Raw genomic sequence first — 54,520 nt, 5'->3', positions numbered from 1 at the left:
TTAGTCGCACGTGGTTTTTTGTAGTTTTTTGTGTTGTTACTATTGTATTTAATTTTAAATGTGTGCGTATTCGCTGTTCCGGCCCGTCGGTCACCGACATGTGCAGGAATTGTCGGGAGGGTGGGACGGCCGACGCGCACGGCTCGGCGGGGGTGGGGAAGGACGCGCTCGGGCGCCCGTAAAAGGCGGGTTGGTTCTCGATCGCGCTCTCTTACGCATACGCCACCGACGAAGAACCACCGCCGGCGCAACGACCAAGAAAACCCCACTCCGGCCGGCCGACCCATAGAATAAGAAACAAATTGAAATACAGTCCACATATTTAGAAAATCGAAGACCTTTTAATTGTGTACCCCACAATTTTGTGGTCCATCGCAGCCGCATATCAAGACCGAAGATCACCCAACGGTGCGACGAATCGCCGTGGAAGATCACCCAACGGTGCGACGAATCGCCGCGGAAGATCACCCAACGGTGCGACGTACCTCGCCGAGGAAGATCACCCAACGGTGCGACGCTAGCAGCTTACCGAATTTAGCTGCCGTCGTAAGGTGAAAACTTGAGGGTGCAGCGAGGATAGGATAAATAACGTCTACGCCATATAGGATAGATAACGTCTAAGCGGTGTGTCCGCGGCTCACATCTCTTACCACCTAACGGTGTCAAACGGTCGGAGTGTGGGTTAACGCCATTGAGCGGTGCAGTGGGTGGTGTGTCACTGCCGGTTGTTGCTTGTTACCGTGGCGCAACCGAATAGCACTATTACGCCTGTACGTGTGTATCGTATAGCGGGGGCCGGACTGTAGGCACTGCCAAAGGGGTCGGAAAGTCCGAACCGGCCCTGAGCGCCCCGTCTGTACATACGCACCACTGCGGGGTAATTCCTACCCTCCTATCCCCATAGTCCATCCCCTCGGGTGTTATCCTGAGGGATTGTTAGGGACGGTTAGGTAGGTAGGGACCGGTAGGTTAGGGGCTTGCAAGTGCCAGAACACGATGCCGACTACGAGAAGCCAAGCCCCGGGAGCAGAGAAAAAGACCACGCGGGAAAATGAACAGACAGAAGCGTCCCCTTCAGAAACCACGCAGATGTCCGCGTCCGCCGCGCCGTCGAGCGCGCCACAGGCACAAGCCGCCCGCGCCGCGTTTACCTCGGACTCCGCACCGGCGCCACCGTCGCAGCCGCCGACGACAGATGTACGTCCGGCCCGGGCCGCGTCGGTGCGATCGCGCCGCTCTACCGCTAGCGGTATAGCTAAATTAAAGAGGCTGGAGTACGAGGCAGCGCTACAGATGGCGAAATTACAGGCTGATTTAATTAGAAAGAAGTTGGCAGCCGATGTCGCCGCGGTACATGAAGAGACTGATAGAGATAGCGTGTGCTCCGAGGAAGGTGCCGGCCTGCAACGTATAACGGATTGGTTTCAACGTACCGAAGTACGGGGGGAGCAGAGAATTAATTCCCCACCGCCTACGCAGAAAGAGCCAACAGAAAGGCAAGCTTCACCGCCGAGGACGCCGAAGCAAAGACGGAGGTCCCCCGCTCCTGAAGCCGGGATGCAAGAAGGATTCACCCGGTTGGCCAAAGCTATTGAACGAGCTGTGGACGAACGAGCGGATAGGGTAGCGCCGAGGCAAGCCCAAGATCTCCCGATCTTCAGCGGCGAAGCAAGTGAATGGCTAGCGTTTAAGGCGGCCGTAGACCAGTCTACAAAGACGTACAGGATCACACCAGCGGAGAACCTGGCCAGGCTGAGGGCCTGCTTACGTGGAAAAGCGAGAGAGACAGTCGCAGCGTTACTCGTATCCGCTACAGAACCGTCGCAGATCATGAGGACGTTGGAGCAGCGGTACGGCCGGACAGAGGCCATCATCGACCGCGCCCTCAAAGATCTGAGAAGGATGCCGGTAATAGGAACATCGACAACAGAGGTGATTGACTTCGCCATTAAACTACAGAACATCACCACCATCGTCGCGGATATCGACAGGGGGGCGAGATTTCTACATAATCCCGCGCTTGAGAGTGAAGTGTCAGAGAAGCTGACCCCTCACTTACAGGTCCACTGGTGTCACTACGCTGAAAAAAACAAGGAGGACACTAGACCTACGATCATCAAGATGGCAGAGTTTTTAATGAGCGAAGCCGATCTCATGACCCGACATCTGCGAATAGCATCACCAACGAGACGAACGAGCGCGCTACCCACGAAGCAGCCCCCGAAGCAACCCACTAGGCAACCCATACCGAAAGCAACGATGTCGGCACCTCGGCGACAGATGACGGATCGTGGCGCGGCCGTATACGCCGCCGTAGAAAAGAGCGAACAGAGTACCGAATGTCTCTGTTGCGGCGCCGCACACGTAACGCCGAAGTGTAAGAAGCTGAACGACATGTCGTTATCGGACAGATGGGAGTGGGCGAAAACAAATAAGATGTGCTTCCAATGCATGAACAGCACGCACAGAAGGTTCAAGTGTAAGGCACGCAAATGTGGTGTGAGAGAGTGTCGTAAGCCACACCACGCCCTGCTGCACCCCCAGAAGAACCGCCGAAGCGGCAAGAGGACACCGCGATTACAGCCGCAGCACGCTTGCCAGAGAACAGCCAAGTGTTGTTAAAGGTGTGTCCCATCATCGTGAAAGGCAAGACGGGACGCGAAGTAGAGACGTACGCGATGCTAGATGAAGGCTCGACGGTTACACTCATCGATGCGGAGATCGCAGAACAGATCGGAGCCGAAGGTCCGACGCGATCTCTGAGAATTCAGGGAGCGGCCTCGAGCTGGCACGAAGCCTCAAGCCGAGTGGCTGATGTCATCATCAGAGGGCGACACCATACGGACGAAGAACACTCGGTGAGGGCGCGTACGATCCGGGATCTCACCCTAGGAACGCAGCGAGTGAACCCGGAAATACTCGCGTACGGACACCTGCGACAACTCACTTGCGAGCAAGTGTGCTACGAAGATGCCAGACCCAAGGTCTTGATCGGGTCAGACAACTGGCATCTGATTGTTACGCGGAAGCTGCTCACAGGAAGGCACAATCAACCCGCAGCGTCGCTGACACGACTGGGATGGGTCATCCACGGAACGGTACCCAGAAGTGTCGTGGAAGACGAGGAACATGTCCTCCACGTGCGGTTGACACAGCGCAACGCCGAGCCAGACATGCGGCATATAGAGGGCATAATAAAAGCGCATTACGACATCGACGCGTTGGGTATATCGTCGAAGAGATTACCCATTGCCAAGGAGGAGCGCGCCGTCGCCACATTCAACCGCACAGCGACGAGAGTGGATGGGCGATACGTCGTAGGATTGCCGTGGGAGAGAGATAACGTCGCTCTACCTCCCAGCTACGACATGGCAGCGAGCCGACTGAGGGGAATAGAGCGGCGGATGGATCGCTCTACGGAATTCCGGCTGGCGTATACCGCGGAGATAAACAAGTTGTTGGACAAGGGTTACGCCGAGAAAGTAACCGACGACCGGTTCAACAACGACCGCGCGTGGTACCTTCCCCATTTCGGAGTGACGAATCCGAATAAACCCGGAAAGCTGCGACTCGTATTCGACGCCGCGGCCCGTTCGAAGGGAATGTGCTTGAACGACGTACTGCTGGATGGGCCAGATATGCTACGGTCGCTTAACGGTGTGTTATACCGTTTCCGCGAGAAGCCCGTAGCTATCACGGCGGACATACGAGAGATGTTCCTGCAGATTAAGATACGGGAAGAAGATAGAGCAGCACAACAGTTTCTGTGGCGAGGAGATGACAGGATTAACCCGCCGCAGAAATACGTAATGACCTCAATGATTTTCGGGGCGAGGAGCTCACCGTTCATCGCACACAGCGTTCGAGACAGGAACGCGGCAGAGCACCGAGAGTCGCACCCGTCAGCGTACACCGCCATAACAAGGAACCACTACATGGACGACTGGGTCGATAGCTTTGACTCCGAAGAGGAAGCAGCCCGCGCCATACGAGAGGTAGTAGAGGTTCATGGCGGGATAGGATTCACGCTGGCGGGTTGGAATACAAACCGACCGAGCCTGCTAGAGAATGTGAGTGAGGACCAGCGAGCGAGGACGCCGAAGGAACTGGGAGCCAACGCACATCCATACGGAAAGACATTGGGGTTATTGTGGATGTCAGCCGAAGACCAGCTGGCGTTCAACACCGGCATGCCACGCGTCCCACGAGAAGTGAAGCACGGCACGCGGATACCGACGAAAAGGGAAGCCTTAGGAGCGGTGATGTCATTGTTCGACCCGCTCGGGCTGCTGAGCCCTTACACCATCACAGCAAAAATCATCTTGCAGGCGCTGTGGGTGCAGAAGGTCGAATGGGATGACTCTCTGCCCGCCGAGGAAGCGCGGATGTTCCAGGAATGGAGAGATGACTTAGCCTATATAGAGGAACTGAGATTGCCGCGATGGTATGGCACGAACGACAGCCAACGGTCGCAACTGCACGTATTCACGGACGCAAGCGAACAGGCATATGCCACAGCCGCGTATTGGAGGACGGAACGCGAGGATCGTAGCGTTAACGTCGTCCTGGTAGCAGCCAAAGCGAGGGTAGCGCCCATGAAAGCGCAGAGTATACCCCGGATGGAGCTTCAGGCGAGCCTGATAGGAGCCCGACTGGCCGCTGACATATTGAAAGAACATAGTCGCGAGGCCGAAGTCTTCCTATGGACGGACTCGAAAACGGTGCTACACTGGATAAGGAACGACACCGTCAGATATACTCCATACGTGGCTCATCGTTTGGCAGAAATCGCCGAACTGACGAAACCGACACAGTGGCGCTGGGTACCGACTGCCCACAACGTAGCCGACGACGCGACCCGCGCGGGATACACACAAATGACCGCTGCCGACAGATGGTTTGTCGGGCCGGCATTTCTGTACGCTCCGGAGCAAGAATGGCCTCATGAGAGCGAGCCCGTCCCAGCAGAGATGGTAGCACACGTCCGGGAGGAGACAGAACCCGTGATCGACATTGCACGGTTCTCTTCATATGACCGAGTGAGGAGGACCATGGCGCAAGTGCTACTGTTCGCAGATAAATGCAGGCGACGGGCACAGAAGCTAGGCACAGAGCATTTCGCCAAAGCGGAGCAACTAATAATACGGCAGGCGCAACAGGACAGTTTCCCGAAGGAAACGCGGTGTCTACGCGAAGGAAAGACCGTAGACAGGACAAGTCGTCTGTTCCGCCTGGATCCCGTTTACAAGGATGGCATAATACGCTTGAACGGACGTATAAACGCAGCACAGGTGCCGCTAGAAATGAAGAATCCACCCATACTGGACGGAGCGCACCCGTTGGCGCAGATGATGATTAAGAGAGAACACGAGCTACATCATCATGCCGGCAGAGAACAGACGGTGAACACCCTGCGCCAATACGTGTGGATGCTGCGTTTAAGGCCGACCGTCAAGACCGTATTACGCAAATGCACAACATGCGCCGTACGCCGGAGGAACCCCGACGTCCCAGTGAAAGGGAACTTGCCAAAGGAGCGACTCGACGCATACGCCCGGCCGTTTACAAGATGCGGTATGGATTGTTTCGGGCCTATGTGGGTGACGATAGGTCGCAGGCGAGAGAAGCGATGGGGGCTCCTATTCACGTGTATGGTCACCCGGGCCGTGCATATAGAACTCATAGCGGGGTTATCGACCGACTCTGCTATAATGGCGATACGACGCATGGCAGCGCGTCGCGGCTGGCCACGAACCTTTATGTCGGACAACGGAACGAACTTTCGCGGAGCCGACGTGGAGCTTACGACTGCGTTTAAGGAATGGCTCCCTGAACTGGAAAAGTACGTCAGCAACAAGAGGATAAACTGGCGGTACAGCGACCCGGGCGCACCGAACCAAGGAGGAGCGTGGGAGCGACTGATAAGGAGCGTGAAGAGAGCGCTAGCAGTGGTACTGCACGAGCGGGCGCCGAGAGAAGAGGTGCTCGCAACGCTAATGACGGAAGCAGAACACACCGTCAATTCACGCCCCTTAACCCACGTCTCAGTGCGACCCGAGGACGAAGAGGCGCTGACCCCAACCATTTTCTGATGGGCTCAGCCGTCGGCCTACCGTACGTAGGTACCACCGACGTTGCCGACCGCAGAACGTGGCGCGCAGCACAGGCGCTCGCGGATAGATTCTGGCAGCGGTGGTTACGAGAATACCTACGGACGCTGACGCCCAGAGACGACGTACGACGGAGCACGGCAAACATCAAGCCGGGCGACATGGTTTTAATAGTGGACGGCCTGCTACCTCGCAATCTGTGGCCGCGCGGGCAAGTGGAGCGCACCTATGAGGGGCCCGACGGCGTGGTGCGAAGTGCGGACGTGAGGACGCGAGGGGGAATTTTTCGAAGGCCGACCCGAAGGCTAGTGGTCCTCCCTAGGGATAAGGGCTGCGAAGATCTGCGCCGGGGGAGGCTGTTGCGGACCACGAGTCGGCATCGAAAATATGTAAATAAATTTGTGTATAAATTTGTATTTTTCCAGTGTTTTGACTATTGTTTAGGTTAGACTATTGTTTGTACCATATACCCTTTGTAGCGGCATAGATACTGTGAATTCTATGTCCGCCCATTGTGTAAATTCTTAGGGATCACAGCTTTAGTGTAGCCTGAACATGTGGCATTTAGTCGCACGTGGTTTTTTGTGGTTTTTTGTGTTGTTACTATTGTATTTAATTTTAAATGTGTGCGTATTCGCTGTTCCGGCCCGTCGGTCACCGACATGTGCAGGAATTGTCGGGAGGGTGGGACGGCCGACGCGCACGGCTCGGCGGGGGTGGGGAAGGACGCGCTCGGGCGCCCGTAAAGGCGGGTTGGTTCTCGATCGCGCTCTCTTACGCATACGCCACCGACGAAGAACCACCGCCGGCGCAACGACCAAGAAAACCCCACTCCGGCCGGCCGACCCATAGAATAAGAAACAAATTGAAATACAGTCCACATATTTTGAAAATCGAAGATCTTTTAATTGTGTACCCCACAGAAGTAAAGCGGTGGGCTAAACCGCTAGACCACCGCCGTCAGTTAACTATATAAATAATGTTTATTTATCAGGAAAATAAAAAAAAATGTTACTCATGACTAAAAGCCCGAACTTTAATTAATAATTTAACGTGAAGTTAATTCGTATCGGGAGGACGGATCAAATAATAATCTAGGATGAAATAGAAGATGCAAATATGCCGACAAAGTCACAAGTAACAGCTAGTCGTATAGTTTATGCTAGTCACAATAAATTGATCACATTGTTGTTGCTGTTTGCCAACATCGTAGTATTTTTTTATATCCAAAATAGCTACTCGCCCCGGCTTGCGTAGTTTTAAAGATTTAAGCATGCATAGGGACGGCCAGACAGCGACAGCGACTTTTATACTATGTAGTGATTTGACTGCGTTTGACCGCAATATCACCTGATGTATATCACACTAGATACACGTACCATTGCCGTCGTAGTATAAAACAATAGATCACGTGACCTTTTGCATGGAAATCAAAAAAAAATGTTTCGCATTTTTCAATTAGAATTTTTGGAACAATTATTCCGTATCATAAGTCTCTTTCGGATTGGTTCAATCAATGATACACATGACATCGATTTAAGTAATAATGAATAGCAGTCTTTAATTAGAAGGAGCAAAGGTTTAAATTTAAATGAAGTGTTTTTATTACGTGTCATGAGTGTCTTTCAGTATAATCTATGTTACGGGTGACAATGATTTCAGTGACAGTTCAATGAAAACAAGTCTTTATTTAGTAGGTGCAAAGTTAAAATTTCATTTAACAGTATTATTATAGAGACATACTTACACGTGTACGAATATAAGCCATTGGGGTTACAGCTGGGGGCTTCCACTCCACCAGGACACCTGCACATGTTCGGTCCTATACAGGCGCCGGGCGAGCCACCAGGCGAGCCGCAGTCGGGACGACATAATGCTGGATAAAACAGAAAAGAAGTTAAAATAGAATAGAATAAAACAGAATGGAAAACAAATATGTTTCATGAACACTTGAACAGGTTAAAAGAAAATATATCACTATACAACTACTGTTAAGGTTTAAATAGATTGTAATCAGTGAAACAATAGTGTTTGCATTCAACGCCAATAGATGGCGCTGTAACAAAATTGAAACGCGCTAATTTTTCGTTTTATTGATTTCTCATATGTTATTTGTAATATTTTTGTACCACCCCTCCGATCGATCTCCCGTCCAATTCAAACGGCGATGGATGTTATGACGGCCTGAGCCGAGGTTACTGTACCAATAGGGGTTCGCCCTAGTGGTGCCCTCAGACTGAAGTCGTATCCGTCAGGCAGGAGTTGGCCTTTAGCCGCTCCATAAGTCCTTCCGCGGGTTTGGAGTGCCATCTGCACTCACCCCCTAACGTCCGGTGAAGCTGTAATGGCCAGCTGCGGCCAACAGCATTAGAGTAGCCCGAAAAAAAAATTGTACCTGTATAATTATTCATGGCAAAAATGTAAACGATGTACCTAAAAATTTGTTTCTTAACCTTATAGAAATTACACTCGTACAACGCCGAGACGAGATACAAAAAAAATACTCACGAACTACGCATAGTAGCGAGTTGGGTCTGGAGGTCCACCCAGGACAGCAATGCGTGCCGTTTCGGGTTCGACAAACGTTTGGCCTGTAACAAATATTACAAACACCTTATTAATATTTTATTTAATATTATAAAATTTGAAGTATGGATGTTTGTTACTCTTTCAGGCAAAAACTACTGAAGGGATTCTGATGAAACTTTACAATAATATAGCTTATGCATCAAAATAACATATAGGCTATAAATTTCATGTGGATGAAACCGCGGGTACAACTAGATATATATATTAAAACGTGAAGCGAAAAAAGCGAAAACTTTGTACCCGGTTTTAATAAACTCAGCAGGCGAACCGAAAATTGAGCAAGCGGAGGAAATTTAACATGAAATTTAACACACGAATAGTGTATATAGAGAAGCGCAGGATACTAATTTTTTTTTTAATTATGCGCTAAAATACATTAAATCAATACAACAATCATTACGCTCACGACCATGTTTTTAACACACACACGCGTATATAGATACTCTTTTGTCTATTCTTAAAATATGTAGTCGAATTAAAAATAGATATTCATAATACTTTATTTATTTTACGTGTGTATTTTAGTTCATAATTTAAAAAAAAAATGAGCATTCTGCACCTCTTTTCTATATAAACTATTAAATTTAACACATTAGTTAAATTTACTCCTCCGCCTGCTCAATTTTCGGTTCGCCTGCTCAGTTTATTAAAACAGGGTACAAAGTTTTCGCTTCACGTTTTAATATATAGAAATCTAGTTGTACCAGCGGTTTAACCCACATCATGTGGGTTTCATCTATAGTCTTATTGAATGTTAATTTAATTATGATCGAATTTCGATCACTGGGCTACTAGTCTTATATATAAAATTCTCGTGTCACAGTTTTCGTTCCCATACTCCTCCGAAACGGCTTGACCGATTCTCATGAAATTTTGTGAGCGTATTGAGTAGGTCTGAGAATCGGCCAACATCTATTTTTCATCCCCCTAAATGTTAGAGGTAGTCCACCCCTAAATTTTTTTTTATTTTATGGCAAAACAATGTTTGCCGGGACAGCTAGTATAATTATAAAATAATGTATACAGCTACAATTTTTGCGTCTCTCTTATTCAGGAACATATAATATATAGCTACAATTGTAGCTAAGAACAATTTCTAACGTCTTTCAAACAAAAATAAAGCAAATTGATTTTTTCGTTTAGGATATGTAGTAATCTCGAGGTTTCTAATGAACGGAATCTATCCAACGAGGGCTTAAACCGAAATTCTCAGAACTCAGTTTTTTTTTATCGTGTGAAAAATCATTGAAAAACCATCCCCGTGTCAGAGGGATGAGTGGGATTAACCACAGAAAACTACACGTCGTACCTACGCACGCAATTGACGAAGTCGCAAGGTCACGTTAGCATTCGACCGCGACTCCAGTGACGGGATTAGGGGTTCTAATCCCAGTAGTGCACTCTGTCTTAAGTCTCTCAGTTAGAGGAATCAGTTTGTATTCAACCACTCCGTAAGTGCTTCCGCGGATGGTGAATGTTAACCATTTATTTAAATAAGAATATATGTCATATGCCTAGGAAATGTAGAAATATATTAATAGATTTACTGACTTTTAGAATTAATTCTGTTTGTTAGCAAAAATATAATAATTACAATTTATTGAAATTGATAGTTATAAATGACTTGTAAATATTAATTATCTGTTTATTTAATTATAATCATGGGGTAAAAAGATTAAAAAGCTTATTTTATTATGTTTATTACTATTTATTATTATATTGGATTCTAATGTCTAACAGGATGCAATGAAGCACAGCCTGCCATTGCATCCTGTTAGACATTAGAATCCAATTGCATGCATTTAATTTATTGTTTATTTTATTTGTTTTGTTTATTGTCTTTGTGATGTAAGACTAGGCTAAGATTTGTTCCTGGATCTATAAGTTATTATATTAATATGTTCTCTAAGTAGTAGTGTTATTGTTACACTATCTCGTATATACAATATATATTGATTATAATTAGACTTGTCATAAGTGTCTGTTACGGACCTACATGAATAAATATTTTTTTTTTTATTTGAATTTGAATCGCTGATATACATGTACAGCGTCATGGACATCATATCCTCTCCGATCAATCCCCCGTCCAATTCAAACGAGGATCGAATTTACGACGGATTGTGCCGAGGTTCGAATCCCTAGCAATGCCCTCAGACTAAAGTCGTATCCGTCAGGCAGCAGTTGGTATTTAGCGTCATAAGTCTTTCCGGGGGCTTAGAGTAGCGTCTGCTCTCGCACTTTTTCGTCCTACGAAGTTGTAAAGGCAAGTTACGACAAGTTCCCGAATATAACCAAAAATTGTAGTTGATAATCAAATCCAATTTTACATTGAACATTTACACTTCAATTTAAATCAACATGTAAGATATTATAAAGAAGATTTATGACATGCTCAGTGCATACAAATCTAGTACAAGGTCTGCAACTGTTAGTTTTAAGCTTAAGGACGCAGTGATACAAGATGAACTCTGACCTGATGCATAGTTTACTCTACACAAATGACATTACACTGTTAATTAAATCCTCTGAATAGAATAGAAATAATCTTTATTCAAATAAACTCATTACAAGCACTTTTGAATAGTCATATTTTGATTCTACCACTCATTCGGAATGCAGATTGAGATTCATCACAAGAAGAATGAGCAAGAAACTTGTGTGTTGCTCTTTTTAATATATGTTTTTTTATATAAATAATTACAGTATAACAAGTAAGAGGCATGCGATAATCAACATAGAAATCGCTACGCACTCATTAGTGTAATCAGATAATATTGTCAGTGCTATGAATTTAAAGTTTTTCTATAAAAACATTATTATCGTTAACGAATTCTTCAATTTTATAGTAAGCTTTTTTGTAAAGGAACTGTTTTATTTGACATTCAAAATTTTTTTCTGGCAGATTTACAACAGACTGGTATTTTATTGTAAAACCTTACGCAATTGCCATAAAACGAATTACTAACTTTAGCCAAACGACATTTAGGTAAAATTTGAATCTGAGATATGAAGTAGAAATACTTTATTCAAATAAACTCAGTACAAGCACTTTTGAATAGTTATATTTTTTTATTCTACCACTCCCTCCGATGCAGACTCAGAACAAGGAGAATAAGCAAGAAACTTATGGCAGAATAAGAATTTCTCGTAGAAATATTAAACATATTTAGCGGCTATGTTGAGGCCGCTAGTATTTGTGTTTGTAATGTGTTCCATGTATTGTAGCAGCAGCAGGAAAGTAGGAGGTGAAGTGATGAGTCCAGATAGTAGCTATATACATATTTATAATATAGAAGTATTTACAATCCAAATATATATAACTCAAAGGTGACTGACATAGTGATCTATCAACGCACAGCCCAAACCACTGGATGGATCGGGCTGAAATTTGGCATGCAGGTAGATGTTATGACGTAGGCATCCGCTAAGAAAGGATTTTGATTCATTCTACCCCCAAGGGGATAAAATAGGGGATGAAAGTTTGTATGAAACTTTGTCAATTTTAAACCGATCGGGCTGAGACTTTGCATGCATAAAGATACTATGACGTAGACATCCCCTAAGAAAGGATTTTTATTAATTCTAACCCCAATGGGATAAATTAACCCGAACGAAGCCGCGGGCAAAAGTTAGTGGATATATATGTGTGTACAAGAAAGTGATTTGATCTCGAAAGATAGGCCTGTTATTTTAGTATTCTGTTGTAACTAGGGATCAGTGTTGCCGGTTGATAATAGTTAATTCGCCACACATAAATAAAAACCTAGACCAATACAATACAATAACAGACACAAATACAAATGTTTGTATTTTGTGAAATTCGAAGTCACGACCATCAGAACCTAAGATATTATTCTCAAACCGTGGACAGCGTAGGTCGTCATATCGCATTAGTATAAGTGGCATGCAAATGATTTCCTTGCATCCATGCAGTGGCCTTGTCCAGCGTTTGGCCTATTGAACCCGCGACCCCCCTGGTCCGCATGCCTATCTACTGTCCGCAGCCGAAATTATAAGCGTGAAATTAACCGAGTAGTGTTCGCCCACATAGATTTCAAAACTCGTATTATTATAAGATTACAATAGATAGATATCTGTATCGTATTATTGTAACATATAAATCAATTGAAGTGTTTGTTTGTTGTGAGTAATATCAAATTAACAGCTTTTCACTGTTCAAAATCGCTATTAAAAAATAGAGGTTGGTGGTAAAAGGGTGAAAATTTAGGGTTGTATGTATTTCTTATAAAAAAACTAGATTTTTTTTATTCCTACATTATTCCACTTAAGAATATGAAAAATAGTTAGTAGCCGATTCTCAGACCTACTGAATATGCATATACAATTTTATAAAAATCGGTCAAGCCATTCCGGAAGAGTATGGTAATTGACATTGCAATTTTATGTTTTTAATGTCTATTTGAAATAGAACAGTGTTATATTGTTATCTCTTCTGTTATCTGCTTTATTTTTGACATATAGTTTTGTCATGCTAATACTGCATACAGCCATGTTGCGCACGTCATCCTACTGCGTCTGTGCGCCTTGCAATATTGTGCATCTGTGGTGCATTACGTTTGCGCGGGATAAATGTGTATAACATTGTGTTGATCAATTTTTACATTTATTCTATTTGTATCAATTTTATTCTAGTTAGATAATAAATAAAACAATTAATTTTAAATATTGTTTGTTCCTCATAATCTCTGAAACAGTTCGACCGATTTTGACGGAACTTTCACTCGCAGATAGCTAATGTTATAAGTAATGACATAATCTACTTTTATGTATTTTATGAAATAGGATTAAGATTTAAATATTCTTTGAATATAAACCCCAATATTTAGAATAGAATAGAATAATTATTATTACATCATATAAATAGAAATATCACAATGCATGAGTGGTAACTTCATTCTCCCAAATTTTAATTTAAATGAATCTGTATTATTGTAAACTAGTACAACATTTATTTGAAAATAATACGAGCTTAGTTTCTTGTTCATTCTTCTTATCTCGAAATGACGGTAGATTTGACATATCATAAGAGTCTGTAATAGACCTACATGAATAAAGATATTTTGAATTTAAATTTGAATTGGAATTAAAATATAAAAAAGAACAAGAAAATCAAACAAAAAGAAATACATATAACAAAATTTCATTACTACAAATTCATTAGAAAAAATAAAAAAACCAATGAAGATTATCCTCAATGCTCTGAATACACTAAATGCATTGTAATAAAATGAATCATAAGAAAGTGTATTATGTGTACAACCCAATTGTGTATTATATTTAGTATAATAACGACAATTTCAGCAAACACGCCTACAAGTCAATGTACGATACAGAATTGTAACGTGACGTCACAGCGTATGCTCTAAACGATACATATCCGAAGTACTCTAAACTGTAAACTATACATAATAATAATAATAAAAATGAAACAAAAAAATTAACCATAGACAATTAACACAGCGCCACCTAGTGTCACGATAAGCAGAGCGACTAAACAATTGATATAAATACTTTTTTGGATATACATAGAAAACACTTAGTCCGATACATATAATCATACTCATGAATACAAATGTTTGCACCGTGCAAGGAATCGAACCCGCGACCATCGGAAGTAAAGCAGTATACTAAACCGCTAGACTACCGAGGCCATAAAATAAAAAAACCATCAAAGTGGCTGTCGAAGAACTAAAGCAGCCCAAAGAATAATCCGAGTTAGAAAGGAACCATTTTCTTGTATAAGGTGAGGTTTCTGTATACAATATTATCTTATATGTGACATAAATTTAAGTTTATTTGAATAAATAATATTTTCTATTCTATTCAAACCGAGCGTGTCAATAGTTTCAGCTGTGGGAAGGGGATGGTTAGTAATGGGGGCTAATAAACCCCATTGCTAGCAATGTAATGTGGAAATCATCGTCATAAATTCCTGGTGGATTTGTCATAACCTGACCTCATATTCATCTTATCATCCTGCACTGGTGCCCCGTCAGCGTAAACCGTTAACGAAGCCGGGTGCGCCATTCCATTATCATCAATTAAAAAAACGTAGTTTCAGCAAAATATCTTTGGGACGGAAAAAGTAGATCATTTTAATTCGGAACACTACAAATCACTTCCGATAAGACGGTCGCTGAACTTCAGTTTAGCGACGACTAAATATAATTACATCAGGTGTTGTACTTAGATAAACTTCGACCCCGTCAGTTTAGATAACAAATTGTATCTGTTATAAGATAAATTTGGGGGAACGTAGCTGTAGAGTATGACGTAAAATGTATAGAACACACTATGGTAAATTAAGTTTAATTATATGTACATTTTATTTGCTCTTTTTTTTCCGTTTGTTGTTTATATTGTATTTTTTACATTGCACTGAATAAAATATTTTTCTTTCTTTCTTTCTACCAAGCCAAAAGTACCTATTTGGATAGAAAGATCTATCCAAATAGGTACTTAGGCTTGGTACATGTGCGTTTATATACATATAAAGAAATTTATTGTAATTAGCTTACGTAGACGTATAAGCTATGTTACTGTAAAGTTTCATCAAAATCCGTTCAGTAGTGTTTGCGTGAAAGAGTAACAAACATCCATCCATACTCACAAACTTTCGCATTTATATATTAGTATAAAGAAATGGGGACGGGATCCGAGACCCAGATATCAGTATTAATGATATACCCTGTTAGGACTACATTCATGCGTCTCAAGAAACCATCGTGATTACCTAATGAGATGGAAACAACCAGACATCTAAGATTGAAACGAACCAATTCATTGTAATCCAAGATCTAAATTATTCAAGCATTTACTTGGTAACTTTGTCGATCCCAAATATGGGCATCCCAATGCTGTAGTAGAGATTATAAAAGACTGTGCTATAGGGTTATAACACCTAGACCAAACTCATAAAAAAAAATATTATATAAAAATATATCCCAAACTCCAAACATATGCATGATCGCTAGCCCGGAACAAGGGCCAAATTTCAAGTACCAAGTGGAAATTGTACCCACAATTCATGCGAATATTACCGCGGAATAACAGTTAATTTGGGACAATGATAGACGAATAGCATTATGGGTAAATCCAATGGATTCATAAAATAAGACGCTGGTGCAGTTCATATACAAACGCGGCATGCATCAAAGAAAGAGCACATACTACAAACATCCGCTTGTAACTTTACTAATGGGCTAACAGACCTTTGTTTCTTCCATTAGTGAGAAATGTAGAATAGCAAATATAGTGCCAAATCATTTAAATTTACAGTCCATCCAAAGCCGCAAATCCTCTAAGTAAATGCAGTTAAGAAAAGACAATTATTTGTTGGTCGTACACTACAAATTTTGTAGCTGTGACGTGGTCGAGTGGAATGAGTAGTCATGCTCACTAAAATGTTCAGACATGTGGCGGCGTAGTGGGCCGGGTTATTGGGCTCCCTAAAATATGATCGAGCGCAGTGATGGCTGGCTCATCCGTCATGCTCGTGAACGAGTGCTGCTTGTAGGGACTGGTCCGCTCTTATCACTACGACTGATTTAATCTTATTGTGTTTTTATATTTGAGCCTAAATAAATTAGTGCTGGTTGTATTCACACGTTTCGACTTGTAAAATGTGAACTTACAAGGATTATTTAAAAGAGCAACACACAAGTTTCTTGCTTATTCTTCTTATGATGAGACAACTTTGCGAATAAGCGGTAGATTTAAAAAAATGTTGACTATTCAAAAGTGCTTAAATTAAGTTTATTTGAATTTGTTTTTCTATCCTATTCTAATAATTCGACAATTCTAGTAAAACTAAAAGTCGTTAAATTTAATCCAGAACCATAACCACCACGCGATTTTCCCTGGAAACCATCATGATAAATTACTGGTGATTTGTCATGGGCTAACTGACCTGACTTATGCTCATTTTATCATCCTCCAATGTTGCCCCGCCAGCGTAAACCGTTAGCGCAGGCAGGTGACCCATTATCATCCTTTTAAAAAAACCTAAAACCATAGTTTGGAACCAGAAGTTATCAACTTACAAAGGGACAAAATACGCGAGGAAAGTACGCCTTATATGTCAACAAGTTAATGGAAGAATGCGAGCAATGTTGGTCAGTTTAGTAGCCGGCGCATTGTTACGGACGTGTGATGAATTCGTTGTGATGTTGATACAGATGATGCGCGCGCGCAGGACACTCACGTGCGCGCATCCTGCACTGTGCGAGATTCGAACCTAGTACTAGCTGAATACGTAATTATTCTGTACATACGTTCTTTCTATATTACTAACTGACCCGCGTAACATCGTCTGCGCCTCATTTTTGTCGTTTTTGTTATTTGTTAATAGCGATTTTAATTTATATGGCACAAAAACTTTTGCGGGGTTAGCTAGTATATATATATAAAATCACGTGTCACGTTGTTTGTCCCCGAAGGACTCCTAAACTATTGAACCGATTGCAAATTTGATTTGGACATTGTGTGCAATTTAATTCAACTTGAAAAATAGGAGAATAGGAGGTTACATCTCAATTCATAGTCGCAATATTATTTTATTCAAGAACTTTAGCCACAGCAGTGCGTGGCTGGGGCCGCTAGTAAAATATACAGGATGTTTGGAAGATGGGTGCAAAGCTTTAACGCCTTGTTATGTACATCAAGTCTTATTTGGTTGTTTACACATTACTTAATTCAAATAAAATAAAAAATAACCCACTAATCTTCGAGATTGACCACTATTTGCAATTAATTACAAAAAAAATTGTGTTTTTGCAACAAAAATTGTAAAAATTCGGTAATAAATTAAATCGTACGTCACGAAGGCTAAGCATGGTCAAATACGGTTCTAAGTGGTCTATACTAACAAGCCTTATCATCTTCCAAACATCCTGTATATAGATGTGTAGATGTAAGGTAAGGCAATCCTGATGTAAGGCAATCCTTACCCGACGAACTGTGAGGGGGTCGGGTAGTCGCGGCTGCGGTGTCCGCGGTTGAAGTGCCTGGTGCGCGGCGGCCTCGAGCTAGACTGGTAGGGCTCCGCGCACACGCTCACCACCACTGCCGCCAACAACCACAGCCATGTCATCTTGGCACCATCACCCTGCAACCATATCATACACATATACACTTTGTACAAAATTTGGTCTCCTCCGATAGATCCGTCATACTCGTGATCGGGGGCTGCTTCATACACGTATACATTTTGTACAAAGTTTGATCCTCATATACTCTACTCGTGAACGGGTGCTGCTTGTGGGGTCTACGGTCTACTGGTCTGTTCTGGTTACGAACACTGACTAGATTTTGTTTTGTGCAATAGCATATGCTGGTGGTAACTCTATTTTCCCAAATTTTAAAGACTGTATTATTGTAAACATGTACAATATTCATTTGAAAAGAATACGAGCTGAGTTTTTTGTGAGTGGTTCTCATCTGGAAATCATTCCGACCTGATGGGAGAATTGACATATCATAAGAGTCTGTAATAGACCTACATTCATAAAGATATTTTGAATTTGAATTCAAACGGGAATCGAAATTACTAAAGCCTGAGCCGAGGTTTACCCCTAGCAGTATTCTCAGACTAAAGTCGTATCCGTCAGGCGGGAGTTGGCCTTCAGCCGCTCCATAAGTCCTTTCGCAGGTTTGGAGTGCCATCTGCACTAGCCACCTATCGTCCGGTGAAGCTGTAAAGGCCAGCTTCGTACCAGACTCGGTCATGCAGAAGAGGAAATGCCACTACACATCCAATGTGGTTGTAGCCCACTCATACATAAACGAAATATCTCCTTTGGAAAGTATACACTATACGCCGAGGAGATAAATACCATCACTCCTAAGAATATCCTACAAGTCTGGTCCCTGACGGGTCTAAGTAGCGAACTCTGAAAAAAGGACCAGCACAATAGATCTATATAGGTCGCAGTGCTACAGGTCTTAACAATTGACAAAAGCCTAAAACCCTCATTAAAAAGAACGCCTCTGTGGGCCAGCGGCTCTACATACCGCTTTACTTCCAATGGTCGCGGGCTCGAATCCTCGTAAGATACATTAATTATTAGTATGATTTTGTATCCGTTGGGTGTTTTATAATATGTACGCATTTACAAAAAAAATTAATCAATATATTTGTATCAGTTATCTAGTACCTATAACACAAGCTCTGGTTAACTTGGGACTAGATGGCGCTGTGTGAGGTGTCCTAAGATATTATTGTTATTAGTAATACTTTATTGTAGAGATTATATATAAAACGACCCAATTTTTACATAGTATAAACAAAGTCATTTCCACTGTCTGTACACTTATAGCTTTTAAATTACGCAACGGATTTTAATGCAATATTTAAATGTGTTGTGTATTCAGAGCCATAAAAATACATTGTCTATGTTTATGATTAATTACTTAGTCTATGGTCTGTCGGTGTGTCGAGTCGAATCGTTTTACAAAGGGTTGTCATGTTAAATACAATAAATATAATCATATACAATAAAAGAGTCATATATCTGCAGTATTATTAATAAAATACACCTAATTGAGCAACGAACAAACACGAAAAAATGTATATGAGGAATCGAATAGGCGACCATCGGAAGTAAGACAATGTGTTAAACCACTAGACCGCCGAGGCCGTCACATTATTAATCTAATGTTATCTTTACTAAAGATTTTTACTTTATTATAACAAATTTTAGAGTGGATAACATTGTTATCTGCCGAGTTGTGCATAAGTCTTGTACCTACGAGGCCACTCTAAACACAACAACAAAGCTGACCCAGTTAATTAATTAGGATACAACTTTTTACACACAAATCAATTTATTCATTCAGATGTTTGATAATTACAATCTATTATAACAATACATTATTACTTAATTATTTATAATCATTAAGTTTCAGTGTAAGGAATACACGATTTATTTATTCCGTATTTCATTAATTTATATTTATACATTTAAATGTTGAATTAGATTGATTACCGATGACTCCAAATATATCCTACATAATATCCCTAGATATTAATACTAGAATAGTTATTTAAAAAAAAAATTAAGGATAAAAAACTTTTAATAGTTAATATCAATAATACCAAAAACGTCACGTGAACAAATTATCTTTCGTTACCCAAGTTCCACCGGTATTTATACGTCTGTTTATACGTCTATATTATTTTTATATTTGTGTAGTTTTAGATAAGAAATCTGGTAATGCACACTGATGACAATATTGTTGTATTAAAACCATATAAAATTATTGTTCAATGATACTTTAATTTTATTTGATAACATTTACTTCTTTCTACATTTCCATAAACTATAGACGACAGATATTTTTTTTTATATAACGGATAAACTCGAAAAATCGCTCTGCCTATTACATTATTGCGTAATATGAACTACATTTTATTATTACAAAAATAAAATGTAAAAATGTAAACTTTCTTAACAGTTTCACTAATTACAAGAAGTTGTAACATATAGGTATATATACATATAAATATAAACATCCATGTTATACATATAATATAGGTATACATATAAAATATCCATGTAAAATCAGATTGTTGAACCAATAATTCATTGCCTTGCCAAAGATTCAGTTGTCATTCATACCAAAAACTCTACACAATTTGGGACTACACAACGCTGTGTATATTATACAGGGTTATTATTATAAACTAGCTATGCCCGCAGTTTCATCTGCTTTAAATTATAATAAAAAAATACAATCTGTGTTATTTTGATGCATAAGCTAATATAGCTGCAAAGTTTCATAAAAATCCGTTTTTCTACGAAAGAGTGACAAACATCCATAGTTACAAACTCTCGCATTTATAATATTAATTATATAGAGAGCACTTTTTATCATAAATAGATAAATCGATCGTAGTTTAAAATATCAGACTGAATTATGACAAATCAGAGTATAATTGTTGTAGGTGCAGATAGTGGCGGCCGCGCGGCAGGCCGGGGGTCAAGGAATGTATGCCGAAACGATAACGAGGGGCGACGACCCACCCGCTCTCCTACTCTACGGCATACACTATTACTATATACATAACATTACCATATTCATAATATTATTATTTATTTAATAGCTGACCCCGAAAAGTTTTTTTGGTATATAAATCAAAATCGCTATTAAAAAATAGGGGTTGATGGTAGAAAGGTGAAAATTTAGGAATGTATGTATTATAATGACTTTATAAAAAAAAAATATATAGACAAATACTAAAAAAAACGTTAGGTGTGGACAACCCTTACCACTTAGGGGTATGAAAAATAGATAGTAGCCGATTCTCAGACCTACTGAACGTGCATATGAAATTTCATTAAAATCAGTCAAGCCGTTTCGGAGGAGTATGGTAACTAACATTGTGACACGAGAATTTTATATTTAAGATTTATACTCTTTATTGCACCAAATACAGAAAGTAGTTAAAATATTAAGATATACATTAAGTGATACAAGAGGCAGTCTTATTGTTAAGCAATCTCTTCCACACTACCTTTGTGTGGATAGAGAAATAAAGATAAAAAAAGATAGGTGGCGCAAGTAATAAACATATGTTTATAAGTGTACATATTATGGGAATGGGCATAAAAAATTACAATAAGATACCGAAGGATATATTAGATATTTAGAGTTCAGAGATTAGCCGGAACAAACAGACAGACAAAAATTGTAAAAAATATTATTTTGGTGTATGTACCGTATTTCTATTCATATGCATGTAGTAAAAAACAGTTATTTCAATATTATAAACAGACACTCCAATTTTATATATATGTATAGAGTATAGATATATAAATCGTAGGATATTTAACATATTAATTAACTTAAAGATTTATACGCTTAACACAACCAAATTTTGTAATGGCCATGTTTACAATAACATCATATATGTACCCAAAATCTTTTATAACTAAAATAATCATCATTACCATTACATAGTATAAAATGAAGTCGCTGTCGCTGTCTGTCCGTCCCTATGTATGCTTAAATCTTTTAAACTGTGCAACGGATTTTGAGGCGGTTTTTTTTAAATATATGAAGTTATTCTAGAGGAAGGTTTATATATATAACACACATATACAATGTACACCCGGGCCAAGCCGGGGCTAGTAATAAAGGTACTTTCCGCTTCTACCGTGTCTCTATAACTCTACGATGTAGGTACGCATGTATGATCTCATACAAATTAATTTACGAAATAAAACAGTCGTAGTAGATATCTTAGCGGTATCTTAGATCAACTTACAAACAGGAGCATCAGTCTATCAATCTGGACTGTGAGTCACAATACAATTGCCTGCCCACGCGTGCGCTCGCGCATTCAATACACTCCCTACCAGGGTTGCCAATTTTTCAATTCAATTCAAAATATCATATATAATATTCATATATTAACGTATTTGCGAACTTATTATTTCATTAACTTATTATTTATTTTATATATAGCGTCAAAACTGGTCACATCATGGTTTTTATTCAAAATTTGTTTATTCATGTAAGTCTTATGATCACTCTTATGATATGTCAAATCTACCGTCAGTTCGGAATGATTTCGAGATGAGAAGAACTGACAAGAAACTCAGCTCGTATTCTTTCCAAATAAATGTTATACATGTTTACAATAATACAGATACATTTTTAATTTCAAGTTTGGGAGAATAGAGTGACCATACCTGTAAAAATCCTGCTACTTCGTACTTATATTATATATATTTTTAATGGATGATAATGGAATGGTGCACCCTCCTACGCTAACGGTTTACGCTGGTGGGGCACCAGAGGATGATAAGATGAGCATGAGGCCAGGTTACCGCATAGTGACAAATCCACTAAGAAAAAATCACAATGGAGGTCAACCTGACATGGTACATGCTAGCAATAAGATCATTAATCTCATTACCAACAATCCCATTTACGACGGGTATTCGAATATCGTATTTGTACGAGATTTTTGGTCTTCGCTACAACTACGTTTCTATTTTAGTACATTTTTGTACAAGATTTAGACCAAAGTAAGTTTGAAAACTTGAAAGTTCGAATATCGTATTTGTACGAGATTTTTGGTCTTCGCTACAACTACGTTTCTATTTTAGTACATTTTTGTACAAGATTTAGACCAAAGTAAGTTTGAAAACTTGAAAGTTCAACTCCAATCTAAATAACTCTGTTTATGATATATAGGTATAGATTTGACCTATCGTCGATTTGGTGTGCTTTCGAGCTAAGAAGAAGTGATAAGAAACTCAGCGCTTGTTCATTTCAAATGAGCTTGTACATGATTACAAAAATACAGATGTTTTTTTAAATTCAGTAAGGGATAATATAGTGACCATATAAATTCTGCATTTTTGACATAAGTATATAATTCAATAAGTAGTTAACTTATAAAACAGTTATATTCCTTTTTATAAATTTCAAATTTATGTGCACTCACTAAGGCATAAGTTACAGTGTGCTATATACTTAACTTACGAGTTGTTATAATTTCCGGAGAACAAAAACTTTGTGCAAAAGATTCGATAATGTTATAGACTTTGTCCAATCGACTATAAAGTTTATAATCGAACAAAACTTTAGTGGATTATTATTAGGCACATTGATTGAAGTAGAAAAAGTATAATCCATCACATTTAAAATAAGTATTGTTGCTAAGTAACAGTTTGTATGTAACGTGCAACTGCGATCGGAACGAAGTAAATTATATTTACTACTATATATGTAATCCACTCAATATCTCTATCAATTATACAAATAGAGTTAATTTTCAACCTCTTCTGTCATTCAAAGAAAGATGAAGTACGAGATTGTAGCCAAATGGTGCCAATGTACGAGTTTTTACCTTCATTGTACGAGGCAAATATTTGTAAGGTTGACAACCCTGCTCCCTACACCCAATGCTATGCTATCCTATGTTGTCATACTACTAGCCGAATGCCACTGATATAAATGAGCAGGATATTTCTAAATTGAGAACGTTGTTATATTAATTAGAAAGTGTATAGGCCTTTATATTGAGTACTTGCTTTTTATATTTTATCGGACCACGTGTTATTTTGCGGAAGTTCATCATTACTTAATAAGACATATTTTATTTTAATGCGATTTTATAATTTATTGTTGGTCGTATATTTAATATTTTTTCTATTTGAGTAATTGAATTAGTGCTAATTGGTAATTTGTATTCACACACTTAAACTTAAAAAGTAACAATAAAATTATTTAAAAGAGCAACACGCAAGTTTCTTGCTCGTTCTTCTTGTGATGAGACAGATTTTCTAATGAGCGGTATATTAAAAAAAAAATGTGATGACTATTCAAAAGTGCTTAATTGGCTATGGTAGCGGCATTAAAAAAAATTATATAAATCTATAAAGTAATTTTACTATTTCTATGTAATTGATATGGCCAACAAGCTGACCACTTGATGGTAAACGGCAACCGTCGCCTATACTCATGAACAGCACTAAGTATAACGTTATCCTGTGACATCTGTGATACTAATCATGATTTGCCGATCCAGAGATATCTTGCCGCTTGTTCTGTATCCAAGTACATATATATATACATAAACACTATTTCTTTGCGTTGCTTATTTTGAATGACGTAGGAGATGGGGGAGTCTAGATGATTACGTCATCGTTAATTATTTACTTTTTTACACGAATTTCAACCCTCATATTTTTTTTGCTAAAAAAACACTAATTGAAAAATGTTTACGTAAGCATGGGGGGAGGGGGAAATAGCTTTGCTTACTGTTGCTGACGAGGAGGATGGGGGGGGGGGTAAATAATTGTAATAAATATGCTTACGTAATACTTGAACTATGCTTCTGAATATGAAATATGCTTAAGTAAAAGTAGGGGCCAAATTTTACTATCTAATCTGCACTCCCAAAAACAGGTTACAAAGCAAGATGAAATATATGAGACCGAGGTAGCTACTAAACGACATTGCAAGTAATTTCTCTAAATTCCAGCACTGAGTATTCCTTTATAAAAACCCCATTGAATAAATAAACACAGAACATCCTCGAGGAGTTGGAATGAATGGCCTTAAATGAACTTTCCACAAGCACTCCACGAACATATGACCCAAATCGGCTCTGCTAGATCACAGAGTAAACAAATCCTTAATAATAACAGTCGACATATAACAAAACATTTTAAAATTAAACGCATGACTCAAATATATATCTATTGAGATTAACGATGATTTATTTTTTATTACATCTGTGCACGACGCACCTCTTTGTGTATTATTTATGTATTTTGTCTATTATTTTATATAGAAAAATATATATGACATTATTATTCTTGTTCTGCTATTATACTTTTATACATAATATTATATTATTGCTTCCTAAAACCCGTGTCTGTATAATTATATCTACCAGCCCCATATATATACAGTCCTTCGTTCACAACATCATTGCATAGTATAAAACAAGTCGCTGTCGCTGTCTGTCCGTCCCTATGTATGCTTAAATCTTTAAAATTACGCAACGGATTTTGAAGAGGTTTTTTAATAGATAGAGTGATTCAATAGGAAGGTTTATATATATATATATATATATAATACATGTACACCCGTAGAAGTCGGGGCGAGTAGCTAAATGTGTCGCGAGTGGCGAATTTGAAAATTTATAAATTTTTACTACTATTTATAAATTTCAAATTTTAATCTGTAGGTCTAGTATTAAACTGAAAAATCAATTAGATCTATAATCTGTACCTATATGGCTATTAAGAATTTACCTATTACTAACTCTACTCAAAATCGTGTTGCGAATTATTTTTATACCTTTTTATTATCTATGTATTTTACAATATTATATTGTTTTTATATGACATCAGTCATTATTACATAATATTTTACGACTATACTGGTGCCGTTTTGTTTACTCGTCGTCTTGATCTCCATCCTTCACACTTCGTCTGTTTTATTTGTCTTCTATAAAAGATACTTGCTCCATCTTTAGCCAAATTTGTCAAATTTTTAATAATCTAATAAACGATTTATCTATCTTGAGCTCAGTTTAGTTATTTAGTCGTGAAATGATAATAAACAGATCGACAAGCGGACAGACTTCCGCATAATATTAAGAATGTACAGATCCTATATGACAGTATTTAAAAGAATAAAAAACATATTATTAAAGGAACGTAATAATTAATTTAAATTGATTTTATTGTTGTATACATATTTCTCTGTCATTTTTTTTTACCAAAGCAAAACAAGCAATAAATATAGTATAGTATAAGTATATATTATATTTATATAACATAAATTATATATGTACATAGGTTTTGTTTATACTGTAATAAATATAATTATTTATTATAGTATTAATATCACAAATTTTCGCCATTACTGCCCTACTACGCTTTCTAGTTCTACCCAAAGGTTTGCTGGTAGAGAATGCCATATGGCATTAAGCTCGCCTCTTGTACACTCTTTTAAAGTGCAATAAAGAATTAAAACAATAAATAAACAAATAAATGAGCTAATAATTAATTTAAATTGATTTTATTGTTGTATATTTCTCTCAGTCAAATTGTTATTACTTTACCAAAGTAAAACAAGTAATAAATGAGCGTTTTTCAAAGCCATCGAGATATAAAAAAAACAAAATCTCTTGTTGTTGGTCACAAGATCATCACCGTTGCAAATTTTCTTCCAAGCATGAATTTTTGGAAAAACTTGAGGAAAAACCATCTGGCAACTTTACCCAATAAACATCTGGCAACTCTGCTCAATTGTTGTAACATATTTTTTACTCCATATATAAGTTAATTGCAGATAAAGTTACATTAGGTGTCCAGTAGGTGTTATAATTGCTTATACCAATGTATCTGACAATTCATATCCGCTATAAATCATACCAAAATTGATAGTTACTGTATCAAACCCAATTATTTAACCAATTGGTGATCTATAAAACCATTGGGCGTTATATATTTTATTTAAACTATAGCAACGCAATTTTTAAATTTGTTTATTAATCTTATTAGAACATTTTATACGTAGGTGTAGATGATTTAGTAAACTTAAATAACAAATTAAGTCATATTTTAAAATGCTGTGATTCTCATGCTTAGAGTACGAGATGGAAATCTATACATATAAAAAAAAATTGGAGTGTCTGTTTGTAATATTGATATAATCGTTTTTTACTACATACATATGAATATAAATACGGTGCATATACCAAGATAACATTTTTTACAATTTTTGTCTGTCTTATACTTTATTGCACTTTTAAATGCAGTAGTAAACCTAATTATATATAAAGTGAGCAAAAGTGGACTTATCACTAAAAGAGATCCCCAGTCAACCTAACAGTATAGCATAGCTATTAGATTATATTATCTGTGCTATTAGTGAGTGGATAAAACTAGTGCAACTAATTCCTATTGTTAATTATAGATCAGGTTAGATGACATTGACATAGATAATGTAATAAACACTAAAGAAACTTATTCTAAATTTAGTAATGACATATCGTGTAAATTAAATATTGTAATGGGTGAAAACTGTGATTGGTACAGTTTATGTGTAAATAATATAAATGACGTAGTGGAGTAACTTGAAACAGTCATGCTCGCTATAAAGTTCAACCTTGTGGCGGCGTGGTGGGCCGGGTCGATGTGCTCCCTCTAATATGGTTGAATGCAATGATGGCTAGCTCATCCGTCATACTTGTGAACGGGTGCTGCTTGTGGGGACTGGTCTGTTCAAGTTGCGAACACTGATTTGATTTTTTGATTTTTTTATATAGCATTTGCTGGTGGTCACTCTATTCTCCCAAATTTAAATTTAAATGAAATAGTATTATTGTAAATATGTACCTACAACATTAAAAAAAAAAAAAAACGAGATGAGTTTCTTTTAAGTTATAAACAAAACGAAATCATTCCGAACTGATGGTAGATTTGACATATCATAAGAGTCTACAATAGACCTACATGAATAAAGATATTTTGAATTTTGAATTTTGAGATGACTGTGATACTAAACATCATGATGTTACTATCAATCATGGATATTAACCAATAATGTGTCGACAAACAGACAATAACCAATGTTAAGAATTTGTCATGATTTCCAGGGGAGTCCGCGTGGATGTCAACCTGACCCATTGCTAGCAATGGGACTATCAGTCCATATTACTCACCATTTTCTTTTATACTTTATTGCACTTTTAAATGCAGTAGTAATCTTAATTATATACAAAGTGAGCAAAAGTGGACTTATCACTAAAAGACATCTCTACCAGTCAACCTAACAGTATAGCATAGCTATTAGTGAGTGACACTAGTCCAACTTTATGCATAGGGCCTTAGCCCCCCCATAAAGAGAGATTCCCCATAAAGAGAGACTCCCCATAAAGAGAGATTCCCCATAAAGAGAGATTCCCCATAAAGAGAGATTCCCCATAAAGAGAGATTAGTAGGGATCAGTGGTTCCCAATTAGTTTTTGCTGCGTACCACTTCAAAAAAGACCTCAAACCTTGCGTACCCCGTATTGCAAGCAATCACACAAATATTATAATTGTGAAAGTTTGTGAGTGTGTGTGTATGTTTGTTTTACTAATAGCTTGTAACCCCTTGATGTAACTTCACGTACCCCTGGGGGTACGCGTACCTCTAATTGGGAAACACCGGTTTAAATGACTGTGATACTGTTGTAGAAATATGTAGTAAAACTATTTATGACTGGAAAAATGTATTTAATGGTAAGATGGTAGAGAGTTAGGTGACATAATATAATTTTGTTTTTATAATTTTGATTAGAGTAATCAAGAAAACTTTAAATATATCAAAAGAGTTTCTTAACAGATACTAAAACTACTACATCATGATACTACTATCAATCATAGGCATTAATGAATAATGTGTCCACAAACAGACAATGACCAATGTCAAGTGTCAACCAGAATAGATCGAGAAATATACTTTGTTTTTTATTTATTTCAGGAGCCACCAGTTTAAAAAATAGAAGTAATCAATAAATAAACTTTATATTATTTTCAAAACTTATATTTCTTTTTGACGGTCTCGGTAGCCACAAACTTTTAAGTTTGTATTTATATCTATATAATACGTATTTGGATAAAAAAATCCAACAGTTTAAAAACATCAAACCTAATAAATATATTGTGTTAAATAGTTCTAAGGTCCATAATAATTGTTTTTTTTTAATCTAACCCGCACCAGATTTGGGCTCTTTGGCGGTTCACGAACCACTGGTTGGGTATCATGGGTCCAGCGTAAACAAACTCAATGAGTTACTACATGTCAACGTGAATCGTGATGACATGTCACACACACTTACATTATATTGTTTATATAAAATATTTTTATTTTTTCTTAAAATTCAAATGTACTTTATATAAGATTTTTTGAATAGTCACATTTTTTTATTCTACCACTCATTCGAAACGCAGACTCATCACAAGAAAAATGGGCAAGAAACTTGTGTCTTGCTATTTTAAATAAATATTGTTTTAAATAGATTTACATTAACAAGGATTAGGCATGCGACTATCAACATAATTCATAATATCTTGTTTATAGCTAGATTGAAGATATCCTTCTTAGAGAAGTTACTATTCCATAAATACTTTACTCTATTTATTACAATGAGCATAGTCACTTAATAAAATTAACTTTTTAAGTTACTATTATTTATTACTAGTGGTTGCCCAGTGATCAAAATTCGATAATAATGAATTTAACATTCGGTAAGACTATATATAGACAAATAATATTGCACCCGCAACTTCGTCCGCGTGGAATTTAACTTTATTTTTCTAAAATAAAAGTAGCCTAAGTTACTACTTATTACATCAGCTACCTGCCAAAAAAAATGCCGTCAAAATCGGTCCAGACATTTCAGAGATTAGCCGGTACAAACAGACAGACAGACAGAAGACAAAAATTGTAAAAAATGTTATTTTGGTTTATGTACCTTATTTATATTCATATACATGTAGCAAAAAACGGTTACATCAATATTACAAACAGACACTCCAATTTTATTTATATGTATAGATTTGTATTAGTCTTGTTTTTTTTTGTATTTATTGTATCAATATATAGATGACTAAACGCTTGCCGTGTCAGTATTTATATAATAAAAACTAAAGTAGAGCATTTTGTGCACCAGTTGAACGAGTAGAGTAAACAAACTCAGCTGATCACACTTGCCTCTATAAAACTGTCATTTGTGACCTTTTATGACCTTTTGTCTTTATATTTGTATATACAAAGAATATGTTACGGTATTGTCTAAAATTATTATTCATTATTTTATTTATTGGAAGTAATGTGTTACACAGTACAGGAAGTTTCATCTAAATATATATAACTCAAAGGTGACTAACATAGTGATCTATCAACGCACAGCCCAAACCACTGGACGGATCAGGCTGAAATTTGGCATGCAGGTAGATATTATGACGTAGGCATCCGCTAAGAAAGGATTTTGATTAATTCTACCCCCAAGGGGATAAAATGGGGATGAAACTTTGTATGAAACTTTGTCAATTTTAAACCGATCGGGCTGAGACTTTGCATGCATAAAGCTACTATGACGTAGGCATCCCCTAAGAAAGGATTTTGATAAATTCCACCCCTAAGGGGGTAAATTTATGAGAGCGAAGCCGCGGGCAAAAGCTAGTGATACATATAAGGTGACCCGGTGAACTACGTATCACCTAAATTAAGTCTTACTAGCTGTGCCCGCGGTTACAACCACGTTAAATATAAGATATCTCCGCTCCCTCTAACGTTTATCAACACAGACACACCACAATCGAGTGGAGTGGCCCCAATTGAGCGTTTATTAACGTCTCGAGATCTAACGATGCACCGCACAACGTACAGACAAACAAACAGACACGCAAGCGCGCAGCCGTAGCCGCAGCGCAGTTCAATCGTCCCTCGTTATCTTTGATGCACTTAACTGTGGGATAAATTGTAGTAACATTAATTAGGTTTTGAGTAGGGATGTTAAGGAGCTCCGTAACGGTAACCGAAACTTTCGGATATCCGATATAATAAAATATCCGTAACCGTAACCGAATCCGAAATAAAAGTTTCGGACAATATCGGAGACAGAGTTAGACACGTTATGTAACCATTTTATTTAGCTATTTGTATTTTATCCGTAACTGAAATTATCCGAAACTAACGGATAATCTGAAATAATTTCATATCCGCATCCGTATCCGGTATAGTAATCATTCCTATATCCGAAAGCTATCCGTATCCGAAATTTCATATCCATAACATCCCTGGTTTTGATTCCCATTCAATTATAAACTATGGACATTTATAATATAAATTAAACCATACGATTAAAACATGTAATTTTCAACAACCGCTTATTAATCTAATAAATTATTAAATTAAAACCATTAAATTCACAGTCACTCTATTCTCCCAAATTTGAATTTAAATGAATCTGTATTATTGTAAACATGTACAACATTTATTTGAAAAGAATACGAGCTGAGTTTCTTGTCAGTTCTTCTCATCTCGAAATCATTCCGAACTGACGGTAGATTTGACGTATCATAAGAGTCTGTAATAGACCTACGTGAATAAAGATATTTTGAATAAAAACCATGATGTGACCAGTTTTGACGCTATATATAAAAATAAGTTCGCAAATACGTAAATAGTAGTAATATATAATTTGCCTTAAAATTCAAATCAAAAATCATTTATTCATGTTTTTAGCCTTATGAACGTCAAATTTTTACATTATAATTTTATTTTTATTTTTTTCTACCGTCTTATGGTTGACTGGTATACCTTACGTGTTAAGTTCGCCATACGTACATTTATATATTATTTGTTTGTTTGTAACACTTTATTGCACAATAAATACATTTAAATTAACTAAAGATACAACGATCTTAAAAAAATATATCTAAGATGTACAATGGCGGACGTATCCCAAAAGAGGGATTTCTTCCAGTCAAATTGTATTCACTCAATTGTATTTGTGCATTAAAGTTTATTTTTTTTAAGGACAGTTCATTTAAATTATGTACTTCAAGTAATCATTTTGTGATAGGCATTGCCTCATAACATTAAAGACTATATTTTAGGGTAGTCAGCGCCGCTGACTGCCATGACATCGGTCGGTATTACACGCCCACATTTAGCTAGATTTATTTATTTTAAATACAGTTTCGTTACCTCTCTTCTCGGTAAGTCGTACACTATTAGTGTGACCAATGAAATGACTTGTTTGATTGACTGATTTGATACTTACCTGCACCATTCTTACGTTTATTTCAAACTAGCTACTTGCCCCGGCTTGGCACGGGTGTACATGTATTATATAATAGACCTTCCTCTTGAATCACTCTATCTATTATAAAAACTGCTTCAAAATACGTTGCGTAGTTTTAAAGATTTAAGCATACATAAGGACAAACAGCAACAGCTACTTTGTTTTATACTATGTAATGATATATTATATAAACATGCTTATATACCCATATAAGATATATAATTACATAAATATGAAAAATATACAGTCATGGATAAAATAAACATACAAATAAAATATAAAATCAATCTATAATAAATATTCATATAGTCTCATGGAATGATATCTTCAGATCAGTGAATAATGTTCACACAACAATTAATGTGAATTTGGTTTGACATCTTCATTTCTATATAACTACAATCTACCAACCGGACCATTATAAAGATTTAAGCATACATACGGACGGACACAGCGAATTTGTTCTATACTATGTAATGATAATTATTACAAATAGTAACCATCATATATATAACCAGAAATTCCAACAGAGAAAGGATCAAAGAGATAATTAAAGTCACAGATCAAGAACCGGCGACCACCCATCTATAAAATACCACAATCCAGCAAAGTACAGTCAACATCTAAACACTACCTACTATATCATCATCACATGATTACATAGGATAAAACAAAGTCGCTGTCGCTGTCTGTCCGTCCCTATGTATGCTTAAATCTTTAAAACCACCGAACGGATTTTGAAGCGGTTTTTTAATAGATAGATGATTCAAGAGGAAGGTTTATATATATAATACATGTACACCCGTGCGAAGCCGGGTCGAGTAGCTAGTATATCTAAAGCAAACTTATGTTTTTTTATGTAATTAGAATGGCAAACAAGTTGACGGCCCACTTCAGGATAGAGTTACCGACGCTTTTTCGGACTACTCTAATGGTGTTGGCCGCAGCTGGCCTATACAGCTTCGCAGGACGTTAGGGGGCGAGTGCAGATGGCACTCCAAACCCGCGGAAGGACTTATGGAGCGGCTGAAGGCCAACTCCCGCCTGACGGATACGACTTTTGTCTTAGGGCACCGCTAGGGTTTCGCACCTCGGCTCAGGCCGTCGTAATTCCGATGCCCATTCAATTCAAACAGGGAATCTATCAGAGGGGATTTACCAACGCCTATGTTCTTTTTATACTACTACGTTTGCAAACAAGGCCATCTGATGGTAACTGTAGCCTATGGACGCTTGAAACAGCAGGGGAGTCAAGTGTGCGTTGCTGGTTCTTGAAAAATCTAACTTAAAATTCATAGCGCTGACAATGTTATCTGATTGAACAGAGATTGAGTGCGTAGCGGTTTCTATGTTGATTGTCGCATGCCTAATCCTTGTTGTTAATTAAATATAAGTAAATCAATATTTATGTAAAAGAGCAACACACAAGTTTCTTGCTTATTCTTCTTGTGATGAATCTGCATTCCGAATGAGCGGTAGAATAAAAAAACTTGACTATACAAAAGTGCTTATATTAAGTTTATTTGAATAAAGATTATTTCTATTTCTATTCCTATTAATCATAATGTACCCATTTTGAAAAATCCTATGCTGTAGTTCCGTGTAGAACTTCCACAGATAGTTCATTATGTATATGAACAATACTATAGACATGACGGTGTCCACTCGGCCGCGACACCACTCATTCATTGCTATACCAGAGGCCTCAAATATCAAACCTCTTATCTTGTAATTTCACTATCTATTCTCACTTAATCAATCTTACTATATACACAAAAGTTTGTGAGTATGGATGGATGTATGTTACTCATTCACGTAAAAACTACTGCACTTATTTTAATGAAACTTTACAGTAATATAGCTGAATAAAATCGCTTAACAGACTGCGAACCTAGATGGGTCGCTGTAGGTACAACTTGGGAAAATAGTGTCGCATCAAAGGAGGCTTGTGACTGTGGAGCACCATCCCAGACTATGACCCATCTATTGACCTGTCCTTTGTGCTCAACATCCTGCACAAAGGAAGATCTATAAATGCGACAGAATGAGCAAAAGTCATCGCAACATTCTATACATTGGGAAAATAAATTTAGTTGCCATTGAAACGAAAGAAGAAGGAGAAGAATAACACATAGGTTATAATTTAAATAAAATATTATTTATATTGGGCGAAATATATCGTTAAATTTATATAACTCAAAGGTGACTGACATAGTAATCTATCAACGCACAGCCCAAACCACTGGACGGGCTGAAATTTGGCATGCAGGTAGATGTTATGACTTAGGCATACGTTTAGAAGGAATTTGATTAATTCTACCCCCAAGGGGATACAAAAGGGGACAAAAGTTTGTATGAAACTTTGTTAATTTTAAACTGATCGGGCTGAGACTTTGCATGCATAAAGCTACTATGACGTAGGCGTCCCCTAAGAAAGGATTTTGATAAATTCCACCCCTAAGGGGATAAAATAGGTGATGAAAGTTTGTATAAATCTTCTTAGATTTTGTAGGCCATAATTTTTACACACACTTAACAAAAAGATTTTATAGGCCCTAATTTTTTACACACACTTTTACAAAAGTAAAGCCGTAAAAACTATACCTAATTGATAATAATTACTTACTACTACGCGAGCGAAGTTGCGCGTGTCAGCTAGTAGTTATATATTTTTTATTGTAAACCATACCGAGCATAGTCCAGGATACAAAATCAATTTTATTAATTTACATTCCTAATTATGTACGGTCGAGGAACGTTATTAATTACTTACATGCATAATTAGAGACCTTTAGAGACCTTTTAATACTTTTAGAATTAATTTATAGTGCAACATTATAATGGGGTTTGGATATCGAGCATTTGATTTATAACTTTACAACCAACTTCAAAAAAAGAGATCTGTTACGAAGTCGCGGGTACGACTTCGTCCGCGTGGTATTTAACGATAAAGTTAATTAGAGATTGTTTCTACAATAAAAGAAGCCTAAGTTACTCCTTATTACATCAGCTACCTGCCAATAAAAGTCCCGTCGAAATCGGCCCAGCCATTTCAGAGATAAGCCGGAACAAACAGCAGACAGAGAAAAATTGTAAAAAATGTTATTTTGGTGTATGTACCGTATTTATATTCATATGCATGTAGTAAAAAACGGTTATATCAATATTACAAACAGACACTCCAATTTTATTTATATGTATAGATGTTAATGGTGTACTCGCGCTAATGTAGGGCCACCATTCGAGGATTATAGGATGGATATGAAGTCAGATCAATCAGCTTAAGATGTATGTACTAGAAAACAGTTACTACGGGTGGTACGTGGAAGTCGACCTGACATGGTACATTACTAGTAATGGAGTCTATGCCCGCTCGAATACACTAGGAATCAACTATAGTTACTAGGGAGGCAGCGTGGAGATCGACCTGACGTGGTAAAATATTAGCGTTAGGGCCATTACTAACAATTTCCTACAGTATACTATATAGGTAGATGGAATGTACTGCAAACAACTACGATAGTTACCAGGGAGGGCAGCGTGGAGGTCGACCTGTCGTGGTAGACTCTATAGGACTTTTTAATAACTATTCATTTTGGTATACTATGTAGGAAGGAGATAATGTACTTATTATATATTATATTCATTCATTCATTCATAGAAGTATGCATAATAATTATTTTTCATATATTTATAAATTAATGTTATTTAAAAAATATTGAGAAACTATAATTACAAAGAAAAACGATTTATAATACTTGTTTGTAATAGTTTATCTATTGGAGTAATAATATTATTTTATACTATCTTTAACATATAAAAAAAACATATTAAGTTCTGTTCTATTAACAATAATATTTAAATTCCACAATAAATGTACAGGCGAGAAACCGGGACGCATCACTAGTATAAAATGGTAAACAAATGTCAGTGAACCCGTGCATTGAATGTAGACAGTAAGGCGCCCATGCACGATCATCAACGCCATGCAAGTGATTGATCGACGGATAACGTAATAATCAACCAGCAACTAGTTTCGGGTGTTAAACCCTATTATAACTGTTTGGGTAACGCGTGATGATCTCTATAATGGGCAATGATTACATATTTGTACTATAAATGTATATTTAAGATTCACCTATCAACCGCAGCATCAATCAGTGTAATATTATTAACCCAAAAGTGAGTTTGTTTATTTGATATGGTATCACGCTTTGATGGCTTGAATTTTTCACCACTTTTGACAACCAGAATAAACATATTTTTCTATTTTCAAAACAGTTTTGCCAACCTTAAAACATTTAATCTCGTACAAAGAAATAAAGAATCTGGTAAATTATCATACAGTAACTCTATTTGACTCTCTGACCTCGTACTTCATACGATTTTAACTGATTTTCATACATCAAAAACTTGTGCGTAGATGAATATGTCCTCGAACCAAAATCAATATTATTCGAGGACCACATATAGTTGTGACCACATGTAGTTGCACTCACAGTTTAAAAAAAAATTAAATAGAACGTAGGTCGATCATGATTACGTAAACGGGAACGTATATGAGTAGTAAAACACAACTGTCAGAATTTTGGCGCGAACCGCATAACTTTCGCGGACTGCTCACAGATTTTATTATGTTTATTGTATTATGTAAAAATATCTTTAGTGTGTTTCTTCACGTTATGTTTTTGGTTATTATGCAAGTATATTTTTGTGTAAAATAAATTATTTGTACACCAAACTGAGCAAGTAATCACTACATTACAGTACACCCTTCTATACATAATGACTACCAACCATAGACTAATTAATTTTTCATTCGCTCAATATTCCGAATAATCGCCTAAGATTTTTCAATTATTAAAAATTTAATATGATAAATATTATCATTAATATAATTATAAAAGGGTATTCATAGTCATATGATTACAAAAAGTGAAGACAGTTTATTATTACCTTTAGTACCTATATATATGTGTCATTTTTATTTGTTTGTATAATATTTAAATGTTTTTATATTTTTGTTATATATTAATAGTTCGTTTTAGTATTAAATTACTTTTAAAACCTAATTCGGTGTACATTTTAATTTACTTACGTAAGTGTATATATTTTTTTCATGTTTTTATTTTAGTTTTGTTAACTTATTTCCACTCATGTACTGCCTACTTTATTTTTAGAAATTCTCTCTTTCCTAAGGTTATCTGAAAGAGATTGCGTTAGCGATAAGACCGCCTAGATTTTCTTTTTTTCTTTCTATAATCTATTGTTATATTTTTCAATGTATTATATTTTAATGTTGACGCAATAAAGCATTATAAATAAAAAAAAATTTTACAATATAGTGATTGATATTTTTTTTTATTTCGATAAGAGTGAGCTAGATAAGATCCTCTTTCATTCATCCTACACTATTGACCCGACGGCGACATCATTAGCGTATTATTATCATAAAAAAAACGTCGACCTCAATATTATTAGTACGCGAAATAAAACAAAAAAATGTCATATATTATACATCAATCAAGATGATTGATTACCATTATCAGAGCAAACTAGAGGTATAGTAAATAAAGCTAGAGATACGAGTAAACAACTGTTGGTCTGTCCGCGCCCCCATTTAATCTATATTAGGTTAAGTTTATATGGGACGCTGTAGTTAATTAGATTACGGATAAAAATACAGATAAAATATTAAACTTAATTAGATCAGGTATAAGAATACAGATAAAAAAATACGTTTTTTAAAAACCTAACTGTAATAAAAATATACTTTACATTTAAGTAAGTGTAAGTTTTTGCAAGGAAAACATTTTGATATTATCGATTTTTTATGTTCAATGAATAATTACAAGCTTTTAATTTTGTTAACATAAAAATTTTACAATAACGTAAAATTTTTATGTTATATTACTTCGTTAGTAGTGGACAGTTTTGAACTAAAATGCTATCGTCGTTGATTTTTTATTTTATTAATTTACTAATAATAGAACAGAATAACAGAGAGGGTAGACTCAATACCTACTCTGAGTTATAGACCGTATTGTCTCGATTATCTTATACTAGCTTTTGCCCGCGGCTTCGCTCGCGTAGTAGTAAGTATTATTATTAATTAGGTGTAGTGTTTGCGGCTTTACTTTTGTTTAACGTGTGTAAAAAATTAGGGCCTATAAAATCTAAGAAGATTTATAGTGAGATCTCTTTGGGGGTAGAATTAATCAAAATCCTTTCTTAGCGGATACCTATGTCATATATATATTATGTCAGAGTCACCTTATATATAATATATAAAATTCTCGTGTCACAATTTAGTTGCCAGTGGAGTACCACTGAAACGACAAGACCGATTTTTTTTTTAATTCTATCCGTATTCAGTAGGTCTGAGTATCGGCTACTATCTATTTTTCATACCCCTAATTGACAAGGGTTTTCCACCACTAAATATTTATTTTTTCGTCAATATTTTATTATAATTTAGCATTGATAAATACATACAACCCTAAACTTTCGCCCTTCTTCATCAACCCATATTTTTTAATAGCGATTTTAATTTATATGGCATAACAACGTTTGCTAGTTTCTAATATTTTATTATAAGCAGCAAATCTAATAGTTTTTTATTTGAGACTGATCATTGCGATCATTACTTGATATAAAGAATTACAAGTTTTTTAAATCGTTTATTGTTTATTGAGTTTGTACAGAGAGCGCTCACAACAATGTGTCAAAAAAAAGGGGGGCAACACTCGTACAGTGTTGCCAACCTTATCTCCATTTTAGGCGTGGACATCCTCCGGCCATTGAAAGAGTTAACTTTAGGCGTGGACAGAGACAAATAAAAGTGATTACTATTATTATTGTGATCAAAATTTAAAGCCCGGGGTGAGCTTCAAACTCGTAGTACCCTCAGACTAAACTCATATCAGCCAGGAAGGAGTAGGCCTTCAGGCACACCATAAGTCCTACTTAAAGTTTTTTTTTTTATAATTGTATTGATAATCTAATATAATATTATAATATTTCTCTCTCTCTGTCTTCTCGTCGTCTCTCTTTCATTAAGACATGTAATGACTATGTAATACTATATAATTTTGTATTTTGAATTAATTATGATCTCATTCTCATTATTTGAATACAGCCCTACGGATACTGAACGCCATGTTTTTTTTATTATAACAAATGATCTTGCGGCTCACCTGATGGTAAGTGATTACCGCAACACCAGGGGAATTACAAGTTCGTCGACCTTTTAAGAAGGTATAAGCTCTTATCTTGAAGGTTTCAATATAGTATCGGTTCGGAAATACGATTGCTGCAAGGTGATTCCACAAGTACTTGTGCGTGATAAAAAAACCACACGAAGAAAGACCGCCACTCATCCAGATGATCAGGATGGTATTTTAGTTTCCAGCGGGTGGTATAAAGAGTGATTCTAGAAGGTTTGTATATATTGACGACCTCGATGGTATAGCGGTCTAGCACACCGCTTTACATCCGATGGTCGCGGGTTCGATACCTCGCACGGCACAAACATTTGTATTCATGAGTATGATTGTTTGTATCGGTCTGGGTGATTTCTATGTATAATATGTATGTATTTACGAAAAAAAATATCTATGTATCTAGTACCCATAACACAAGCTTCAGCTAGCTTAACTTGGGTCTAGATGGCGCTGTGTGAATTGTCCTGAGATTATTATTATTATATATAATACATGTACACCTGGGCGAGTAGCTAGTTATAGATATATGAGTAATAGAAGAAGAGCAAGAACACGATATTATCTAAAATATAAACAGCCTAATCGTAGCATCCTTTGTACAACAATCGTATAAAGTAGCGCAATTTCTACAACAATGCTTCATTAGAATCAATATTTCAATTGACTAATATGTTTTCACCTGCACTATTTTAGGTCAAATTAGTGTTATACCTACGCATTTTAATCACAATAACATTTTCAATTTCAAATTGAATAACGTAACGTATATAGTGAAGACCATTTACCCAAAAGTAGAGTGTAAAATATGATCAGCGTGAGTACCTCAGACTCATTTTTATCAGCTGCCAAGCAGTTTGTTTCATAAGCTATTGTACTCCTAAGCTAAGGAGAGCTTGTATTATGTGTACTAGACAACCGATACAAATATATAGATAGGAGGGAAAAGGGATTGTTAGTAATGTGATGTACCATGTTAGGTCGACCTCCACGCGGTTCCCCCTAGAAACCATCGTGATAAATTCTTGGTGAATTTGTCACGATGGGCTAACTGACCTGACCTCGTGCTCATCCTATCATCCTCCACTGGTGCCCCGCCAGCGTAAACCGTTAGTGCAGGCGGGTGCACCATTCCATTATCATACACAAAAAAATATATATATAGATAATTTTTTTTTAAATACATACAAATATACGTAGGACTCAAGTCCTACGTATATTTGTATGTATTTAAACAAAAATTATCTATATATATATTTTTTTATATATCTATATATATGTCGTTCTGGTTGTCCAGAACTACACCAACAATCATAATCATGAATACAAAATTTTGTTCCGCACGAAATATTATAAAAAACATAAACTAACAAAAAATTTACGGCTTCGGTGGTAGAGTGGTTTAGCAATATGCCTTGATTCTGATGGCCACATGTTCGACTCCTTGCAGTATAAACATAGTTCATGAATATCATTGTTTGTATTGATGTGTGTTTTCTATGTATATTATTTACAAAAAAATGAGTATTTTCGTGTTCTATTCAGTGGTCTGGTACCTATAACACAAGTTCTACTTAATTTGAGACTAGATGGCGCTGTGTGTATCATAAACAATCACACAGCGCCATCTAGTCCTGGGGCTATTATTGTCCTATAAAATGTTTGTTTAACGAGTGTTTAGCAAACAAATCTATTATCACAACTGCTGTGAACAAATGTGTGAACATAAAATGACGAAACTCAGTGACCCTATGTCAATGTATCCTAATATTATTTGAGGTCGCCATGTATAGAGGTCAAGGGCAGGTTAAGTTGTACTTGTTACATTACCATTTATGTATAAGTTCCGAAGGGAGATGGCGATTTATAAATATGACTTTTAACCGTCTTGATATGACTATTGAAAGTCTACTGCTCGGCTCCAATAAGAGAAAATCTTATGATATAAGATACAATTGAATGAGATGTTACTACTCCTATAAGAAAATACCTGATAGTATGTACTAAAGATACATATATTCTTAATGTGTAAGTATAGCATCTACCCCATTACATTACTGAAAGCTCCATCAAAATCTACCCACTGGTCAAGGGATACTCAAACACACGGTTTATAATTTAATCAAAATATTTGTGATCTGTATCGAGAGATTTTTATTGAAGGACCGACGATCTGGTCAAATTCGCTGGAAGGCATTGGATGCGAGCAGCGCAGGACCGATCGTCGTGGAGATCTTTGGGAGAAGCCTTTGTTCAGCAGTAGATGCCTTCCGGGTTAAGATGATGATGGTTTAGATGGTGAAATCCCCCAATTGTCGAATTAATGATTGTATTTATGTTGTTCAAGACGGTAAGACATGATCACAAGCTCGCTAACAATGGTACCATTATGCGAGCATTGCAATTATTAAATTTATTTTTAGATAAGGTCCAAGATGCTGTCATATACACAGAAGCCTTACCTTCCATAATAAATAAAATAAGAATATTTTTGTCATTGTATAGTTAAAGAGTATATTTAGTAAAGTATAATAGTTTTAAAATATAAACGTGTTGGCAATAAACTGTAAGTTTATATTGTGTTAATTAAATAAATAAATGAAAGAATTAATTAATTAATAAATTAATGCATGAATGAATGATAAATGAATGTTTGAATGAATGGATGAATGAATGAATAATTAAATCACATACGTCACATGACAACGTTATAGCATGATATCTGTGGTGCTCTACGTAATGGTTACCATTCACCATAAGCCAGTAAAGAAATAATGCAACTAAAAGCGCCACCTACCGTTTTTGTCGATTTTTTATACCAAAGTTTGTCTACAAGTGATTGCTAGAATAAAACATAAAACTCTTTTGTCTGTTTAAATCTTGTATTAGATCTTACGAATATTATAAATGCGGATGTATGCGAGTTTGGATGGATGGATGGATAAATATTTGTTACTCTTTGACGCAAATACTACTGAACAGTTTTTAATTAAAATTTACAATAATATAGCTTATACATGAGAATAACACATAGGCTATATATTTCACGCGTGTGTAACCGCGGACACAACTAGTGTTTAATAAAGAGTTTATATCTTTACATAATACAAAATGAAGTCTATTCCGTGTTCGATTAGATCTTTTAAACTACTCAACTTATTTAAATGCAGTTTTTAGCAATAGATAGAGTGATTCAATAGAAAGGTTTATATGAATAACTAGCTACTCGCCCCGGCTTCGCCCGGGTGTACATGTATTATACATATAAATCTTCCTCTTGAATCACTCTATCTATTAAACAAACCGCTTCAAAATCCGTAGTTTTAATTATTTAAACATACATAGGGACCTTCCCTATGTATGTTTAAATAATTAAAACTACGGATTTTGAAGCGATTTTTTTATAGCGACAGTGACATTGTTTTATACTATGTAATGATACATGTACACCCGTCCAAATACGGGGCGGGTAGCTAGTACTTAAATAAGTAAAACATTAGTAAACAAGTCTATAAGTAGAGAGAATATCAAATATCAATTAAAATCAGCCTATTTCAAACAAGAGTTCATTGATAGGTAACGAGGAAGTGAACACATTACTCTGCAGACGATCAAAGAAGCACTTAGTATCGCACTTGGAACAAGAGATAGCTTTCTAATCCATTTCTAAGTTCCTACACACCTATAGATCCTATACTAATATATACAAATAAATAATTATTATGGATATCGATTGTTACAATTGAAATTGCCTGAAATATTTAATAAAATGCCTCAACATATCAGAAATCAAAATAGATATAAATCCTTACGTATAAATTATAGAAACCATTTATTAAAAACATATAACCTAGAAACTTAATAAACAAAAAAAATCCTGTCCTTATTTAATAGTATTTAATACTTAAATATTGTAAAACGGAATACTGTATTTTTTGTGTACGTTAAAATACTATCTAAAATAATATATAAGCATGTACCTATTGTAAGTAGATAAGAGATAACTACGTGCCTGCAGACAAACCCCGACAGGAGTTTTGCAGGGTAGTAGAATAATAATATGTAAAATTGAAAAAATAAAGCTTTTTATCTATCTAAATAAAATTCAAGTGTCTGTTTGTAATTTCAAATTAACAGCTTTTTGCTAATTCTAAAGGAATATATTTATGATAGTTACGTCAAAAAAATTGGTACATGTTCTTGCTAATCTTTGAAACGGCTAGAGCGATTTTTATGGTATTTTCACTCGTAGATATTATAAGAAGTATATAATATATGTATTATTTATTATTGGAAACTAATGCGGACGCGGGAAGGCATTGGATGCGAGCAGCGCAGGACCGATCGTCGTGGAGATCTTTGGGGGAGGCCTATGTCCAGCAGTGGACGTCTTCCGGGCTGCGATGATGATGATGATGATGAATGCGGACGCATCAAAAACCTACCCGTATGTACGTATGTATGTAATATATATATGTATAAACTTTCCTCTTGAATCACTCTATCTATTGCTAAAAACAGTTGCCTACGCTGTCTATACGCTTATGTTTTTTAAATGATACAACGGATTTAATGCTGTTTTTAATATCTATATATCTAGACAAGTTAAGCCAGCTAATTGTGTTATGGATGCTAGACAACTGATACTAATTAATTTTTTTTACTGATACTAATTTTTTTTTTTTTTCGTAACAACATTTTTTTTATAACACGGGGGATAAGCGAGCATGCGGCTCACCTGATGGTAAGTGATTACCGCCGCCCATGAGTACCAGAACACCAGGGGAATTGCAAGTACGTTGTCAGCCTATTAAAAACGAATAAGCTCTTTTCTTGAAGGTTTCAATATCGTATCGGTTCGGAAATACCATTGCTGGAAGGTGACTCCACGATGTGGTTGTGCGTGGCAAAAAGTTTATAGAAAATCGCACTGTGGAGGACCGCCACTCATCCAGATGATCATGATGGTATTCTATACATACATATTATACACAGAAAACACCCAGACCGATACAAACAAACATACTCATGAATGCAAATATTTGTGCCGTACGAGGAATCGAACCCGCGACCATCGGTAGTAAGACGGTGTGCTACTACCGGGGCCGTTAACATTATTACATAGTATAAAAGAAGTCGCTGTCGCTGTCTCTCCGTCCCTATGTATGCTTAAATCTTTAAAACTACGCAACGGATTTGAACCGGTTTTTTTAATAGATAGAGTGATTCAAGAGGAAGGTTTATATATACATATTATACACAGAAAACACCCAGACCGATACAAACAAACACACTCATGAATACAAATATTTGTGCCGTACGAGGAATCGAACCCGCGACCATCGGTAGTAAGACGGTGTACTACTACCGAGGCCGTTAACATTATTACATAGTATAAAAGAAATCGCTGTCGCTGTCTCTCCGTCCCTATGTATGCTTAAATCTTTAAAACTACGCAACGGATTCTGAAGCGGTTACTTTTAATAGATAGAGTGATTCATGAAGGTTTATATATATAAAATACATATACACCTGTGCGAAGCCGGGGCGAGTAGCTACTATATAAAGATAAAGATTAATCATTTCGTTTCCTAAAACACAAATTACAACTAGATTTGTATTTGATGTAGGTGCAAATAAGATAGTAAAATTAACTTAGTCTAATAAATTAAAGATAACACGTCCGTCCTCGCATACCATTTCTAAAATGCCACCATATAATTACACAATCATTGCAAAACAATAGGAGAATCAAACAATATGTAGGTACGTTATCTTTCTAACCATAGCCCTAATTAATAATAGTGAACAAGTATACCAGTCACAATTATCTGGTATTTGAGCGAGAAGATTTCTATTAAATAATTCTCTATTTATAGATTACTATCTACTCGATGCGGCTTCGCACGGGTGTACATGTATTATATATATAAACCTTCCTCTAGAATCACTCTATCTATTAAAAAAAACCGCTTCAAAATCCGTTGCGTAATTTTAAAGATTTAAGCATACTTAGGGACAGAAAGCGACAGCGATTTTGTTTTATACTTTGTGATGATGTAACTAATGCTACGCGAAATGTTTTAAAGAATTCACTGAGTTAATAAACTTTTCTAGAATATCTGTAGAATGTGTTTTACGACTATATCTTATCCGAGTCTTATATTATAAACATACAATATCATATATAATAATAATAATAACTTCAGACAACTCCCATACCACCATCTAGTTCTAAGCAAGAGACCTTGTCTTATGGGTACTATACAACTGATATTAATATATATACAAAAAATATCTTTTTTATGTAAATACATTTATAAGATACAAAAAAAACATCCTAATCGATGTAAACAATCGTACTCATGAATAAAAAATTTTGTACCATACGAGGAATCGAACCCGCAACCATCGGAAGTAAGGCAGTATGATAATCTGCTAGACCACCGAGGCCATCGTAATAAAGTAATTTATTGGTAAGGACTATGGTTAAAGTGTATTATTTAACGTACTAATTATTTATCATTGTTATATTAATACAAAAAAAATAACAGATCAGTAATGTTCCCATAATATCTTCTAACTAGCTACTCGCCCCGACTCCGCACGGGTATACATCTATTATATATATATAAACCTTCCTCTTCAATTACTCTATCTATTAAAAAAAATCGCTTCAAAATCCGTTGCGTAGTTTTAAAGATTCAAGCATACATAGGGACAGACTGCGACAGCGACTTTGTTTTGTACTATGTAAGGATAGCCTAAGTTTACGTAGTAAACTAATATAGAACTATCAGACAGTAATTATAATCAAGACGAAGTAAGTACAGTTCCTTGTAAATTCAGAAATGTATGCAAAATCTAAATATATATAACTCAAAGGTGACTGACATAGTGATTTATCAACGCACAGCCCAAACCACTGGACGGATCGGGCTGAAATTTGGCATGCAGGTAGATGTTAAGACGTAGGCATCCGCTAAGAAAGGATTTTGATAAATTCTACCCCCAAGGGGATAAAATAGGGGATGAAAGTTTGTATGAAACTTTCTCAATTTTAAACCAATCGGGCTGAGACTTTACATGCATAAAGTTACTATGACGTAGGTATCTCCTAAGAAAGAATTTTGATAAATTCCACCTCTAAGGGGATAAATAAACGCGAGCAAAGCCGCAGGCAAAAGCTCGTTAAATATAAATCCCATTTAGATCTAAGACTAGAAGACTAGGCTGACCTTTGTCTAGTACCTTAGTAGTTAGTACAACCAACTTACATATTTATAGAATAGAATAGAAAATCCTTAAGTCAAATAAACTTAATTTAAACACTTTTGAATAGTCATAGTAATTTTTTTAATCCACCGCATATTCAGAAACCTGCATCATGACAAAATAGCGAGCAAGAAACTTGTGTGTTGCTCTTTTAAATAATTTTTGTAACTTTTAAGTTGAAATGTGTGAATGCAAACTACCATCTAGTAGTTATTATGTTAAATTAAAATAGTCTAGGCTCCGAATATGATTTTGTCCCATTCGGTGTCGAGACCCTTGGTCCGTGGGGTCCTAGCGCTATAAGACTTTTCAAAGAAATAACGAAAAGGTTAGTCGACATCACAGAAGACCGAAGAGCTGGCAGCTACCTTGGACAAAGAATTAGTCTAGCCATTCAAAGAGGGAACGCTGCCAGGATCTTCGGAACTTTGCCTAAAGGGACCCCTTTTAATAATATATTTTAGTTATTGTATTATATTCTTTAAGCTTTTTAATTTTAGGTTGTAGTTGTACAATTAAGTTATGTAAATGATATATATATTAAAATAATATTAATATTATAGAGATGCGATGATCAAATAATGAGTGTTTCTCTTCAGAATTTTATCATTTACTAGCTGATCATATACACGTTGTTTTGCCATATAAGATAATAGAAGGAAGACATTTTAAGATTGTATCTTATTTATTGGCGTATCATATTTCACAAAAAAAATTTACCAAAATTAAAATAATTCTTAACGTCTTCTTAGACCTGCCGAGTATAAATCGACGACGACCTCGGTGGTCTAGCGGTCTAGCACACCGCTTTACGTTCGATGGTCGCGGGTTCGATTCCTCGCACGGTACAAACATTTGTATTCATGAGTATGATTGTTTGTTTCGGTCTGGGTGTTTTCTATGTATAATATGTATGTATTTACGGATAAAAAATCTATGTACTTGTATCAGTTATCTAGTACCCGTAACACAAGCTTTAGATAGCTTAACTTGGGACTAGATGGCGCTGTGTAAATTGTCCTGAGATTATTATTATTATATATACAAATACATAAAAAAATTCATCAAAATCGATTAAACCGTTTCAAAGAAGTAAGGCTAATAACACTGTGATTCGAGAATTATATACACATATAGATGATACTGTATATGAATATCATTGCATTGAGAATATGTAGAAGACACGAAGGAAGACTTATTCTTCACGAACACGAGCTCTTCTGTAATCTTATATATATAATTCTCGTGTCACAGTTTTCGTTCTCATACTCCTCCGAAACGGCTTGACCGATTCTCATGAAATTTTATGAGTGTATTGAGTAGGTCTGAGAATCGGCCAACATCTATTTTTCATCCCCCTAAATGTTAGGGGTAGTCCACGCCTAATTTTTTTTTATTTTAAGGCAAAATAACATTTGCCGGGACAGCTAGTAGTTTATAATAATTTTACTAGCTGGCCACACAGAATTCGTCTGCATCACACTTACGTGACCTTAATCATTATATTTCGTTCAATTTACATAATATCTATTCAAATTTATAGCAAATGTGTTATTCTGATGTATAAACTATATTACTGTAAAGTTTCATCAAAATTCGATAAGTAGATTGCGTGAAAGTAACAAACATCCATCAATACTTACAAACTTTTGCGTTTATAATATTAATAAGTAGTAAAATATTTATACAATAAGTTGACATAAAACTTACATATTTCATTCGTAATTCAGAGTATTTGTAACACTTGTATCTACACTAGCAATAAGGATTTACATATTCAGTACTTAAGCAATAACCTTTCAACACATACAAGATAGAGCCTTAGTTATGATTTCAGGTTCTAAAATGCTATAATATTCACACCTATGACAATAGCTTAAACGGACAGTTAAGTGCCGGTTGTAATTCATAACGACTTACAGTAAAACTTAGAGCACAATGGAGAATTGGTTTGCATTGCAATAGGTGTTTAGGGCCAATGTCGTCAAGTCTATTAATCTTGTTTTAGACTATGTTGACAAAGCATCCGACTTTATGTATAGAATAAAATGACATAATCACCTAGCTTACAACTTAGTAGGTAAAGCTATCTGAGATCATATAGAATACCTACAAAATTAGTGTTGTTAATGTAAATTGCTGGTTCGATACCTCGCACGGCACAAACATTTGTATTCATGAGTATGATTGTTTGTATCGGTCTGGGTGTTTTCTATGTATAATAAGTATGTATTTACGAAAAAAATATCTATGTACTTGTATCAGTTATCTAGTACCCATAACACAAGCTTTAGCTAGCTTAACTTGGGTCTAGATGGCGCTGTGTGAATTGTCCTGAGATTATTATTATATTATTATTATTATAATGTTATAAACGCGAAAGTTTGTGTGTATGGATGGATGGATGTTTGATACTCTTTCACGTAAAAACTTTACAGTAATATAGTTTAGATATCAGAATAACATATAGACTACAAATTTCATGCGAGTGAAAACGCGGACTCAGACATTATGCAATAAAAGGCACATATACAGAAGTCTAGGTTTACAAAACAGCTCTTTTTAAAGTGAAGAGACCATAAGTAGAGATGAAAAGATACATCTTTTTAACATTTTTTTATAGTTACAATCGATTTATATGATCAAAATATTTTTAAATGACTCTAGTAACATACAATGACCTTTTAATATTTATACTGTTTAAAACTTTTAGTCGAGGTAGAAATATAACGAGTAACATTTGTAGAGCAGATTCGAAGTAGTATTTCTAGTATTTTGGAAGAGATAGTTTGGTATCTCTGTGTCTTTTATTGCAGAATGTGTGAATCCGTGTTTTCGCTCGCATGAAATTTGTAGTCTATAGGTTATTCTGATTTCTAGGCTATATTACTGTAAAGTTTTTACGTGAAAGAGTATCAAACATCCATCCATCCATACACACAAACTTTCGCGTTTATAACATTACAGTAATAAGACTAATTTTGTAGGTATTCCATATGATCTCAGATAGCTTTACCTACTAAGTCGTAAGCTAGGTGATTATGTCATTTTATTCTATACATAAAGTCGGATGCTTTGTCAACATAGTCTAAAACAAGATTAATAGGCTTGATGGTATTGGTCCTAAATAGAATTATAGCCCAGAATAATCACAATTGATTAGGGAAAAATATGCAATGAAGATGGACTTTTTAATTTTGAATAAACACATATCAGAATAGCAACGTATCAAGTTGTATATATTAATGATTAACACTAGTAAGTATTTACACATATACAATGATCTTTTTAATGCCTATATCCTATAATAATATATATATAATATAACGAGTAACATTTGTAGAGCAGATCCGAGGCAGTATTGCCAATATTTTAGAGGAGACTATTTGGTGTAATCAAAATTATATGATAGAAATATAGTCCAGAATAATCTCAATTTATTAGAGATAACGATGCAAAGAAGCATTGAAGATGGATGTTTTAATATTGAATAAACAAATATCTAAATAGCGATATATCAAATTATGTATACATCAAATCAAAAATCATTTATTCATTAGGTCATCCCACCCGCTTATGAACGTCAAATTTTTTGTACTAATATTTTTCCCTACCGTCGTATGTGTAGATGATGATGCAACGTGCATTGCAAACAGGTGGTTGCTTACAGCAACTGTCCTGTTTATAACATATTATTTAGAACAATAAATAGTTATAATAGGGACATGAGGATTCCCACACAACTGAATTTAGTGACGGACGTGATATGTTTCGCCGTGATTGCGCAAATCACTAGCCTTCGCACTGTTCCTACTCTGATAACAGGCAGACCAGCGTATAACCCTGGCCCTATTTACGGAGGATGTAGGAATCGTGCTATTTATTATTAATATGTATAAGCACATCATTCTATTAATTGTTCAGATATATCCATTTTGTAACTAATAGATTTAAACATAGAGCTTGTATCGTATGAAATATAAAAATCATTACAAAGAACAAAAGCTCTATGTTGAACTTAACGGTTATAGAAACAATTTGTAATTAAAACACTGTTGAAATAATAATTCAAAAGTTACATATAATAATTTAAAAAAATTAACGTTGTGAACTTTCGAATTAATTAAAACAGTTATACTAAATTTAACCGTAATTAACATAAAAATATTAAACAAATACATGAAATACTTTTCAGTCTCATTACGTAATATTATACGATACCTATCTCTAGCTCTATTTGAGACAATAGGCGGCAAACACCCAGGATCCGTCCAGACAAAATTAAATGAGCATTATCCTGAAGAGTATATATCACAAATTACCATGCCACTGGTTTCCTTGGAGGGCACCCAAAGTAGTGCGCGGGGTACGTGAATGTCCAAGTCAGATGCCGATGGTACGACCGGATGGTATGTATGGACGATAACGCGCTCAGCAGCGCACCGAAATGAGGAGCGATTCCCTCGACAGCACGCTCTCGACTGACAGCTAAAATTGCGAGCTTTATCAATGGGCAAACACACGAAGCGGCGCGCGCGCACGTTTGCCCAACCACTTAGATCGATAGTGCTTCCGTTACGTTATTAGTGGATTCTTCACCTAAATGTTTATTTATTGCGCTCATTTTAACGCTTTTTGCTTTGTGTACATTGTGTCTTTGATACACGTTTGTTACATCCATAATTTCTAACGCTGATATTATGTTGGCCCAAATTTATAGTTACGTAACACTTCTGTGCTCTTCAATTTCCCTTTTCTTTCTTTCGGTGGAATTTGTAAAACTCATAATTTATTTAATATCATTATTACTTATTAAATACTTGCTGTGCCCGCGGTTTCACTCACATAAAATGTATAGCCTATATGTCATACTGCTGTATAAGCTATATTACTGTAAAGTTACAACAAAATCCGTTCAGTAGTTTCTGCCTGAAAGAGTAACAAACATCCATCCATACTCACAAACTTTCGCATTTAGAATATTAATAAGATTATATTATTAGTTTCATTCACACAATTAGAATACATTTTTTATCTTCAAAATGAAGGAAGTCTTCAATACGACTCTATCTTTTGTATCTATCTCTCTAATAACTACATCAATTGTGAGTAAATTTTCAAATTTCTATTTGCTATCAATGTAATTGTATACCTAATAATTGATAAGCACTAATTCCATTAAAATTAAAGTAGATATGTCTAGTTAAGCAAAATTTATTATTGTGCAAACAAGTAATCAAGTTACGCGTAGGGATGTGCTTAATTAGATCGTTATGTTCAATTATAGTCCTAGGTCTGGTCTGGGGGGTAATCAGTTTGAGCTTGACGGAACTTTAATGTCTGTGCACTGAGCACTATTAATTCAACTTTATTATTAATTCAACTGGTTACATGTTGATGCATACTTAAATAAAACATGTAATGTAAAAATGCTTATTTTTAACTTGTAGTTATCCGCGATTTCTAGACTTGTCTGCCTTTTTTTAGAAGTCCATTCGCCTGATAGGTGCAATTTATCGACATACCAAATTTTAGTAAGATCCGTGTAGTATTTAGTCGTAAAATAGTAGCAAACTTACAGACATTTGAGAATATATAATATTGGTATAGATGGCTGATGAACAAATGGTCCCTCTTTTTTTCAAAATATTATGGTATAGATTAGTATGGATGGCTGATGATCAAATGGTGATCAAAGACCTTTTTTTCGAACTATTTTAATGACATTGGCCGCAGCTAACCTTTACTGTTTCACCGAATGTTAGGGGACAGGTGCAGATTAGACAGGCACTCCAAACACGGAGGGCTGAAAGCCAATTCCTGCCTGATGGATATGACTATAGTCTGGTGACATGGTTAAGGGATCGAACCTCGGCCCAGTCCGTCATAATTTCGATCCCCGTTTGAATTTGACGGGTTCCATCTGTTACATCTATCGGGTAACATCATATGTTCCATCGGTTGGGGTAACACTAACGATAGTGTATATAGAATAGAATAGAATAGAATAGAATAGAAAATCACATATTCAAATAAACTTACATTGAAGCACTTTTGAATAGTCGTTACATTTTTTTAATCTACCGCTCGTTCGGAAAGCTGTCACATCACAAGAAGAACGAGCAAGAAACATGCGTGTTGCTCTTTTAAATAATTTTATTATTACTTTACATTTTTAAGTTTAAGTGTGTGAATACAAATCACCAATTAGCACTAAGTCAATTAAATACTCAAATAGAAAAAATATTGAATATATAACCAACTGGTTAAACAATTAATAAGAGGAAATCAGTCATAGTGATTAGAGCAGACCAGTCCCTACAAGCAGCACCCGTTCACTAGTATGACGGATGAGGCTATACGGTAGCAGTGGAAGATGATGCCCCGCCAGCATTCAACCATGATAATTGCCAAAGTTAAGAGCGTGGAAATCTGACTGAATGTATATCATTGCTAGCAACAGGGCCGCTAGTCCTTTTTACTTCACATCATATGAAGAATTGAAGCCGCGACCCTCGGAAGTATAGTGCACTAAACTGCTAAACCACCGAGACCATCAATTCATATTAGCAGTGTGGAGCACGTTTATGTTTTCTGATATTGCAGCCGTAGCCAGACTACAGTTTATTCAAACCAGTTACCAACTGAATTCAACAATGATATCAGACCCCAATATAGACTAGTGAAATTATTCATCAATAATTGAATAAAACTCATGTAGGTATGTGTATGTACCTAAATATTGTACATTTGTGTTTGATCACTTGCATTTATAACTTAAGTAACCCTGGTCCGACCTTCAGATTCTTACACTGTGTGTAATTCTCGAGTACATGCGTCAGTTATGTCTGAACATTGTATAACATTAAAAAATGTGTTTTTGGGTTATTACAATGAATATAGTATCACTTTAAAGGACTAATTCTTTTATTTTGGAAACAGAATGTACTATTTCGATTAATGTTGGTGTTTAGAGTAGTTTTTTTATGTAATTAGAAAAAGAGAAAGATTGCGCGAATGGAGAAGTATGCAATTTCGCACACTTGTAATTTTTATAGAGTATGAGTGCATACGACTAATTGTCTTTAAAAATTAGGCATAAAAATACATTAAATCAATAAAAAAATATTACACACACTGTGATTTTAGAAGTATAAACTCTGAGAAACTTATAAAATAAACTAATTAAGGTCCAATTTCACCACTAGACAATCACTAGTATAAATGAAACGGCAACTACTAGGTCCCTACAGTAGCGAGGCGCATGACTTAAAATTCTCTGTTTGACGATTTTTTTAGAAAGAATTTATTTAGGTTATGCTCCCAGATATCTATTGTCTCCTTTGACATACATGTCTTATGTTATTTATTTTAACAGCATGGGGCTTGCGGCTCACCTCGCCCATGAGCACCCGCAACACTAGGAGAATTGCAAGTGCGTTGGCGGCCTTTAAGAAGGAATAAGCTCTTTTCTTGAAGGTTTCATCGGTTCAGGTTCATTGTATCAATTCAAAAATACTATTACTAGAAGGTGTTTCGACAATGTGGTTGCGCGTGGCAAAAAAGTTTCTTAAAAAACGCGCGGTGGAGGACCGCCATTTATCCAGATGATCAGGATGGTAAGTTTTTGCTCATGTATACAAATGTTTTGATAGTGCAAAAATTTAACTCACGACCTTTGGAAGTAATGCGAAATGCTAAATATGTAATTAGGTCTTGACGACATCAAAATTTGGTATCATAAAGGTGAATGATCAAACATATTATACTTGTGCAAACAAACCGCTGACTGTGCTCGAACTAGGTGAATCTAAAGACGGACTGCACCTGAACATGTGTCCGTGAGACGAACAATGAATATGGGACAGTTGAGCGGCAAACAGACCTGCACATATGCAAAGAATACCAACTTAAAAGTATCTCAAAGCGGCTCAAAAGTCTAATGATAATTATATTTTCATTTCATAAAAAAA

At 36.3% G+C, this 54,520-nt stretch overlaps 2 protein-coding genes across 2 annotated transcripts; one reads left to right on the top strand and one right to left on the bottom strand.

Annotated features, from left to right (window-relative positions):
• Positions 1-2,678: 2,678 nt before the first annotated feature.
• LOC131843393 (uncharacterized) lies at positions 2,679-6,092 on the top strand. Its single transcript, XM_059192023.1, has one exon. The coding sequence runs from the start codon at positions 2,679-2,681 to the stop codon at positions 6,090-6,092; it is 3,414 nt and encodes a 1,137-aa protein (XP_059048006.1).
• Positions 6,093-7,768: 1,676 nt separating this feature from the next.
• On the bottom strand, positions 7,769-51,009 carry LOC131843392 (von Willebrand factor C and EGF domain-containing protein-like). The gene is made up of 4 exons (XM_059192022.1): positions 50,870-51,009; positions 17,672-17,829; positions 8,619-8,701; positions 7,769-7,986 (listed from the first exon to the last, which is right to left on the bottom strand). Exons 1-4 carry the CDS (start codon positions 50,870-50,872, stop codon positions 7,769-7,771), a joined length of 462 nt encoding a protein of 153 aa, XP_059048005.1. The 5' UTR covers positions 50,873-51,009.
• Positions 51,010-54,520: the final 3,511 nt, after the last annotated feature.

This window comes from Achroia grisella, unplaced genomic scaffold, assembly GCF_030625045.1.
Source record: "Achroia grisella isolate CSIRO2021 unplaced genomic scaffold, CSIRO_AGI_Agris_v1 utg3071, whole genome shotgun sequence".
Taxonomy (NCBI): Eukaryota; Metazoa; Arthropoda; class Insecta; order Lepidoptera; family Pyralidae; genus Achroia; species Achroia grisella.
This window is presented reverse-complemented; position numbering and strand designations above follow the sequence as displayed.

What these genes read in the sequence shown, in the direction of transcription:
- LOC131843393 (XM_059192023.1), top strand. Translation starts at nt 2,679, where the DNA reads ATGCTAGATGAAGGCTCGACGGTTACACTCATCGATGCGGAGATCGCA.
- LOC131843392 (XM_059192022.1), bottom strand. An exon ending in ACCCCCTCACAGTTCGTCGG is followed by an intron (nt 8,702 to 17,671) that starts GTAAGGATTGCC and finishes TATTTGTTACAG; the next exon opens with GCCAAACGTTTGTCGAACCC. An exon ending in CTCGCTACTATGCGTAGTTC is followed by an intron (nt 7,987 to 8,618) that starts GTGAGTATTTTT and finishes TGTTTTATCCAG; the next exon opens with CATTATGTCGTCCCGACTGC.